At 38.9% G+C, this 72,089-nt stretch overlaps 1 protein-coding gene across 4 annotated transcripts; it reads left to right on the top strand.

Moving 5' to 3' along the window:
• Positions 1–19,406: 19,406 nt before the first annotated feature.
• On the top strand, positions 19,407–50,716 carry CNR1 (cannabinoid receptor 1). 4 transcript variants are annotated; one of them, XM_055135315.1, is made up of 2 exons: positions 19,407–19,544; positions 44,845–50,716. In XM_055135315.1, exon 2 carries the CDS (start codon positions 44,908–44,910, stop codon positions 46,327–46,329), a length of 1,422 nt encoding a protein of 473 aa, XP_054991290.1. In that variant the 5' UTR covers positions 19,407–19,544; positions 44,845–44,907; the 3' UTR covers positions 46,330–50,716. The 4 variants fall into 4 exon arrangements, with proteins under 4 accessions (XP_054991290.1, XP_054991292.1, XP_054991293.1 ...); XM_055135317.1 differs by lacking the exon at positions 19,407–19,544 and adding an exon at positions 19,592–19,720; XM_055135318.1 differs by lacking the exon at positions 19,407–19,544 and adding an exon at positions 19,850–20,140.
• Positions 50,717–72,089: the final 21,373 nt, after the last annotated feature.

The raw sequence follows: 72,089 nt of genomic DNA, 5'->3' as shown, positions 1-72,089 counted from the left end.
GGCAAACGTCCTACCCACTGTGCTATTACTCCAGTTCTGAAATTAGATCTTTAATGTAGAGGGTAACAGAGAATAGAAAAGTCACAGAGGAATAGAGATTATCTAGAAAGCAAAACACAATCGTAAATAAGGTCACTGCAAAATGCTAACGGAATCAGTTTAATTTGCTAAGATACAACAAATTGAACTCTGAATGCACTTTATAAAATAATCATGAATTTTGTGCATTAAAAAATTGAGAGTAAACAAGGACTGATATTAATATGATGGCAGATAAGGAAGCCCTGGACTCTCCTTCTTCATAGACACATCAATTGAATAGTTATACAAGAATCGATTCCCTTTATGAGATAGCCAGAAACTGAGTGACTCATACACCTCAGGTAAGTACAAAATCAGTTGCGTTAAAGCAGGTAGGAAAGTTAGAGTCTCTTGCTATAATCGTCACTCCTAATATAGCAGCACATTTGGGAGAGAACATTCGGCTTGCAGCTTCTCCCAGGGGAAAGAGTCGGAAGAAACATCTACATCCTAACTTTTCCAGTGGTTCCCAGAGGGTTGGGGGAGGAGAGGGGAGCTGTCCTCTATCTTGCCTGTCACTGAGGGACGGTGGAGATTTATATACTCTAGATGCTGGTATCAGCTCAGAACAAAGATGGAGGTTTTGAGCTAGCAAAAAGGATTAGAAGCCCATAGGAGCTCTAGCTGTATTGATTGGTAAAGTTCTTCTCCCTAGATGAGGCTAATGCATGAAGACAGTTTTATTTTCTCTTGTACAAAGAGTTAAAGAAAATTATGAAAAACAAACAATTTTAAATAGACCTCCAGCTGAGGCTGGAGTAATGGCATAGCAAGCAAGACACTGGCCTTTCATGCGCCCAGCCCAGGTTCAAGCCCCAGCACTGCTTATGGTCCCCCAAGCATCACCAGGAGTGATTTCTGAGTGCAGAATCAGGAGTACCCTAAGAGCATCACCAGGTGTGGTTTCCTCGACCCCTGTACCTGCACCAGACCAAAAAATAAAAATAAGCCTCCAGAAACTGACCTTAATGAGTAAAAGTAAGTAAATGACATGCCAAGCCATTAAACGTAGCCTACATAGACATTAAGAAGTTCAGAAATATAAAAAACAATGGACCAAGGATTTTGATAAGAAAAGAACCAAACAGAACTTTTGGAACTAAAGTATGCAATCAAACTAAGAAATTGAACTGAGGGGTTTAACAGATTAAAACAGCCAGAAAAAAAAATTGGTGAGCTTCAAGGCAGACCATTTGGATTTATCCAGTTATAGAAGAAAAATACATTAATAAAATGATAATAAAAAATAAATCTTAGAGACCAGTGAGAAAAATATATATCAACAATACAAGCATCAAAGAATTATCAGAGTGAGAATTGAAAAAAAGGCGAAGGCTATTAAATAAAACATGGCTCAAAACTCCTTAATCTGGGAAAATAAATACATATATTTATGTATATGTTTGTATATATGTATATATGTATTTACATTATATATGTATTATACGCATATACGTGTATATATATGTATATATATACATGTATACATCTGAAATGTCAAAATAGCATTAAATAAAAGAAGAATCCTCATCAAAGCACCAACCCTCATCAGGACAGATTATAATATTATAATTTAATTGACAAAAGTTAAAAGTGAGAGGTTGAAAGCAGTAAGAGCAAATTTCCCATATAAAATAATTGCCATATCATTATCTAGAATTTTTCATTAGAAACTTTTCAGAACAGGAGTGAGAAGATAGCATATTCATGTGCTGAAAAAAAATTGCCAGGTATGAGTACTATTTCTTTTCTGGGTAAGGAGGGTGTTGGGCCACAGGTAGTTGCTCAGGAGTTGCTCGAGGCAGTGTTTGGGGCCATGTGGTACTGGGGATTGAACTGGTGTCAGACACATTCAAGGCAACTACTTCAATCCACATACTATTTCTCTGGCCAAGTTTTACTACTCTTGACAAAACCATTCTTCAAAAATGGAGATGATGAAAATATTTCATACAAAACAAATCAAAAGTTGAGGGAGTTCATTAATACTAATCCAATCTTATAAGGAAAATGCTAAAGGGAACTCTGAAGTTAAAAAAGATGCTAAAGGGAGTTCTGCAAGTTAAAAAAAAAACACTAACAATGCAGTAACATAGGAAAGTATTAGATGTAATAGACATAAATATAGAGACAAATATAGAATGCAATCCTATTTAAAATTTAGAATGCACTAGTAGATAAAGCAATTTAAATTTACTATAAAAACTAAAAGTTTTAGAAATAACTATGATAACAATAAAATGACATCAATAAAATGTGTATAAGATAAAAGAGTAGAGTTCTTCTACACAATTAAAAATATTAAATCAAAATATTCTTATATTTTATGTAAGTTAACAAAAGAAGTGTGATCTAGTAAGCACAGCAGCCAAGTGTGCAAGCACCATAACTTAATTTGTGAGTCCCACAATCAATTAGATGTACAACTCCCAAATCATCAAAATATCAGCAGAAAGAAAGGGGAGGAAGGAATTAAAATTACTAGCTCAAAGAGATATTTTTATTTCCATGTTCATTGCAACACTTTTTATAAGAACCATGATGTGAAAACAACTTAAATGTCCATTGGTAGATGAATAGGTAAAGAAATATAACACATATATGTATACATGTATACACATGCATATGTAATGTACATATACTACATGTAATGTAATATTATTCACCCTTTAAAAAGAAAGAAATCCTGCTTTGCTAATTGACAAGAGTAACATACATGCACCTTGAGGAACTTCATAAGAGAAATAAACTAGTCCCAGAAAGGCAAAACCATTTGATTCACTGTAGATGATATATCTAAGTCAAATTTATAGATACAGTTAGAATGGTGCTTGCCAGCAGCTGGGACAAGAAGATGGGAAGTTGCTTGTAAAGAAGAATAAAGTTTCAGCTATGTAATATGAGTAAGATTCAGGGATGTGTGGTAAAACATTATGCCTAATGTTCTCTGACCACAATTAGGTTAGGTATCCATAGCAAAAAAGTCAATTTTTAAAAGTCCCCATGCATATATTTGATAACTAAAAAATGTTATTAAAAGCTCATAGTCCAGGATCAGAGTAAAATTACAGTGAATAGAGCATTGCTTTGCAATGTTACCAACCTCGTTTCTGTCTCCAGCATCCAATATGGTCCCTGGAGCACACCAGAAGTCATCCTAGAGTGTCAAGCCTGGAGTTACCCCTCAGTATTGTTGGGTGTGGTCCATAAACAAAAATAAAAACAAAAATTCATAGTGCAAAGCAAAATTAAAAAATTTAAATTTGCTTTAAAATATGTAGAAATCATAAAAATAAAAACAAAACATATTATTGATATCTAAGGAGTACTCTGGATATTTGTTTCAAAGGAAGTACATAGCTCTAATGACATACCTTAGGAGTAAGAAAGATGAAAATCAATAAGTTATGTGTGTCTATTTTAAAGAAGAGGAAATAAAACTGTGAACTTAAAGAAAATAGGAAGAAACAATATAGATAAAAACAGAATTTAATGAAGTTGTATAAACAAACTATTTTTTTTAGTTTTTATTTTTTTTACAGACTTACAACTTTTCATGCTTGTGTTTCAGTCATACAATGCTCAAGTACTCATCCCTCCACCAGTGCCCATTCTCCACCACTGATGATCCCAGTATCCCTCCCACCCACCCCCATCCTATCCCCTCCAGCCCACCCCACCTCTGTGTCAGGGCATTCCCTTTTGTTCTCTCTCTCCTTTTGGGTATTGTGGTTTGCAGTATAGCACTGAGTGGCCATCGTGACAAACTATTTTTTAAATGCTATAATTGTTCATAAGGTAAACTTCGATACCAACTATTAAGTGAAAAGTGTGGCAATGAATCACAAAAATAATATGAATGGAATTGTGTAAGAAGCTACATTGAACTATAGATCTAAATGAATAAAATGTCTTTAAAGATAAACAACAGAAAACAAATATTAGTTCTGGAGATTGGTACTTTGTACAATGCAAAAAAGAAAGACTTTTGGATTTTATTTCTCAGAATTTTTATTTACTTACTTTAATAAGTAAAAAATCCAAAACTGGTTTTATTAATAATAAGTATTTATTTTACATCCAAAATTAAGAAAGAAGGGGGAAAGAGGAGAAGAAATAAAGAGAAGGAACAAACAAAAAATATCGAGTCGTTATACCCAAGTATGCACATAATGATAATTTAATCGGTTAAAATTTCTTAGATAAAAAATAATTGCATCAGATAAATTTTCAATACCTTTGTTGATACATTGATATTCTTTGTAGAATTTCTAAAAATTTCTGACCTTTAAAAGACTCTCAAATTGGTGCCAGAGCAAAAGTCCAGAGGATAGGGTGTTTGCCTCACATGCCCAGCCCAGGTTCTATCCTGAACATCCCATATGGTCCCCTGAGCCCAACAGGAATGATCCCTGAATGCAAAGATGTAAGCCCTGAGCAACCCCCAGTGTAGTCCCCAAACCAAAAATAATACCTCCTCAGCCTCCACAAAGACTCTCAAATCATCAAGGATAATTGAGAAAAAAAATGAGTGTCATAAATAAGGACTGCAGGGATATTTGTCTTGCATGCATATTATCCTGTTTCAATCCCCAGAACTACATGCTTCCCAGAGCACCACCAAGAGTGATTCCTGAGCACAGAGTCAGGAGTAATCCCTAAGCACATCTGGTTGTGACCCAACTCTTTCCCCCCCAAAAAAAGGGCATAAGTAAGAAATCTTAGAAATAGGTGGGCAGACTTAGTACAAATATATTAAATATTAAAATGACACAGAACATATGGAAGCCTTATGTCAATACACTTGGAAATTTGGATGATATTGAGGAGTTCTTATAAAAATGTAACTTTACCAACCCAAATGAGGGAGAGACAGAAAGCCAAAAATGACTATAACCATTAAAAAAATTGAATCAGAAGTTTAAAATCTTCCCACAAAGGAAATACCAAGCCCAGATGGTTTTGCGGGCGATTTAAGGAACTTTCAAAATAACAGGATGATTTCAGCCGTTTATGAAATCTTTGAGAGGACAGAAAGACAGGGAATTTTTCTAGATTCATCCTATAGAGATAATAAATCTTGATACCAAAATAAGAGAAAGATGATATCCAGAAGGAAAATTTCAAGATGATCTTATAAACATAGACGCAAAAATTCTTAAGAAAATATTAGCAAATAAACTAAGTAGTGTATGGGAAATATGTCATGACCAAGTTGAGTTAAGAATACACGCAGCTTAATATACACTTTATCACTGTATCACTGTCATCCCTTGTTCATCAAGTTGCTCGAGCAGGCGCCAGTAAGTCCCTGTCTCCATTAGTCCCTATCACATGCTAGTGTAGCCCAATGGCATAGTGGGGGCTCTTTCAGGGTCAGAGGAATGAGGACCGTCATTGTTATTGTTTTCGGCATATTGAGTATGCCACAGGTAGCTTTCCAGGCTCTGCCGTGCACATATATTTATAAGAGGAGCTAAACTATACCCCAAAACAGTACTGTAAAACAACATCACTTCAATTTAATAAAACTTAGACACATACACAAATAGCAACTTTTAGTGGCAAATAATGTATTATTTAGATGCTGGGTTATAATAATGCATATTTGAAACTCATACTCTATTATCATGTAATATAACTTCAGTAAACACACACACAAACACACAGACAGGGCAGGAGTGATAGTACAGCAGGTGAGGCATTTGCTTTGCAGGCAGCCAACCCAAGTTTGATTCCCAGCATTCCATTATGGTCACAGTAGCATCACCAGGAGCAATTCCTGAGTGCAGAGCCAGGAGTAATCCCTGAGTATCACCAGGTATGGCCCCCAAAGCAAAAATAGGTTAATGTAATAAAACTTAAAACCAAATAATGCAGGCGGGCTGGAGAAATGGATCAGAGGACTAGGAGACAATGGATTGGCAGCTCAAGTCACTCTAGCACAAGGGTCAGAGTAGCAGTCCCAAGTTTGATCCCTTGTACAGTATGGTCCCCCCAGCTAATCTGGAGAGCAACTGCAATAACAACATGAGTAGCAGCTCCAAATACTGTCAGTTGTGGCCCAAAAGTAAACAGAAAAATAAAACACATGATTTTAAAAACACATCTCCCCACCTCAGAATCATATAAAAATTAAAAGAGAGAAACAGTCATTTCGAAGGAAATCAACTGTTGACAATGAGCCGCTCACACCAGTGAGCACTGCATATATCAAAAGGACCAAAAACAAACAATATTGGAGGCAATGGGGTGAAGAAGGAACCAACATTCACTATTGGTAGAATGCTGCCTGGTTTAAGCATTATGAAAATCTGTAAGGAGATTTCTCAAAAAATAAATAAATAAATAAAAATAAAGCCAGAAAGTTAGTACAATGGGTACAACACCTGCCTTACATGAAGCCAACCTAGGTTCTTCCCTGGCACTGCATAGAGTCCCTTGAGCTCTTCCAGGAATGACCCTAAGCCTAGAGTTTATGAGGAGGCCTTAGTAAAGGCAGGTGTAGCCCCAAAACAATAATGAGAATAAGGATAATTCCATTTCTTGGCATCTACCTCCAAATCACAAAAACACTAACTCAAAAAAAAGTACACATTTATATTCACTGCAGTGCTTGGTACAAGAGCCAGATATCCTGGCTCTTGTATAATCCAAATGTTCAATGACAGATGAAGACAGTGATATATATACACAATAGAATACTATGCACCTTTAAGAAAAGATGAAATCTTATAGTTCAACTCAGATGGAACTGGAGAGTATTGTGTTAAGAAAAAATTAAAAAATTATAAAAAAAGGACTGGTACATCTGTGGTATACTTAAAACATGCTTTTGCCAAATTCATCAGACATTAGGTAAAGTAGACCAATATTAAGTATTACTTGGCTAAATAAGTATTTTGTGTACTTATTAGCAACAAATAAAACAGTCAGGTATTCTTTAGATGTCCAGCATAACATTAAGGTTACCCTGCTTCCCTGAGACAGAAATTGTCTGTTTTATTTATTGCTAATGAGTACATAAAATACTTAAATTTCGCTAGGTTTAATATTATAGCAGATTTAAATGGAATTCATCAAATTATCTGATTAAGAAGGAAAATGTTATAGTCCTCTTTTACTTTTTTTTTTCTTTTTAGGTCACACCCGGTGATGCACAGGGGTCACTCCTGGCTCTGAACTCAGGAATTACCTCTGGCGGTGCTCAGGGGACCATATGGGATGCTGGGAATCGAACCTGGGTTGACCGAGTACAAGGCAAATGCCCTACCTGCTGTGCTATCACTCTAGCCCCAGTCCTCTTGATTGATAAAAGGCATTTGATAAAATGTAACAAACATTTTTTTTTTCATATTGAGACCCAATCAAGAATATCTCATCATCATCATCATCATCATCATCATCATCATCATCATCATCATCCCGTTGATTGTTGAAATTCTTGAGCGGTCGTCAGTAATGTCTCCATTTGTCCTATCCCTGAGATTTTAGAAGCCTCTCTTTACTCATCCTTCCCAATGATGCCCCATTGGAGGCTCTTTCAGGGTCAGGGGAATAAGACCCAGCATTGTTACTGGTTTTGGCGTATGAATATGCCATGGGGAGTTTGCAAAGCTCTCCCATGTGGGTAGGAAACTCTCGGTAGCTTGCCAGGTTCTCCCAGAGGGAGAATATCTATCAAAGCCAGAGTAAACATTATTACCGATTGAAGAAAGTTAAAAAAGTATTCCTTTTAAATAAGGAATAGGTTTTTCACACTGGAGAAGACCATATTCTCTTTGAACATATACTCTTCTCTTTCTCTCCTCTCACATACATTACTTTCAATAAAAACTAAAAAGTAAAATGAAATCACGGATTAAGCAATTATATCTATAGTCACCATTTCTATTCAACATCAAAGTAAAAATAGTAGAGTGTAATAACAGGAAAAAGAAATAAAAATAGATGGAATGGGAAAAAAAACAAATTCCCCATATTTTCATATGATGAGATTGTGGATAGAGAAAATAAGCTGCAAATTGGGGGCCAGAGAGACAGTACATCAAGTAGAGTGGTTGCTTTGCACACAGCCAACCAGGGCTTGATCCCTGGCATCCCATGTGGTCCCCTGAGCATCACCAGGAGTAATTCCTGAGTGCAGAACCAGGAGTTATCCCTGAGCACTACCATGTGTGGCTTTAAACAAATAATAGCAATTTAAAAAAGCTGCAAATTATTATAATAAATAAAAACATTTTAAAAACTGGACAGAAATGCAATCAACATATAAAATAAAATCAATTCTTTTCTAAATACTTTGAAAAGAAAAAAATTTTAGTGACAATAAAAGTGTACAAAATACCTAAGAACAAATCTCTCCTTGCCCCAACTTGTGGTGATCTTTTTGAAACAAAAAACATATGAAAGGGCTGAATCAGTGAAATTATGGGCCATACTGATAGAAAGGAAGACAAAGATGTTAATTTTGTCTAGAATCTATGAGTTCTGTATAATTCTTTGGTATTTCACCAAGAAAGACTGAATATCTGGTTACAGAATTTATACTAAACAGTGGAATGAAATACAGCCAAGATATTCCTATTGAGGAAGATAAAAGATGAACTTCTACTTGTTAAAGACTATAAATTTAAAAGTCTACAAACAAAAAGGGAGAAGATATTCACAATATATATAACCACTACCACTTTACTATCGTATCAATTTCTCTCTCACTCATATAGTCTCTCTCATCTAACATAAAACTCAAAAAGAAAAATCTAATTTCTACAAGAACAATAAAACAGGGCAAAGATGCCAACAGAAATTTTACAAAAGGGGAATTACAAGTATGAATATGAAAGATGTTCAGCTTCAATGGCCATCAAGAAAACTTACATGTAAAAATGAGATATAACTTTATATTCACTAGGTTAGATAAAGCTATAAGTCTGACATCAAGTTTTGATGGTGATGTAAAGTGTGAAGAACTATGCACTGCAGAGAGGAGAGGAATATGTACAAGCAAGTTTGGAAGTAATTTGACATTCCATAATGTGTTGAATATGTCTATACACTATAATACAGCATTTCCATTCTTAGTTTCTCTGATGGAGAGGATAAGGGTGTGGGATTGGTAATGAGTGCAAATATACATTTTAAAAAGCATTCAGAATGTATAGCTCTTAAGAAATATGTGCACGAGTGCTGATTTGATTATATTTTATAACTAACTCGCATATCACATATATTATTTTCCTATTACTAGGGGTTAAATTGGAACAAAAACTTACTCTGAGTCTGAGATTTGGGAGAGAGATACCCTAAGAAGACCTGAAAGCTGTTCCAGTCCATCAGTAGATTCTTGTTATGGAATCAGAGTCTTAGGTTCCCTTAGCTTTATGACAGCTGCTGGGAATGACACCAAATTCTTTCCTCAATCCTTAGGCCAATTCACTGTTTTCTGATGGCTTTAAATTCAGGTATATGCACTGTAAATCAAAGTATGCCGTGCTTACCATCTATTGTCATTTCAGCTTATATCATTAGTCTCATTAGTTAAACCATTCCAAGTCGGCTTCAATAAGGGGTTAATTCAGGAACCAATAACAAAATGATGCTCCTTAGACTTAAAGGGAGGGGTGAGATTACATGTAGTCCATGACTCTCCATCCTGGGACTGTCATCCTGAATCTCCAGTCTCTTTCCACACTACAGTCTCTTAAATTTCTCAGATAAAATAGCAATATTCCATACAATATAAATTTGTTCATGATCAAGATAAAGGTTTTTTTCTTCTACGAAATGAAGAAAAATATCTTATAGGTTAAACTAATATCTTAAAGTTGGGCTCAATAGATGGATATTTCTTTGAATTAATTATTGAGCACCTACACTTAGCAAGTACTTATTCACGGCATTGAGGTTATCTGATTTCTATTCGCACTGTATTTAAACTCTAGAGAAATATCACAAATGAAGAGAAATGTGACAAATTAAATGTTAATAATGAAGACCACCACAAACCTGCTTCTAGAAGAGGTGAGAATTGCCACTGCTCCATGAAACTCGTGGTCCCCAAGACTAGTGACACACATCACCATATGGCTTTACCCTTTCTTATGTACTTTGGGGTCACTTGGTTGACCAACTTGCTTTCACTTGGGTAAAAAGAGAAGCTCTTCAGTGTACATATTTCTATCCTTTTGGAGAGCACTGGGCAGAACTGACCCTGCGAGGCTGGCCTTCTGGGATTGCTGTGTAGACGGAAGCCTTGACCTCTAGGGTCTCAACTTTGGAGAGTATAATAAGGATAATAGAATATGAACAACCCAAGATAGGTCTACAAAATGGAAGCCACATGAGCCAGCACATTCCATCTCAACCTGGAAACATTTTTTGGGACAGTGGAATTTCATCCTTGAAAGACTCAAGTTCCTCCTTATATGGCAAAAATTTTGTAATCTAATTTTAAATAAAAGTGAAACAAAATTCATAGATAATATGCTTACTGTTCACGTGCTTTAACATCATGTCCTAAATAAAATATAAAAAGAACCAAGTGGAAAATAATTTATATCATATACATATGTAACATTATGTATAAGTTTGGGCATCGTGGTGGCATAGTCCATTTATACACAGAATCACTGTGAATGCACTAGTTATAAATAGAGACCAATAGAGAAGTGTTGGTTTAGAACTTAAATGCCACAATCATGCAATTTTCCAAAACATTTAACTCTCAATTTAACTGGTGGTTATATTCCTGGAAAATTCAATGTATATTAAAAACGTGACCCACTCCCTCACCCCCACCAAAAAAGACTAACAATGAACTTCAGATGGAATTTTATATAAAATCTAGTTCGTATCTGGACCTGGAATAAAAATTCTGCACCAACACGAATACTCACCAAAAACGTTTATAACCACATGAGATACAGGGCAATTTAAAAATGCACGAGACTGTTTGCATATTTGCATACTGCAGTGTGTCTGACATCCTAGCTCCTTCTTCCACTCCTCCAGTTGTGGCAACTACAGCTTGCTCCTTTCTCCCCCAGATTTCTGAAGCCTCTGGGCAGCAGTACTTGTTGGTCCACCATCTTTGAAGCAGCCTCCTTCTGGCTTAGAGGAGCCAGATTGGGTTTTCACTGCACTTAAGACATATGTTCAAAGGGTTCATGTCCTCTTAAAGTGCTTGGCATGCATCAACATTTTCTTTCAACATTTAAAACACACAAAACTTTCACTACAAATGTCCACTTCCAGCAATTTGTCCTTTAATTCACTCAACTGCTACATATAAATAATGTATGAAAGAATATGCATCACACTTCACAGTACACTTCTCTGGGTGACAATAAACAGTTGGGAGAAGGGGATATGAGGTGAGGACTTGAACTTTTTACTTTCCATAATAGACTTGCCTTCCTAAACATGTTTTGCTTTTTTATTAAAACAGTTCTTTTGCATGGAATTTATGCTAAGAGAAAAAAAACTGAGAATACTCCATTGGAATAGTTAAGTCATAACTTGATTCAGTGATCCGTTCAATCAAACATTACTTGCAACTTATAGTGATGTCACTAAAAGTGTTGTCTTAATATTGTACTATCATTGGATAATTTTGTAATCAAGCAGAATGAAATATCCACACTTCGCTTCAGTGTGCTCCAATTTCCAGGGATATTCCTACACCAGTCCATTTCTCAGAGGCCTTTAGAGCAGAAATGAATTAGTCAGAATCTGCCCTCACATATTCTGTGAACAAGTCTCCAAAGCCAGGCCCTCGGGGGCTGCTGTGAGAGCTGAGTGCTGTTACCACTTCATATTAAACAAAGCTGCAGCCAAAAATTTCACATACCCATCTCAAATTTCTTATTTTCAATATCTAAGGAACCAAAAGCTATATACAATAGTATGGAGAAACCATTTGTATTTTATACTTTTCTCCTTATTTCCCACTTCCACCTACCTTTCCTTTTTTCTGTACCTCTCATCACCTAATGATTCCTTATCAACAGATACATTAAAGGGAGCGAGAACTAGAGACCAGGGAAGGAAAGATTCTCAGTAGGAAACAGGAGACAGAATATGTCCAAGTACTGGAGGTGTGGCCTTGACATTAGGAGTCTCCTCATAAAAGATTACAATAAAAAACATCAGAATGGATTCCTTTTAAATAATATTTGCTGATGACTCACTTTACTCCTGCATGTCTTTTAACAAGTGTAATGCTTCATTTTTTGTCTCGCCTTTTTTGTCTAGACTATTGAGTTGATACATGAGATTAATAAACTGATATAGATATTATTAAATTATTAAAGCTTCTAATATCTCACATGGTATTTCTATTCCATACCTCTCCTTCAAAGCCTGAGAATCACATACTGCATAGAGATGAAGTTTCCCTTAATTTTTAATTTAGAATACTTTTAAAATTTTATTAAAACTTTAAAAGCCCATGATTTACAAAGTTATTCATAGTTTTAGATAAACTATGTTCCAACACCAATGCCACCATCAGCGTCTTCTTGCCTTCAACAGGATTCCTAGGTTCCCTCACACCCACCCAGCCCCTCTATTCCCAGAGTATCACCTTGACAGGAACATTTTTATGTTTGGTTATTAAAATTTGGATCTCTTGTCTTCAGTGTTGTTATTCTGTGATTTGGATATTTAGCTATACCACTCCTTTACATCACTGAAGAACTCATACTTAACCCTTGATGCCCATTACTGCCCATCTATCTCTTCTCCCTATTTCAATTTATTTCTTTACCTTAATTTTCACTCAATAATTATGGTGTAATCTGGGGCCAGAGCTATAGTACAGTGGGTAGGGCATTTGCCTTGCACGTGGCTGACCCAGGTTAAATCCCCAGCATCCTATATGGTCCCCCAAGCACTGCCAGGAGTAATTTCTGAGTGCAGAGCCAGGAGTAACCCCTGAGCATAGCTGGGTGTAACCCCAAAAGCAATAATAATAATAATAATAATAATAATAATAATAATGTAATCTTAAGACTCAATGATCAGTTTTGTGAAAAATTTTATAGGAATAATAAATCACATTTTCCAGACTTTTATTTATAAAGAAACTATGTGTTCCTTGAGTTGAAAAAGTAACCCTCCGAGAGTACAGTTTGTAATTTGTAGTTTCAATAAGTACAGGAAAATCAGTTAATTAACCAACCAACTTCCAGAAACAGACCAACATTATAAACTAAAATTTTCTGTATTATACATAATCATGCGTTATATATGCCCAGTGCTTTTGCTTGTGAGTCTTCAACTTTGTTATTAGTATATGACATCCTTTTGTCTAGGTCTTAGATTAAAAATCAATCCCATGAAAGCTCTAAGATTCAGAGCTTATTTCATGTTCTTTCTTGAAATGAGTAGAATAATTAAAATATTCTAAGTGATTTGATACAACTGAGAAATTAGTGGACCATTACATCAGATAAATTATTAATGGTAATAAAATCTTTCATTGAATTTTTCTTGAGGCTTTTTCCAATATATTTCTACCTTTGTTGTTTTTATAGATGTTCTCAAAGAAATCAGATGTACCGTTGCTATGTCCTTCTCACAGAAAAAGAAAAAGGTCTAGATCCCCAGCATCATAGCTGAGGGTTAAATCTACATTCTCATATGTTCTGCTCCCAGAGGTCCCCTAAACCCAGACTAAATAGTTCTATGAAAATTAGAAAACAGTACAATACTTTAAATTTTTCAATGCTGTTAGAACAATGAAGTCTGAGCTGTACCTGTTTCTTTAACATGTTTTGGATACAGCAGACAAAACAATGAACCCACAAACTAATCATACACCCCATTGGCTTTTGCCAATTCTCATTTTTACTGGCAGCTGCATTTCAAGGAAAAGCTAGTGAACTGCAGGGAGCAGATAATGGGGACTTCTCAAGGTATCAGTACAACCAGACCCCTGTGTAAAGCAGATAATCGACGGCATCTGCTTAGAATGTGAGAGACAGCAAAGAAGTCACAGCTGAGCCCCAAGAAACCTTCAAAACGGGATCACTTTGTTTATGAATTAGCTGTTTGTTCTCTAGTTTGAGAAAGATCCCTCAGACATATTGAGGTCCTTTCCATAAATGTTATCCAGATATGGCCAAAATGTAGCAATAATGGTGGGAGAAATTTTTTAAAAATCTCTTACTGAAAGTCTAAATGCCCAGTACCTGTATGCGAGTTTAGTGTTTATCATTTCTTTAATATCCATAACAAAATTAATAACATGTTTTTTTTTCTTCTTTAAGTTCCTATTTGAAGTTTAACATAAAACATTGAGGAGCACTAGGAAGAGAGTTTTCCCAGAAGTTAGGCCATGGAATGTTTTAAAAAGTATGCCTTTTTGGTACTATTTTTTTTCTCTGATTTGCCATATGCTGACATTAGGATACTGCTTCTTGCCCTATTTTTAATGAAATATTCGAAGATTGCAGTCTTTTAATTATAGAGTTTTGGCGACTATTTTGCAAGAGTTTAATCAAGGGGGAACAAAAGCGTTATTAACCTGTTCTCACTCCCTTATTTGTACTCTGTGCTTGTTTATTATCTGTGAGAATATACTCCTCGCCTGTTTGAAATGAAAGGATGAACCATCTCCTCATTACTGATCCTCTGCTTGGTGATGAAACACAAAACCAAAACACATGAACAAAGGCAAGATGCCTTTCTGTCATTTCTCGGCCTTCTTTGCTGCTGCTCAGCTGGGACATTGAAGAGTGGGGTTTAATAAAAGAAGGTGAGAGGTGAAAAAAAAAAAGCCCTAATGAGCATGTGTTTAGCTATATGGAAAGATCACTGAGAAGCAGCAGGGTTTTTCTTTCTGCCTAACATAACAGAATCCCCCAAGGTCAGAAAAGCCTATCATCCTTCCTTCTCGCATTTATTCCCTAACCTGGCAACCAGCCTCTCCACCTGAACTGATTTCATCAAGTTTCCTTTCCTACTGTGGAGGGGAAAAGAATCTGATTTTCCCATCATCAGCTTGTAGTTCTTGAGAAATGGGCAGAGGGTTCTTTGGACTGTTGACTCCACTTGTAGACGTATTCCTCAAGCGTGCAGTTCAGCTCTCAAGCTCAGGTAACAGCCCCAGCCCGGTTGGCAGTCTTATTAATGCTTACCCTATAGAATAAAGCAAATTCCAGGCTGGTGTTATTCTTTTCACCAGGAATGAACCAAATTCCACTCTGGCATTGTAGAGCCACTGAGAAACAAAACGCTTTAATGCCGCTGAGTTGAGCCGATAATCGCTGCTGAAGTTCCAAAGCAGTGCTCCGAATTAGAATGAAATTATGCAGTTATAACATTTTGAAACTGTCTTTCATCAGTGAGTGTTGCTGCAGTGTGGAGCAGGCATCACACCAAAAGTATCAAATAAAATGTGAGGAACAAACTTGCGTAGCACTCTAGAAACTGAGGGAGTGCGGTTTTTAACTTTATCAGCTCTCAAACCTGGGAAATCATTACTCATCATGCTCTACACACTATCCTGTTCAGGAATGAGAAAGAGGTCGTCACCAACTCCGCCAAGTTCAAAGAGAAACCTTGGAGTGCAAATCCTATCTGAGCAACAATTCTCTCAGAGACAGGGTGCACTTCTTTAATGTCCAGGATAACTATTAGCATTTGGGCGGGAACAAATTTAGATCTTTCTTTGAAGTTGAAATATGCTGCCTTAACTGTGCTCTTATCTTCTACATTTCTCAGAGTGAATAACCAAAATTATTCAGAATGGTAGCAAATTGGCTCATCATAGTCCTTTCTAATTCTAAATGGATAAAGAACTAAAAAGAAAAAACAATCCAGGAAGTCCAGTATATAGTAGTCTAGGGACTAGGGACTAGTTAAGCCTGTTAAGGGACTGCTAAAGTCTTTTCTCAGAATGTCAGTGGATCAAGTTCAGCCCAGGTTTGTGACCCAGGACCAAGGACCATTCACTGTCTTGCATTAAATGTGAATTAAATGTCTGTGTGCCCTTGACACAATGTTCCTAATAGGGATACTGATGGCTTGCACCTGTGATTCCTGCTGACTCTTATGAGTCCAGTGGATGGCCAACCACATGTGGAAATGGCATCATTTTCTTCCATATAAAGATAATATTGGCAAAATGTGAGCTGAGAGCTATAATGCAGCTTGCTACACGCTCTCAGAGAGGCAAGGGACAGCAGAGGAAAGAGACAGAGAGGAAGGGGACAGCAGCTTTTTGACAGTCAGCCTAAGGCCTCAGGGAGCTCAGGGTAGACTTTGAAATTTAAAGACATGAGAGTATAACCACAAGAATAGCATTTTCCAAACAATATAATAACTCTGTTTCAACAAAGCTTTCACTTGTGGTGATAAAATGTCAGGTCACAAGTCACATTTGACTCCATTACTGAACATTATCCTTGAGCTCTAAATGGAGTCTGTACAATTCACAGCTGTCAGGGTACATCTGCCTGCCCCCAGCCCCATGACTGCCCCCTCCCCATTGCCACCACCACCACCACCACCACCACCAAGAAAGAAACAGGCTAAATAATTTGAGCTGCAGGAGGCACTACTTGATTAGATTCCTAATGATTGCCTCTGTAGGCAGGTCACTTTGGCCAATCACTCAACAAACAGACTTCCAAGGCATTTAGACCCCAGGTTTCTGCGTGACATTTCGTGGATTTCAGTAAGGAAATTCAGCACCAATCAAGGGATCGCAAATGACTTAGACACTTAAGATGATTAGATTGTTCCTCTTTTCGGAAGCAAAGGTTGGTGTGGACATGTTAAGACAGGCGATGTCCATGTTCACCTTCCATAGACAAAAACGGCTTTACCTTTAGATTTAGATATGGACCACCATAGGATAGCAGGTCAGTGGGAGAATGTATTAGAAGACAATCTGAGGTTGTAACAGCATGTGCACCTGACGGAGGCTAAAGCCCTCTGTCCCTACCAGGACCACAGAGCACGTGGCTCCAGGGAAGCAGATGGCAGTGCATAGCCTGAGAAAGCCAAGGAGTGAGTTCATCTTTCCCCAGGTTGAAAGTGTCCTCATGCCAGGCAGAACAGGAGCTGCCAGGGAGCTGCTTTGAATGACAAGCAAGCACAACTGATGACATCAAGAATCAGGGGACAAGGAGTTGTTTTTTGTTTAGTCTCCAGGTTATATTGGCAGTAAGAGTTTGGGAGTAGGTGACAGGCACAAGGAGAGCAAAACTCTGTGCCTATTTCCTCTTTAGCCAGGCTGTGACAGAAAGGTAAACAAAACGAACTAGTAGAAAACAAAAAGCAACAGAAAATTAAACCTACTTCCCCCCCGCCCCCGCCCCCCAGGCGTGGCTTTAATGCCCAGAGCTGAGGACCCACCCACCCACACCTCATTGCTCCAAGAGCCTGTCTTTATACCCCACCGTGAGAAATTGATCAGACTCTACCTTTCCCTGATAAGTAAACAGGATGTTCTTTGGTCTTTTTCCTGACGAAAAGCAGGCTAAGGGGATTCTCAAAGCTGCATGCAGGAATCCTGGCTATGATCTGGCCTCTTGACCGAAAAGCAAAATTTACAGCCTTCCCTTCTCCTTAGTCTGGAGCCCTCCCAACCTCCAGCTTCCTCTGGTCCTCCGGAGTCTCACTCCGACTCCAAATATGGGGCTGGGAAATGCTGAGATTTTCAGGCTGGGCTCAGTGTGGAGCAAACGTTTAGGGGCGATCAGAAGGGGAATAGACGCGGCGGGGATCAGGGTTGGGGTAGAATGTGCAGGAACGGTCAGGAAATGAACACCGAGGCGGCCCGGCAGAGCAGCAGGGCTGGCCGCGAGCTCTGCGCCTTTGGCCGGGGGCGGAGGAGTGAGGGGATGCGTAGCGACGTGACTCCAGCAGCAGGTGGAAACTGAGCCCTAGTCTCCCGATACAACTCACGAGAGGCGGGGGTGGGGGGCGATGCAGAGTCGGGTCGGCCCCGCGCGGCCCGGGCTGGGGGTGGGAAGGCGCCTTCTCCGCCCCAGCCACGGCCCGTGCGTGGCTCTGCAATTCACCATGATAAATGTAAAGACCAATTAAGGTTTGATCCGTGCTCGCGGGGAGGCAGACGGCGGCTGAGAGTGGAAACCAATTAGCGAGCATGTGTCCCCTAATTCCTGCCGCGGCTGCACGCCCCCCTCCCCCGCCGCCGCCGCCTCTCACCCCGAGTCCCGCGCGCCCCGCTCCGGGCCCTGGAGGTGGGGTGGGGGTCGGGGTCTGCGGTGGGAGAGTCCAGCTCCCGAGCCGCGGGGCCGAGGAGCCGCGCCCCCGGGTGGTCGGGGAGGGGACGCGCCGGCGGGGAGGCGCCGCGCCAGCCGCCTACGGAGCCCAACTGTTTGCTGCCGGGCCGGCCTGGGGGGCGGGCGCGAGTGTCCGCGCCGCGAGGGGGCGGCGGGGGCCGGCGCTGCCCCGAGGGCGGAGCACAGGTGGCTGCGCGCGGCCGCCGCCAGGTAGCCAAGGGCGCCCCAGGCTCCCCGACACCCCATCTCCGCTCCCTACCAACCCCAAGTTTAGGTCGCTGCCTGCTGGCGGGGGATCCGGGTTGCGGGACACAAGGCAGCCGCACCCTCGGCCCGGAGCCCATCCCGGAGTGCCTCGGCCTCTCCTGTCCACCTCCTGTCCACTGTTCCCCCCTCCCGCCCTCCCGCTCCCCTTCCGGCGCGACCCGCTGCCCCAGACGTGACCCCCGCGCTAAGGTGTTGGCCTTGCGCGTGATGAGTGGCCCCGAGGTGGAGGGCGGTGCGGGCACTGGCCAGTCTGGGGCTCGGCCGGGGTGGAAGGTGATTTCGGAGGGCAGCGGGGTCGCCACGGGGAAGGTTCTCTTCCCACCCTCCTCGCCTCTGAATCCCCCCCCACCGTCCCCCGAGGGCCACGACGGCGGCCCCGAAGTAAGGTGACAGGGGCCGGACAGGCTGGTCTTCTCCGGCCTCGGGGCCGTGTCTCCGGCGCCCGCAAAGTTTGGAGGCGCGGGCGGCGCGCGGGCTCCCTCCCCGCTCAGTTCCCTCGGCGGGGTCTGTGCCGCCGCCGCCGCTGCCAGGGCAGGACAAAGGCTCATTAACACGTGATGGGACCGCGCTTCATAAATGGGACCCGAGCGCCAGGCAGCCAGAGCCCGAGCGCCAGCCGAGGGAGAGGCAGGGACGGCGCGCGCGGGCCGAGGCGAGGAGGCGACGGGGGGCTCCCCGCGCTGGGCCAGGCGGGGCGAGAGCGGGAGGAGCCCGGCGCCGCGGCCCAGGAAGGGGCGAGGCTCGCGGGGCGGCGGGAACCACCCAGGGGGCGCCAGTCCCGGCCCCGGGTGCGGGCGTCGCGGACCCACCGACGCAGGGCACACGCCCCGCGCCACCCCACCTAGGCGCGCCCGCGTCCCCGGCGCCCACCGCGGCCACCCCCTGCCTCCGCCGCTGCTTCTCCGCCTCCGCCTCTCCAGGGCGCCCGTGTTGCGGGTGCGTTTCTGGGGGAGCGGGCGGGGCGCTGGGCTCCCCGCAGAGCTCTCCGGAGAGTCGCGGGGTTGGGGCGGGGGGCATCCTTGGGGTTCGGGCCGGGAAGCCGATGCCCCTGCGGCCGGCGGGCAGTGGCCGCGGGAGCGATTCTCCTCCCCCGAGGACGGGGGATGCCAAGGGTAAGGCCGGGCAGAGTTGCTGCGTTTGGAAACACTTTTCCTCCCTAGCTGCTTCCCGCCCTCTAGGGTACTGGCCAGCGTGGTCCCCAAGTGTCCTTCGGGGAGTTGTTACGGGTGTGAGCGACGCGTGCGTTGGTGTTTACTCAGCGCTGGAGCCCCCAACCGTGGTGTGTTGCTGCTACGTCTGGGGGTTCCTGCCATGCTTTAGTGGTTGAACGTGTGTGCCCAGGGCTCTGCCGTGCGCGGGGGTCGGCTGGCAGTGAGTGTGTGATTGTGCATGTTTGAAAAACAGGCGCTTGAGTTGGTGCTGAATGTCAGTAAACCGGATCCGCGACGGAGCCTTCCCGGACTGAGAGATCGGGTTCTGCATCAGATCTAGAAACTGTTTCAAATCAAATAGGAAATAGCCTATACAGAAAGGTATGTCGAATAATAAACTTTTTCTATAAAATTTGAAAAAATAGAGAGCTACAAGAACCGCTCTTCCGTGAGGAAAAATATATTTGCGTTGGACTAATTTCTAAATGTGATTGTCGAAGGAACCTTTTAAACTCGAATAAGCCATTACATGGATAAAGTTCATGTGTTTCTGTAGGACGTTTCTTTTGCTAAGACTCTCAGTCTCCACAAACGATCATCTCTTGAGTGCAGATGTGTTTTCTGTGATAGGACATGAGAAACTGTCTTTTGGGCATCAGAAAGTTTAAAAGTGACATGCATATTTGCAGTTTTAGTTTTATATGGAACATATGGGGGAAACTAATAACCTGTTAATCATTGTGTTTCTTTTGTTTTTATGTTCCTCAAAATAAGCGCTTTTCTTGCCTTTCTTGGTGTTTTCTTGAGATACTAAGTATCCTTGGGCATTTAATCCAGTAAGAGATTAAAACAGATTTACTGGTTTTAAAGGTGTTGATCTCTATGGGTCCCAGAGCTTCTCATTTTTATCACCGAGTTAATAGCGTTTGAACAATGGGGGATGCAATTTCTTAGCTGAAACTCAGTGGACATTGAGTAGCGGTGGGGTGACCACTACCATCAATCTATTTTGCAGAATATTGAGAAGCTGGGAGCAGCCAACCTTTAAGGTTCCCCTAGGACTTGATCTGATTTAAAGTGTTGCTTTTCTAATCCCATCCTTCTGACAGTTTGCAAGGGAAGATGCGCTGATTGATTTTTCTCTGTCCCTGTTTTTCCTGGTGTTCCTCCCCCCCCCCCCCGCCCTCTTAAGTCATGTATAATTATTTTGTTATCAGAATAAACGACCGTGCATAGTTTCTTAAGTGAGACAGATTATTTTCTGACTCTAGCCACGAACAGAATTCGTGTACCACCAAAATTACAAATGTTGCATATTGCAGGTGACTATTTGTAGACACAAAAGCAGTTGAACAGTTGCTGTAGTTGATCCGGAGATTTGATGATGGACCTGGCTTTTTCAAAACTGACCATTTTAGACTATCAGAATTTACTATCCAAGAAATCTTTATGTTCCAAAGATGTCTACCTCTCTAACATGGAGCAATCTTGGCTGAGATTTGTATCAAGTATGTGAGAAGGAGAGGGCTCATTGTGTTCTGAAGTCTCCATGTGAGGGTAGAAAAACCTTGGGATACAGGGCATTCAGTTCTGAGCATTCAGAACTGAAAGTACTATGCTTGCATGCTTGTGGTGAGGAAGGCAAATGAGACATTCATGCTCCCAGTTTCTCAGTTTCTAGTATCAGTATTTGTGCTTATGAAGGAAATGTGAAGCTTTGTTCTTTAAATAGCCCATAGGTGCCATTATTCAATTTGGCCTGTGAAATTGTAAATGCTGATGCAAATCCCATCTCATGTTGGAGTGTAGCTTGGCTTGGTTAGCCACTGTTTTCCGTCTTTTTCTGCTACCCTTTTCCCAGTGGACTATGTGCCTCTCCGTCTCGCCTGTGAGACTGCTCTTCTTTAATAAGCCTAGCTGCAGGATCAGTATGTTCTTTTTGGCATTTCAAAATGTTAAAATAGTGAAATTGTTAAATGTTACCAGGATGAAACGGCTGGAAATGAAATCCTCCAGCAGAACTAGGATATTTGTGGCATATTCCAATCTCTTCCAAGAGAAAGCTTCTTGAATTGGTTTACCTGTTTTCTTAAGAAAGCAGCAGCCCCATTGATTGTGCTGATAAGTGTTTAGCATGCAGTGTCAGCTTATTAATTTCTAAGACCAAGCCTGAAAAAAAAAAACTCCTTCAAAACAATTGTATGACATTCTTCTCTCCCTTGACTTAGAATTCACATTTATCACCAGGAAATTTAGGCAGGTGCTTGGTTTTATATTGCATACTGTATATGGAATTAGAATGGAGATACTTAGTTGTATAAGAATAAACTGTTATGAAATGGAAATGATAATAGCAGTTCATAGGTCACCACCCTTACCAAATGTTTCTTTCCAGAAAACAGTTGGCTTAGTAAGGAAAGAGATTATTTCCTATAATGAGCTCCCCAGGAATACTGCAATAAAAGAATGATGAATTGAATTTGGATATACCTACCAAAACATGATGAATAAAAGCAGATTTGGTTACTGCGTCTTGAATTTGGTTAGTAAGATGGAGCCTGTCCTTTAGGTCGTTGCCTGTTGTTATGGGGGCAATTGTGTTAGCTCAGTTGCGTGAAGAACACAGAAGAGCTTTCATTCCTGCAAAAGGATGCCATGTCTCCAACCAGTGTAAGTCTGTCTCTTCTATTTTTGTATTCATCATTTTCTAATTGAACTGACAAATTAGTGAGTGTGAAACCAGCCTGTGGCTTAAATAATTTATAATTCTGTTTTTGACTCTGAAACAACCTGGATCCAACATGGTTTAAAAACGCTATCCTAGGGCTAGGTTTAGATATGACATTGCTGCTATTTCCCAAGCTCTGCTGATTTTTCTTTTATTTACTGGACATAGTAGCGAAGTTAATGAATAAGAGGAAATAAAAACAGTTTATATACTTTGTGTTGGTGATAATTTAACTTCTTATTTCTCTGCCCGACTCTTCAGCTCTTTCCTAATCCTGTTCTTAAAATAATGTTAACTTTGTATTCTGACTGCATGGAACCTGTTTTGGAGGGGTTTGGGGATTCAGCACACTGCCACTGAATTGCTATGTTATGTTTTGCTAATCATGTAACTCACTTAATCTATATATTGCAAGAGCAGACTAGATTAACTTTATCACATGTTATGGATTTCTTCAAAATATTTTCTGGACTAATAGAGGTAGTAAATGTCATTAAGAAAACATATGGTACCAACACACAAACACACTCACACATATATATTATGATATACATATATACATATATACTCACTCATATATATATGTGTGTATATATATATGCACATATATGAGAAAGAGGAGAGAGCATGCTTTTAGATGAGTGGATATATAAACACACTTTTATATACATGTCCAAACATTTTCATAGACTGTATCTTGACCAAAATAAAAATTTAGACATATTGCCTTTGTGTATACAAACCTGGAATTATGCTCTTAAGTGTATGAATTTGGGGAAGTGCCAAACTCAAGGCAGCTGTTCGAAGGGACTCTGAAGACGTGGGAAAGGAAGTTTCCACCTGAGACCAAACAAGACTGTTCTTACTTTCCAGGTCAGGTAGAATTCTGTTTCACTCCTATGTGTTCTAGACTCTTGCAGATATGCCAGGGTAGACATACCCAAGCTGATTATACTATTTTATCATAGACATTGATTAATGGGTCTAACAATGTTTTCACTACTTGTTAGTCATTGATTATTTTTAGAAAGAAATTTGGAAGAAAACATACAAGGTTATTACTTTATCATCAAATGTATATTAACAGTTATATTTGTTCTCTGTAACACATTTTCATGTTACCATACATAAATCTACAGGGAATTTGTGAGGGGGAAGCAGGAAGGAGGTTTTTAGTGGTCTCCTAGTGTTACTATTCAATGGGTTGGTGGTAGAGGATTTGCTGTCTTAAAAGTTGCCTGCATCAATAAGAGGTAAATTTATGACCTATCAGTAATAATAGGTCAGAGCCATTACATAAAGCAATCAGTGTGATACCGCTAGTTCTTAACATAAAATATTTACTGAAAACTTTCCTGGGTCATATTTCTTCCCTGGACAGGTGCCACAAGGAGGAAAAAAAAGACTACTTCAATATAGAGTTTTTCTATACAGTTGCACTTACAAATATATTTTAATGTCATTTTCATTGATATTTTACAATATTTAATTACTTTCCACATAGAACGTAAACTAATTATGTGTTATATTCTAATTGAAAAGTTTCATTTGGACAGGTTAAATTCGAAACTTGGTGGCTGTGGAGTTCTCCAGGTTCATAGTTGTTTTCATGTGGGTTTTGAGGGGAAAACTGTTTATTCACCAAACCTGAGCAAATGGGCCTGGCAGAGGCATAGCAGTTATTCTAGAATACTATGAATTCTGTTTTAGTTCCAGCTGGAGGAATTTTCACACCTGCACTTTAGGAAAGCTTTCAAAGTTTGGCTTTGTTTGTTTTCTTTTGTTTTTGAATATGTGAGTTGAGATTGCGTAGATGGGACTCAGTACTTTTTTAGAAAGCTTTTTTCCTTAACCTCTTATAGTATTCTATATTCTTAAATGTTTTATCAAATAAAGTTTGCATTTTTTGGCAAATAAAAGGGGAGTTAAGTTCTTTTGTCCTCTAAAACAGATGACTAATCAGTTTTCCCAAAGAGTGTAGTATTTTATTACCCTAATGTCTTATTTTTCTGTTTTAATTTGAATTTTTTATTTGTTTAGAATTTGGATTTGTTGAACTGACATTTAATTCCTTACCACCATTACCAATTCTCAATGCCATTAAATTATTTAACTGTAGGATATAAAATACAATATCCTAAATTTGATCATGCAATATCTGTTTTTTAATTCCCATTAACAAAGTCCATAATACTGCATTTTAAGGAAAAGCAGAAGCATTTCCAAAGATGTGCCAGGCAATCTGTTGTGATAGTTAAATATACTGGAAAACAGTTTCACAAATTGTGTATGTCAGTAGTTTATTTAAATGTAATTAAAATAAGATATATGTAAGTAGGAAGTAGTTTTTTAAAGTTTATGTTTAAACATCAGGTTTCCCTCTTCCTTCATTTCTTCATTCATTCTTTCAGGTCATATATTTAGAGAAGATGACTGAACTTAGTGTGAGTCCTAGAATTGAAGGTACCAGGATATTTACATTTAAATTGACAAATTACAGTGAGTGTTATGAAGAACAAATTTCTAATTTCACATATGTATAGTTGTACAAGGAAATTTCATAATGTTATTTTCTGTTGTTTAAGCATATTTCTGTTTAAAACATAGCGATAAGACCAATATCATAAGTAATATGCTTATCACTGTGACTCATTCTTCATAAGAGGGATTTAATGCCACTCTTCTGAGTATTTTGGTTTATTCCAGTGTAGTATGTTAAATGGACCAGATTTTCAACTCATTTCAATGCATTGCTAGCAGAATTTGTAAATGTTTTCTCTAGCTTTTGAAAAAGTTGTGGTGGTGAGCAAGCAATATGCCATGGAGAAAAAGAAAATCTAAACAACTCAATACATAACCAAAGTAGGCAAAAGATTATCCAAAGAATTCTCTGTCTCTGTATGTGTGGGTATTTAGCTCTGGAAAGCACACATCTACTTTTGGAAATAGTATCTAACTCATTACTAAAGGAAAGCTTTGAGGGGTTTTAATTCTTAGGTCAGAAAACTAGTTATGAGTAATTATGATCCATTTTCATTGATAAAATAATTAGAAAGTAGTCTGCCTGATTCAGATTGATAAATAGATAGACCCTAAAATGTGCTTTGGGATACATCTCCATGTATTTATAACTTTTAGGTATTTTAGAAAGATACTTTACAGCTATAAGCAGTGTAAATTGCATAATTACCAGGGTAATTCTGGAAGATAATTTGAGTGGATCTGCATTACGTGAGCTTACTGCAAATTTTCCAATTTTAGTTTATCTTCTGGGTTCATTTCTTATGGTAGATTATTTTATGGTTTGGGGAAAAGAAGAATAGGCTCCAACATTTCTAGTTTAAAAAAGCTTAAGTTGGAATCATAATTATTTTTACCCCACAGTCTCTGCCCCCCCCTCAACATTATTGAGAAGGAATTCTGTAAGCATGAATTCCTTCTCAATAATGTTGAAAGAAATGACTAGCAATCCTATCAAAGATCATAAATTTTATAGAGAAAATAGTATGAGGGTCTTAATTTATGTCAATTATGTTTGCATACCGGGTAAGTATATGCTGCATTTTAAAGTGACATTATTAGGCAAATATATAGTGATGTTTTCTGAAAAGATGTAAAGAGAAGACTTAAGCTGAAGTTTAAAAAACTTTTGAGTGGTTCGCCACTCCTTACGCTTTATTTTTAAGCTAGCTATTCCAGTCAGGTAGAATTACCTTGGGTTTAAAGATCTGTGGGAGATTACTTCATCCTGAGCAGGCTCCCTTAGCAATCCATTTCATTGATCTAAAATCCAATAGTCATAAAATTTCTTCCTTCCTATCTAACCTCAATTCTTCTCAAAGGTTAATTCTATTTTCCCTCCCACTAAGTATTTTTCATAGGTCTCCATAATCTTTAACACTGTGACTGTTTAGTATAATTATACCACATAAACCTAAGGAAGGAGTTTGACCTTGAATGAGTACCCACCATAATAACTACCTCATGGTTTTGTGGCATAAAGATTCTGGACTTAGCCAGAGAGAAAAGTTAATGGGTTCAGAGCATGCTTTGCATGTGGGAGGCCCAGGTTCTAACCTCATACCTCATAGAGTCCCCTGAGTACAGCCAGGAGCAACTCCAAGCACTAGGAGTAGCCTCTAAGCACTGCTAGTGTGATCCCCCCCCAAAAAAAACCCCAAAAAATCTGTACTTGCATCCAGTTTGCAAATGTACTTCATAATTATAACTGCAAAGCGTTCTTTTGCATCTTCACTGAAACCCAGTTCTTTCAGTTCTGTTTTTACATAATGATTTGCATCTTTAAAGCATATTTTCTGTTTATTTCTCACAGTTGGTACACACTAAAATGCTTTTACTTAACATTTCCACTGAAATAGGTGATGCTTAAGTACCCAATTTTTTTAAAAAAAATCATCTTTGGAGGGAATACAGTAATAAAAAGCTGGTTTTACATAATAATAAAAATTATTTAAAATTATTCCAATGAGAAACTGACAGGAAAAAAATTGAATTATTTACAAAGCTGTGGTATTTTTAATTCCTATGACTGTTTGAACAAATATTGTGTCTCATGAAATATTCCATTTTAGCCCCTATAATAATAGAAAATAATTTTTCATTCTTTTTCATCACAGAGTTATGACTTGTGTTGATTATTTCATATTTGAAAATTGGAAAGCCAAATGTTTCATAAAATAGAAATGACTTGAATATGTTATTAGAATTGATTTTGGGCTTCTGAGACATTCTTTTTGCATCTCGGCATAAATATATCATTTATTTCTTAGTAGAACTACTTTTTTTACTCAATCTTAATTAACTTTCTTGAGGCAGAATTCCAAATATTCACAGCTATTTTTTATCAATATATTAAATTTTCTCAATGGCCTTTTGTCCCAGAAAAGTAATTAGATATTTGGTTTTTGTAGGCAATTGTAATAACCCATTTTAACCTTCTATAACATATTTTCTTATTTATGTTTTAATTAGTTTACTTGTAGAATGCTTAAAATGTTGTAGCAGCAGGAGAAGTTGTTCAACCAAAGCAGAAACAGTGTCCACTGAATAGAATAACAAATTGATTCCCGAGGGCTTATAAAAGTCACTCCATCTAGTGGTTGAATTTTCACATAATTTCAACGTTTGTCTTGAAAATCTGCTTGTACATAGAGAAACCGTTTTGGGAAAGATAAATGTATAATAACATGCATTTGAAGGAAGGAAACGTCCATTATAAACATTCTATACATTGTCTTTAAAAGTTTTTGAGCAGCCTACAATTAGGATTCATTCAAGGTTGTGCATATCACAAAGATCTCTTTACATAGTATTATCAAGTGGCTAAACATTGAGATCCATAGACCATACCCAGTCTGAATAAATCAATCAGAATAAAAAGTGGATACCTCATTTCTGCTCATAATTTAGCGTGTCATCAGTATAACTCACTTTCTTATTGAGACCATCCTAGCTGTGCTGGGGGTGGACTGCAGTGGAGCCACACCTACTACCTGTGTGGACTTGGGTTGTCTGGAATAGAACCCAGGGCCTTGCACATGTTAGGCATGTGACTTATTACTTAAGCTATCTTCTTAGCCCTTAGATCTTCAATTTTGTGCTGAGAAGGTTGAAGGATAAATTGTTGGCACCTTTTATGTAACTTTGACATTTGGGGCAGGATTTGTTTTTTTATTTTTTTATTTATTTTTTGTTTTCAGAAGGTATTTGTATCAGACCAAGATCCAGACATAATGCTCCAGTGATCCACTGACATTGTTCTACAGAAATGTCTCTACTATTAAAATACATTCTGCTAAGATACATCTGCCGTGTTGCTAATGCACAACAACAGTTGTTTAGAAATAGATCTTGAGAATGGGACTTAACAGACAAGTCCCTAAAGGTGTTTGTGATTGGAAAGGTTTGAACAACAGAACGACTTCCATATGACTCAACATTGCCCATAATCTTTTTTGGGAGCAAACGCTCTAAACACTTGCAGGAATAGGATGAACACAACCCATTACTATTTGATGACAAAACATCATAAGCCTGTTTTCATTTCTTATCCTGTCATCCGTGTTTAATGGGGCAGGGTAGAATGGAGAATTATTTCCCTTGCTTCCTTGAACTAGATTGTTATTCAGGGCTGATCCATGGACTTATGGTATCTACAGATCTAGAACAAAGAACACAGCCACTAAAAATGAGGCCAAGATCTGCACTTTAGCTACATTACTGCATTAACCCAGCTCTGTGCACTGTAGGAACTGACAGTCGACCCCAAGCACTCTTATTGGAGCCCTTTTAAGGTTCACAAAATCCTTCTTCCTTGATCTCATTCAAGATTTTAGGAACTCATTGTAGATAGTCATCTTCTGAGTCTTCAAAAACTGCTGCTCTGGGTTGAGTGATTCCAAGTGAGTTTGCTTTTCTTTATTTGGAAAATGAATGCTTCAAGCTTGTGTTTTCTAAGAACCATCCTGTCTTTGTATGGTTGTATGACCCAACAAAGTGCCCTTTCCACTCCCTGCTGGTGTTGTGGAAACATTATCCTTACAGAAAAGACCAAAAAAATTCCTAAAGAATAATCATAAGGGTACATTAGATTGTACTTGCCAATAGTCACTGCTATTACAGTGCTAATTCAGAGTTAAAATTTATAATTTATGACTGACTGTCGTACTTGGTCCCTAACGACCTTAATGGGCCAAGAATGATTTGTGAATATAGGAAACTTTCTGTTGTTGCAGGAGATCTTTCCTTCAGATTTTAATTTGCTGTGTAAAAAATGTCATGTGCAATTAATTGCTCCTTTTCTCAAATTGACTTTTCCTCCTTTCATAGAAATGAAAAAAAAGGGTATTTTAGGAAATGGTTTCCTAACTTAAAAGTTAGCATATAAGTGTTGAGGTTTTGTTTTGGTTTTGGGGCTACACCCAGGTATGCTCTGGAATCACTCCTGGCAGTGCTCAAGGGGCATCTACGATGCTAAGCATCAAACTTGGGTCAACTGTGTGCAAGGCAAACACCTTATCACTGTACTACACCCTGACCTGAACATCTTTAAGTTATGCAAACTGGTTTTGCTTTCTTTATTGGTATTCTTGGGTGAAGCATGTTGCCTCTCTACTTCTCACATTTCTCGTGTGTAGGATGGGCCAGTAATCCCACCACATTAATTTAAGTGTCAAATAAAAATAATATATATCTTTAGATCTATGCCTAGTATATAAAACATTTAGATGTTTCTTATTGAAAGTAATTAGGAATTGGAGTTTTCTGTGTTGTACACTTAATCTCCCATATTCTCTGAGACTTAAACCTAGAGAAAGATTTATCTCTCTGATGGGCATAATTGTTATGATTACAAATCCAAAAAGAATATAGCCCTTCTCTGAAGGATGAATGAAGAAATTAAAAGCCATTATTGGGCAGCATTCTATATGTACCTTTTATAATTATAATGAATTATAAAAATGACATCTAATAGGTCAACATAATTTATGGATCGAAAAGTAGTGGTTTGGCTATGAATGACAAACTCATGCAAAATAAAGACAGTTTTATGAAATAATTTTTATATCAGTCAGGGCTATTGAAAACTTTGCAGCTACTATTTTTGGGGATCGCTGTTTCAATTATTCTCTGTTATATTCCTTATATATTATGTAGAAAAGTGTTTTACAAAAGGCGCTTAGTAGGAGGTAATATCCAACAGCATATAGCAAAGTAATAAATGGAAATTTCATTTGTACCATTAAGTTGCCTTTGTGATAGCATTTTCTTCTATCTAATAGTAATTGAATCGATATAGTTTAAAGCCGTCATGTCTTGAGCACTGAAATTCAAGTTTAACAAGCCTTTAAATGTTAATTAGGCATACTTCAGGTTAAATTCGATCAGAAATGTAGAGTTTCTTATTTTCTAGTTACTATTAGTTTATTTTTTATTAAAATTTCCAGCATTCACTCATATTGATAGAAAGAATGGGTCATAGGAAGTGGTGCATTTAATAAGTTCTATCCCACATTAGGACATATATGAAAAGCTGAAGCTTTGAGAACCAATCAAGCATTTCCAGTATAATGGAATTTTCTTTTATACATGAGAAAAGGAACTGGCATTAATACAAGCAAGAAAATTATGTATTTTTGCCTGGATTATGAGAATAATTAAGTCAGTCTTTTTCTCTAGCTATAGAAGATGATGCAAAAGTGACCAAACAGATTTAATAATTACAACGTTCTAATGGCTAGGTAAAAGTTAAAGCTCAACTGTGGCAGAAGCCTCGTTCATCAAGTTAGGTTGTTGATTTCTGAGATATGCCATGTATATTGAGGTCATGACTTACACATGATGCAGTTATGAGTCAATGAAAACTTCCCCTAAATTTCTCCAAACTTTAGAGAAATACATTGCCAATTTTTTTTATTAAATTAGTAGAAACCAGACATTCCTGGAAATTAATGGAAAATAACAAGTATAAACACTGGCACCTTCATTCTCTCTAGTGAGATTTTCTTCAGGCTCTTTTACAAAAACTTTCAGCAAATTAGCAAAAGGTGTGTGTGTGTGTGTGTGTGTGTGTGTGTGTGTGTGTGTGTGTGTGTGTGTGTGTGTGTGTGTGTGTGTTGGGAAAACAGTTAACAAAAGGTTGAAACTCCTGAAATTGATGTACTAGATTCTGATTGTTCCTGATATGGTGGGCATGGCCTTATCCCCTAAAGCGTTTATAAACTTAGAGAACATGGGCTTAGAGAATCTATGGCTATATTGGGAACACTAGTCCTTATGCTTCTAGATGGTTTTCTGCTTTCCTGGACATGACATCCAACAGCGAGCAAATACTCCTCTCTGTTTTTTCCCTGAGATGCAAAGATACTGTGCAGATCAGCGCTGCAGAGATTTTTCACTCCAGATACCACAGTGATAAATATCTAAATGATTGAAATGTCCCTCTAAAACAAACAAGGTCTTCAAGGGGCCAGGAAGACTAAAATAACCAACTATTAAATTATACTGATATAGAAATGACTCTTAATTCTATTTGAAGACTTGCTGTGAGGACAGACTTTATGTCCAGTGTAATCAGAACGTAGATGTTTTTATCCTTAATGGTTATAGAAATAAATATATGGACTCTAGGCACTTTATTTCTAAAACTCCATGCTGGTGCTATTCTTTGTTTTTTTTTTAAATAATTATTCAGTTTTTATTGAATCACCATAAGATACACAGTTTCAATGTTGTTCATGACTTGGTTTCAGGCATATAGTGTTCCATCAATTGACCTTTCACCAGTGTACATTCCTATCACCAATGTTTCCAGTTTCCCTTCTGCAAACCTCCATCCCAAGTCTGTCTCTATGGTAGGCATTTCTCTCTCTCTCTCTCTCTCTCTCTCTCTCTCTCTCTCTCTTTCTCTCTCTGTATCTCTGTCTTTCTTTCTGTGTCTCCCTCTCTCTCTCTGCCTCTGTCTCTCTCTCTCTCTTTTGGGCATTATGATTTGCAATACAGATACTGAGAGATTATTATGTATATCTTTTACCTACTTTTAGCACTCAGTTCTTGTATTATTGTCAAAATGGTTCCTTTTCTATTCTAACTACCCTGTCTCATCCCAGCCCCTGACCCCCACAACGCACACACACACACACACACAAACATATACATATACTTGTGGCAAGCATCCAACGGTAGACCAGTTCTTCCAGTCCTTGTTTCTACTGTCCTTGAGTATAAGTCTTATATTATGCATTTTTAAATCCCCAAAGTGAGTGCAATCATTCTATGTCTGTCCTTCTCCTTCTTTTTTTTTTTAAAAAAATTTATTTATTTTTAATTAGAGAATCACCGTGAGGGTACAGTTACAGATTTATACACTTTTGTGCTTATACTTCCCTCATACAAAGTTCGGGAACCCATCCCTTCACCAGTGCCCATTCTCCACCACCCGTAAACCCAGTGTCCCTCCCACCCTCCCCAATCCCATCTCCCCCCCACCCCACCCTGCCACTGTGGCAAGGCATTCCCTTCTGTTTTCTCTCTCTAATTAGCTGTTGTGGTTTGCAATAAAGGTGTTGAGTGGCCGCTGTGCTCAGTCTCTAGCCCTCATTCAGCCCGCAACTCCCTTCCCCCACATGGCCTTCGACTACAATGTAGTTGGTGATCGCTTCTCTGAGTTGACCTTTCCCCGGAACGTGAGGCCAGCCTCGAAGCCATGGAGTCAACCTCCTGGTACTTATTTCTACAGTTCTTGGGTGTTAGTCTCCCACTCTGTTATTCTATATACCATAGATGAGTGCAATCTTTCTATGTCTGTCTCTCTCTTTCTGACTCATTTCACTCAGCATGAAACTTTTCATGCCCATCCATTTAACTACAAAATTCTTGACCTCCTTTTTTCTAACAGCTGCATAGTATTCCATTGTATAGATGTACCAAAGTTTCCTCAACCAGTCATCCGTTCCGGGGCATTCGGGTTTTTTCCAGATTCTGGCTATTGTAAACAGTGCTGCGATGAACATACATGTGCAGATGTTGTTTCGATTGTACTTTTTTGCCTCTCTGGGATATATTCCCAGCAGTGGTATTGCTGGGTCAAATGGGAATTCAATATCTAATTTTTTGAGAGTCGTCCAAATTGTTTTCCAGAAGGGCTGAACCAGTCGGCATTCCCACCCATGCTGGTGCTATTCTAATTAGGCTTATTTGATCATATCATGACCTACAACTTGGTGTATGTTGTACTTGGTAGATAGAGATAGATTTTAAAAACCTTCTAAAAATTAAATTTTTTTCTTAAGAGTACATATAATTGTTTCAAATGTGTCTGATTTATAGTTTAAATTGCTAGGATATGTTGGGGGTGCATGGCAGAGGCTGGCAAGCTACCTGTGGCATATTCTATATGCCAAAAACAGTAACAACAAATCTCACAATGGAGACATTACTGGTGCCCGCTCAAACAAATCGAGTAGCAAGGAGATGACAGTGCTACGGTGATACAGTGATGTTGGTGGTATTTTTAAAAGCAGAATCCTAGAAAAATCCCCTTAAATTTCATTTATTCTTTAACGGTAATAAAAACCAACTGCTTCTTTAATAGGTACATCTATGTACCTTGCTAGAAATTTCCAATTATGATTTTCCCAGTAGCAAACAAAAACAAAATTAATGGCAGCTTAGTCCCTCAAAGCCTAAACTATATTACTAATGAACTCTCAAAGAAAGCTCTCAATGCAAAAAATAATAATCAGGTGGAAATTACTGTAATAATCCAAGTGTAGGAATAGAGGGAAGAACTACTAAAATACAGAGAACCGTTTTTTTGTCATAAACCTATTTACTGATAAAATAGCCTGTGCTCACTAGTATTTGACATTTGTAAGGTTTTCAAATTAAACAAAATACATCTCTATTTTTAAAACTGTATTGTTTAATTAAAATTGGCTTATACTGGGCAGAAATTCTCTATATCTCACAACCACACCATGCCCTGGGTCAGAATTTTAGCAAGCTAGTTTTTTTAATGTATTGAAATGGGAAATTGTGATCACCTACGTGGTGATCTTAATACAGAGGATATCACAAACACACATTTTGCATCACTGAAGGTCTGTGATCCTTTGTATTCACTGAAGCCTTATTGCTCTTCCCAAGGCTGATGAAAATGTTCATCCTTGAGGTCATGCCAATAGGCAGATCCATCTAGATGGTCTGGGTTTGGAAACAGTGGCTTGGTAGGAGGTCATCTTAAATACTATTGGCAAAGATGCCTTGATTCATCTTTGTATGAAACAAGAGATTTGAATATAGTCTTAGGAGATAAAACGGAGGGGCAGGAATTATAGTACAGCAGGTAGGGTGCTTACAAACAGCCAACCAAAGCTTGATCCGTGGCAACCCACAGGGACTCTTGAGCACACCAGGAGTGATCCCCTGGCACTGAGAAAGGAGTAAGCCCTCAGAACCTCTTGTGTGTGACTCAAAAAGCAAAGGAGAGGGGGAGAGAGAAAAAAAAGAGACAGAGGGAAAGAAAGATAAAGAGAGAGCGGGAGAGAGAAAGATTTATCCTAGCCATTGTTCATTCTTCAGACAGTGCATGTAGTCCAAAAGCAGATACTGTGAAGTCTGAGAGACATGGTTTCAGTGACATTTCTTATACTCAACAGTTTACTCAGCATTTAATGACCCCAATTTCCTCAGCCTGTGAAACAGGGATTATAAATAAGCACCTGATAAAGCTGCCATGACAACTTAATGATAGAATATATGTAAAGTCTCTTGAATGCCTAGAATGTAATAGATATCAATGAAGTTTTCTCCTTCATCCAGGTGTATAGCTTCCATTTGCTTCATCCTTTTAAATGTTCAGACAAAAATGGAATAAGCAACTTATGATCTAATTAAGGCAATGAATTATCTTGAAATAGAAATAATAACAAATGTCAAAGTTATAGTATTTAACAATGATAATTATTTATTGAAGACTTAAATTTTATGTCAGGCACTATGGTAAGTGCTTTTCATGCAATTTTAAATTGAATGCTTAAGTCAACATTGTTTAGGCATATCATCACCTCCTCATTTGCAGATGAAATACTAAGTCTTATCACTACTTATCCAAGCACTGGTCTGACAAGAATTTTGGTCTGTTCACTTCTGATTCAACATTTTTATCTATTCTGAATGCTTTGGTTAGAATCAGTTGGGAGTAGAAGGAAGATAGTAGCATAAGATGGCCTGAGATTAGACAGATTGTGCTTATAAAAAGACTAAGAATACCTCTAGACCAGTACTGTCAAAAATGATAGCCTATGATTATTAAATACTTATTTGTGACTAGTTTCACATGCAGAACCTATTTTTTGATACACTGAATTAAATCAAATGCACTGTTATAATTTCACCATTTGTATTTTTCTCTTTACCTGAATACTGGAAACTTTGGAATTGTATATATGACTCACATTTTATTTTTATTGGAAAGTGCTACTTTAGAACCAGAATATCTGGGTTTATTCTGGCTCTGCCATGTACTAACAATCTGAATGACAAATTGCCATCTCCATGCCTGTCATTTATTTGTAAAGCGAGGATAATAGCAACATCTGTCTCACAGGGCCATTGTGAAAACCAACAATTTAATACATAACATAAGATGATCAGAATGCCACCTGCAAATACTAAACTCACCATAAATGCCTAAAAACAAAACCATCAAGACTTTTGTGATATTAGAGGCCTGATTGTGGAGGCCAGGAAGCAGGCATTAATTTAGGGTTAATTTCAAGCTGTGGGTTTGCATGAGTAGAATACAATACCATTCCAAATTGTGGACAGTGACATAGCCAGATATTTTACTGCAGCATTATTTGTAATAGCAAGAGATGATAAACTAAACCTTCATTCATGGGAGCTGGTCACATTCATCTAACAGATCTATAGGCAACTGTTAAAAAGGGCAGGAATATTTTTGTACTAATCAGAACTATCTTCACACACACCTTTAAATAAAAAGACCAGGTACATCCAGAATTGATTGTGTTCATATTTGCTTAAAATAAAGAAGGATTGGATAATTAGCTTAAATATCCACAGGACATCTCTTGAAGCAGCAACAAAAAACTTCTTGTCTCTGAGGAAGAAAAGTTTATTTGGGTATTGGGATAAAGAGACTACTGCATATTTTGTGTCTTTTGAGTTTTATCAATGTGGTCTATGAGTATAAATAATCAACATTTAGAATAAATTCATTTTTAATTGTGAAACATAAATAGTTTGTTGCTTGAGAGATTGACTTGCAGGCTGGAGGTCATAGACTGACTCCCAGTAGCTGCTCAAAAATGTTGGATTCACACCGTGGTTGAAAAATCTGAGGCTGAAAACCTGAAGGCCAAATATCCATTGAATCAATTACCTTTCTCACCAATTACCTTTCTCTAATTTCTAAAATTAGAAATTTTAGAGGAAATACAAATATAATTAAATCATTGCTTTAATGCAAGAAAATTCAATTCATAATTACATTTTAATAAAATTCAATTTTCTTTTCATTGGGTCCATGTAACTTTTTAAGGGACCCAGCCCTCAGCCCTCTTTCTCTTCTGTAGTCATGTTATCCAGTGAATCACTTAAGAAAAGAGTATATGAACTCATGCTTAAAGGATATGATGAGACCTGTAAAAGAGGTGTAAAACAAGGGAATTAATTTTGGGGAAGGCATAGGGTTATCAAGATAGTCTCAAAAATGGAGGATGACTTTGCCACTAGGCCTTAGAAGTTAAGTTGAAGAGAGTTTGGAAATTGAGTATTTGGGGCAGAGGGAAAGGTAAGAAGAGGAGAGGGAGGAAATACGAAGAGCAAGTAAGCCCTCTCCCAAGATCCTGAGGCCTGTGTGTGTGCTCTGTGTGTGTGTGTGTGTGTGTGTGTGTGGCTGGGAGGTGAAAGACTGATGGAAGATGGCATGCCAGGACATTTTTTGCGGGGAGGGCGTCACACCCAGTGATGCACAGGGTTTACTCTTGGCTCATGCACTCAGTAATTACTCCTGGCAGTGCTTGGTGGACCATATGGGATGCTGGGAATTGAACTTGGGTTGGCCGAGTACAAGGCAAACACCCCACCCACTGTACTATAGTTCCAGCCCCCATGCCAGGACTTTTAAGAGCTTTCTCACAAGTGGTGGCTCTCTTCTGGGCATAGACATTCACACACAAGTGTTTTTGTATATCTAAGTTTGCAAAGAACAAAGCTGACTCAAAAATCTCAAGCATTAGTCCAATGGTAGGGGGCCAGAGAACATTTTCTGGAAGAGTTGAGGAGATAATATAGACGACAGATGGGTGAATAGGAACCTAATGATGCTAGAGTGAACTGCAGCTAGGCTGCAGTTGAGGGTTTGAGACATTCTTAGTACAGGAGCTGGGCTATTAGATTTGGTTGTTCATTCCTGTATCTTTATGTGTTCTTAGCAACTCACATGTGTTCCTGGGACACTGCCTGACTCACTTGGACATAATGGACTCTGAGCACATACTCAGTATCTATGTGTCTATAGTCTAGGTTCCTGCTTCTGGTTACACTGTTTCCAGCCCACTGTGAACCTTTCTTTAGGACAGTGCAGAAAGGCATCAGACAGACCAGGGAAGTGAGCAAAGTTATCAGAGGATTCAGACTCCTTGGTTTGGAGATGCCTCCATGCTCATAATTATAGACTCTATCCAGGGCTATAAAAGAGTGAAGGTTGCTGATCACACTTGCTCTGTTCACCATCTCATAAGATACTGCCAGTGTTCCTACTTGCCTCTCTCTTGTCAAAGCTGTCCATGTCATTTGGCATCTTTCATGACTATTGAGGCCAGGGAATAATCATATAGGCAGCTTTCATTTATAATACCAGTAACTAAATAGAACTTTTTTTCAGCACAAATATATTAGATTGCTTTCAAGATAGATACCTTGACTCAAGATTCATGTTTATTTTTCATGTTTAGAATAATCTCTACCCTACCTTAGATAAGAAAGAAATTATCTTTTCTATTATGAAATTTATCAATTTAGGGCCTCTGTGAATGCAGTAGGAATTATGCTAAATTCTGAGTATAAATACTATTATATTCGATATTCTTCCCTCATAACTGAATAATCAGCAAGTGGAAAGAAAGGACATAACAGATGCAAGAGGAGAGAAACATAAAACTTAGTGCCACCATAGAAGTGTATCTGGATGTTTTGGGAGTGACCCTCACCCAACCACAGGAGACCTTTGATATCAATCATAGAAGCAGAAAAGCTCCAGGAAATGGTGACCCCAAATGGATGAAAAGATAAACAGAAAGAAAGGGCCCGAAAGGCTTTGTGGCCATAGGGAATATTAGGAGCAGCAGGAACAAAAGTGAGCTAAAAATAAGTGGATTTGGTATGTCTTGAAAATTGAACCAGTCAATTGAACTGGTATGGTCAAGGTGCTAAGGCCAAGCAAGGTAGGAAAGCAGGGAGAAAGAGGTTGCCGAGAGACAGGAACTCAGTAACTCTGACTAGACTTCAACCTGTAGGAGTGGTTCTTCAGGGAGAACAATGCAAAGAACTCAGGACAAGTGAGGGAGATTCAGATCTGGAAGAATCTCAACTGTGTTCATCTGGGATGCAGAAAACAAAACCTCATGTGAGGAGTCTGGAGAACAAGGGCCTTAAAGGAACGCCTTGTGAGCAAATTTGAACAGGGTCTTTAGGGCAAAGAGGTTGAAACAGTCATGTCACCAACCATAAGTCCTGCGATGATCACTTGAGCAGCTATTGGGCATGTGATCAAAAGGCGAGAAGTGGGGCTGGAGCAATAGCACAGCGGGTAGGGCGTAGGGTGTTTGCCTTGCACGCGGTCGACCTGGGTTCGATTCCCAGCATCCCATATGGTCCCCTGAGCACCGCCAGGAGTGATTCCTGAGTGCAGAGCCAAGAGTAACCCCTGTGCATCGCCAGGTGTGACCTAAAAAGAAAAGAAAAGGAAAAAAAAGGTGAGAAGCTCAGACAACAGCAGGAAAGTCTGTGGTGAGGCTAGTGTTCTGGGTCTGCGCACCTATGATGGCGGCCTGGACAATGGGGAGCGGAGAGTAAGGAACATTTTCCACCTTGTGTTTTTGCCACACTACTAAAATAGAACCAGAACTTACTTCAATAATACTTAAGGTATTAATCTTTATTCTTTCCTCACAATCCTATCTCTTCCCACACCTATCCTACTTACTCTTGTGTAAGTTTTTTCTTGGATATGTTTACCTCCCACACTGGCTGTTCCCATGCATCATGTAAGTTCCCAGTCATCAGTGTCACTACAGTTTCTCATGACAGGGTCAGCTACCACATCCTAGTGGCTGGTGCAGTGCCTTGCACACAGTGGGTCTCTGTCTTTTGTAGAATGGATGTATCAATGAATTAATTCATATATGTAGTGTTGGCTGTATCTTAGCTTAAGAACTCAGAACATCTTTATTTATTTTGTCATCAAATAAAATACAATTTTATCAAATTAAATAATATCCTGAATTTGATAGATAATGACTATGGATCCTCAATGTAGTGTGACATGTCTGAAAATTATAGAAAGATAATTACTACATAAAACAACAACTTTTATGGTCCGTGATCAATCAGTCCTTAGAGTCATTTTTACAAGCTAAAGATTCAAATAGCCACTTTTATTATTTTTAAATTTTATTTATTTATTTATTTTTGCTTTTTGGGTCACACCCGGCGATGCACAGGGCTTACTCGTGGCTCTGCACTCAGGAATTACCCCTGGCGGTGCTCAGGGGATCATATGGGATGCTGGGATTTGAACCCGGTTTGGCCGCGTGCAAGGCAAACGCCCTACCCACTGTGCTATTGCTCCAGCCCCTATTTTTTACTTTTTTATTAGTGAATCATTGTGAGGTACAGTTACAAACTTATGAACTTTTGTGTTTGCATTTCACTCATACAGAGATCATTTACCCATCTCCTCCACCAATGATCCCAGTATCCCTCTCACCACCCCCACCCCACTCCCTACCACCCCACTATGCCTCTGCGGCAGGGCATTCCTTTTTGTTCTCTCTCCTTTAGGGTGTTGTAGTTTGCAATAGAGGAATTAAGTCGCTTTCATGTTTGGTCTATAGTCTACTTTCAGCTCGCATCTTTCTTTTTTTTTAATTTATTTATTTTTAATTAATGAGTCACAGTGAGTGTACAGTTACAGGTTCACACATTTTCGTGCTTGTTTTTCCCTCATGCAGTGTTTAAGAGCCCATCCCTCCACCAGTGTCCATTCTCCACCACCCATGAACCCAGTATCTCTTTCACCCCCCAATCCCATCCCCCCCACCCCACCCCACCTCTGTAGCGGGGCATTCCAATTTGATATCTCCCTGTCCTTTTAGGTGTTGTGGTTCCAAATAAGGGTATTGAGTGGTCATCCTTCCTGTTCAGTTTCTAGTCTACTTTCAGCATGCATCTCCCTTCCCGCTCAGGATCTCCAATCACATATTACTTGGTGTTCCCCTCTCTATCTGGGATGACTTTCCCCCAGCATATGAGGCCAGCTTCCAAGCTATGGAGCCAACCTCCTGGTATTATATACTACTATTCTTGGGTATTAATATCCTAATCTGTTGTTCTTTATTCCACAAGTGCAGCTCGCATCTTTCAACCCGAGTGAGTCCTCCCAACATCCTCTACTTGGTGTTCCCTTCTCTATCTCAGCTGCCTTTTCCCCCATTATGTGAGGCCAGTTTCCAAGCTGTGGGGCAGACCTCCTGGTCCTTATCTATACTGCTCTTGGGTGTTAGTCTCCCACTTTTATTTTTAACCTGTTGCCCAGTTTTCAGGGGGAAAAATCTGTATTTCTGAAAATCTCTCTTTAAGCAAACAGAATATACCCCCTCCCTCCAATTCCATCTAAGGTTACTACTCCTTCTCAGATTATCCCAGCACCCTCCATTATCAACCACTTTGAAAACCACAGTAAGAACCACATTTTAATTTATTTTATTACTTATTTGTTTGGGGTTTGGGGGCTACACCTGATGGTGTTATGGACTCACTTTTGTGTTCAAGTATCACTCCTGGCAGTAAAGGAGTACCTTATTAGTTAAAGCAAGTGCCTTATTCATAACACTCTGGCACAAAAGCCACTGCTTCGCTTTTTAAAATTTTAGTAAATTTATAGTACCGTGGCTTATAATACCACTAATGGTAGGGTTCTATGCATGAAACATTCCAACACCACACTCTCCTGCATAATGTACAATTTTCCTCCACCACTGCTCAGTGTCCTGTCCTCCCCCGTGGTAAGCCTCTTACTGCAGGCCAGTTCTCAGTTTCTTTGCCTTTGGGCATTTGTTATTCACCTACTGTGTTTCTTTATATCTCACATGAGAGAGATCATTCTGCATTTGTACCTTTCCTACTCTCCAAATCTATCTATGCAGCCGTACATTGCATGATTTTATTTATTTTGTTATTCATGATTGAGTTTCAAGCATACAATGTCTCAACACTGATTCTCTAACCAGTGCCCACTTCCCTCTACCAAAACCCCCAACCACCAGCCAGTTGCCTCCCATCTACCCGTATACCTCTAGCAGATTCAAGGCGCTTCTTTTTTCTTTTCCTAAGTTTTTGCACTGTGGCTTACAGAACTGTTGCTGATAGGGTTTCACACATAACATTTGATTTTTTTTTTTTGCTTTTTGGGTCACACCTGGCGATGCACAGGGGTCACTCCTGGCTCATGCGTTCAGGAATCACCCCTGGCGGTGCTCAGGGGACCATATGGGATGCTGGGATTCGAACCAAGGTCGACCGCGTGCAAGGGAAACACCCTACCCGCTGTCACAAATAACATTTGATCACCTTTCAGCACCATCTCCTCCTCCCAGTTGAACGCTTCCCTCCACCATAGATAGCCCTTGGCCTTCTCCATGCCCTGTCCCCTCTCCATTGGGAAGTAACATTTTTAAACAAATACTCCACGATAGTAAAATCAGTTCCCCTACAGCATATTTTGAAACAAAACCAAGTTGCTTAGTTTAAAAAAAAATGAAAATTTGACCCCCTTCTCTCAGCCATCCTTTCTGGTGCCATCCACCTGAAAGGCCTTTGCCTCTGTTGAGTCCTGTCTTTCTTTCATTTTAGAAAATTGAGATAGCATTTGTTTACATGACTACATATGCTTTAGGGTTACAATTTCATGCTAGTTCAAGTATCTTACCATCGCCGTCACCAAATTCCTTATGCCCCCACTGCAGACCTTGGGGCCCTCCTATCCGCTTGGCAACACCAGTTTTGTTCGCAGTGGTTGTGTCTGTCCCCTGCTTGGCTTCTCTCTCCCCACCTATGAATGAGATATCTGATACTTGTCTTTTTGTGACTTATTTCACTGAGCACAACGACCCCCTCTAGTTCATCCTTGCTGTCAGAGGCAAGGTTTCATTGTTTCTTCCCAGGCCCATCTTGTACCTCCCACCCCGTGGCATGGTGCCATGCTCGGAGAAGGTGGTCTATCTGGCAATACTGTTCTTTGGTGCTTCTTTTCAGCATGAAAGTTCTTGGCCTTCCCATGAGCTTCAGTATTTTTCTGGGTTGAGATAGACTCTAGAAGTTTGCCTCAGCTGTGGCTTTGTTAGACCTCTTCTGTGGGAGAGATTTGCCTGGCGAAATCAAGACCAGAACCTAGGTTTTTACCTATGGCCATATGCTCCCTCTTCTTCCCTTTTACACCCCTCACACCCAGACAACACAGCTAGTCCCAGAGTTCACCTTTACAGTTGCTGGAGAACCTACTGGTGCTGGTTGGTCCTTTAGTTGCCTTGTAGGTTTCATCAAACCCATGTGACAAAGGGATAATGTCTGGGGAAGGATATGACAGCTGCTGCTCTCCTCTTCCTCACAGGCTTCTGCCTACTCTGTGTTTGCGAGAGTCCATCAGTTCTCCCAACATGGCAGTAAACTACATGCCGTACCCACAGCACATTTTCTTTTCCTTTAAAAAAAAATCTTTATTAACAACAGTGCTAGACAGTGTTACAGTGCTACAATTTACAAAGTTACTAATAGCTGCATTTCAGGCATACAATAATCCAACACCAATCCTTCCACCAGTGTCAACTTCCTTCTGCCATTGTTTCCAGATTCTCTTCCCATCCCAACTCCTACTCCACTCCCACCTGTCAACTGAAAAAGCACATTACAAAGTTTCAGTGGTTACTGCTTAGATCTCATGTTTTCAGTTCTGTTGAATCTGTGTTTTGGATATATGGCTATACCTCTCACTCATTACTCATCACTCTCACTGTTAAAACCGAAACCCTGAAGACTCTTAACTCATTACTTCTTGTTCCCTTCTTCCCCCCTTGATTTACTTTGTTCTTTGTCTGTCTCCTCTCTGAACACAGGGGTCAAAGATGACCTAAGAGTCCCCCATTTACTACAATACATTCCCTCATCCAGAAGTCTATATTCCACAGATAATTGAGATCATCTGTGTTTGTGTGTCTACTTCTGGCTTACTTCACTCAATACAGCTTCCAGTTCCAACCATGTTGCAGCAAATTTAATGATTTCATTGTTTCTTTTAGCTGCACAGTATTCCATTATATATAGATATACCACATCTTCATAATCCATTCATCTGTCATTGGACATTTAGGTTGATTCCATGTCTTAGCTATTGTACTGAGTGCAGCAATGAATAATGCTGTGCATATGTCCTTTTGAGAGAGCTATTTAATGTTCTGCAGATAGATGCCCAAAATTTCTGGGATTTCAATTCAATTTTAATTTTACTGAGAACTCTCCATACTGTTTTCAACAGAGGTTGTACAAACATTTCCACCAGCAGTAGATAAGAGTTCATTCTTCACCACATCCCTGCCAACACAGATTATTCCTACTATTTTTGATAAGTGCCATTCTCACTGGTGTGAGATGGTATCTCATTGTCTGGATTTGGATTTCTCTGATGACAAGTGATGCTGAGCATTTTTTCACGTGCCTCCTGGCTATTCGCCTATCTCTGAGAAGTGTCTATTCATTTCCTCTCCCCATTTGTTGATAGGGCTTTTGAGGTTTTTTTTTAATTGATCTTTGTGAGCATTTTATATATCCTGAGTATCAAAACTTTCTCTGATATTGAATGCAAATAATTTTCCCCATCTAGCTAGCTGAATTTTAGTTCTAGCCCTTGTTTTTTTTTTTTAAATCTGCCATGCCGAAGCTCTTTTAATTTTATATAGTTACATTTGTTTATTTTTTGATCTTGTTGACTTTGACAGTGAATTCAGATCATTGAAGGCACCTTTGAGGTCCAAAATTGGATCACTACCTATAAGAAAATAAAGCTGGATACGTATCTTACACCTCCCACAAAAGGCAGCTGAAAGTGGACTACAGACTTTGAGATTTGACCAGAAACTATAAAGTAAACTGAGGAAAATTTAGGCAAAACACTTCAATATTTGGACCTCAACGCTGCCTTCAATGGTCTGATACCACTGGCAAACCTACAGCACATTTTCTTAGCTCAGCTCTCACTCTCTAGAGCAGTCACAAATTAGAGTCACACCTTGAGTTAAATCCCAACGGTTTAAATAATGAAACAACAGAACCATACACAGGTATTATCCAGCATATACCACCACTCCCAACATGAGATGGCTTTTCTCCAGCCCAATGACCAACTCATTTTGCTGAGTGCTTCCTGCTCAGCAGCAGGAATGCAGATAACACAATAATGACATGCTTTGGGGTAAGTTTCCACCTTTTTTTTTCTGAGCAGTCTCATGATTCAGCATCTCTATTTTCCCTCCACTAGGATTCCCTGCTGAGGATCTCTTTCTCAGTCCTCCTGTGTGTGGCCTAACAGAAGTCAGAGGTGATGAAGTCGATCCTAGATGGCCTTGCAGACACCACCTTCCGCACCATCACCACAGACCTCCTCTACGTGGGCTCGAATGACATTCAATACGAAGACATCAAAGGCGACATGGCTTCCAAATTAGGGTATTTCCCACAGAAATTCCCCCTGACTTCTTTTCGGGGCAGTCCCTTCCAAGAGAAGATGACAGCAGGAGACACCCCACAGCTGGGCCCCGGGGCTGACCAGGGGAATATCACTGAGTTCCTCAATAAATCTCTGTCATCCTACAAGGAAAACGAGGAGAACATTCAGTGCGGGGAGAACTTCATGGACATGGAGTGCTTCATGATCCTCAACCCCAGTCAGCAGCTGGCCATCGCCGTGCTGTCCCTCACTCTGGGCACCTTCACGGTGCTGGAGAACCTGCTGGTGCTGTGTGTTATCCTGCACTCACGCAGTCTCCGCTGCAGGCCGTCTTACCACTTCATCGGCAGCTTGGCTGTGGCAGACCTCCTGGGGAGCGTCATATTTGTCTATAGCTTCGTCGACTTCCACGTGTTCCACCGCAAAGATAGCCCCAACGTGTTCCTCTTCAAACTGGGTGGGGTCACAGCCTCCTTCACGGCATCGGTGGGAAGCCTGTTCCTCACGGCCATTGACAGGTACATATCGATTCACCGGCCTCTGGCCTATAAGAGGATCGTCACCAGACCCAAGGCTGTGGTGGCCTTCTGCCTGATGTGGACCATAGCCATTGTGATTGCCGTACTGCCGCTCCTGGGCTGGAATTGCAAGAAACTGCAATCCGTATGCTCAGATATCTTCCCACTAATCGATGAGACCTACCTGATGTTCTGGATCGGTGTTACCAGCGTGCTGCTGCTGTTCATCGTGTATGCATACATGTACATTCTCTGGAAGGCTCATAGCCACGCGGTCCGCATGATTCAGCGAGGCACCCAGAAAAGCATCATCATCCACACATCAGAGGATGGCAAGGTCCAGGTGACCCGGCCAGACCAAGCCCGCATGGACATCAGACTGGCCAAGACCCTGGTCCTGATCCTGGTGGTTTTAATCATCTGCTGGGGCCCTCTACTTGCGATTATGGTGTATGATGTCTTTGGGAAGATGAACAAGCTCATTAAGACGGTGTTTGCCTTCTGCAGTATGCTCTGCCTGCTGAATTCTACCGTGAACCCCATCATCTATGCTCTGAGGAGCAAGGACCTGAGACATGCCTTCCGGAGTATGTTCCCCTCGTGTGAAGGCACAGCGCAGCCTCTTGATAACAGCATGGGGGACTCAGACTGCCTGCACAAGCATGCCAATAATGCAGCCAGTGTTCATAGGGCCGCAGAGAGCTGCATCAAGAGCACAGTGAAGATCGCCAAGGTGACCATGTCTGTATCCACAGACACGTCTGCCGAGGCTCTGTGAGCCCAACACCTCCCTGGCTGCACAAGAAAAAGAAATTCTATCTTCTTCTTTTTCTTCTTCTTCTTCCTCTTCTTCTTCTACTGCTTCTGCTTCTTATTCTTATTCTGTTGCTTCTGCTTCTTCTTCTGTTGCTGCTTCCTTCTTCTTCTTCTTCTTCTTCTTCTTCTTCTTCTTCTTCTTCTTCTTCTTCTTCTTCTTCTTCTTCTTCTTCTTCTACTTCTGCTTCTTTCTTCTTCTTCTTCTTCTTCTTCTTCTTCTTCTTCTTCTTCTTCTTCTTCTTCTTCTTCTTCTTCTTCTTCTTCTTCTTCTTCTTCTCCTCCTCCTCCTTCTTCTTCTTCTTCTTCTCCTCCTCCTTCTTCCTCTTCCTCTTCTTTTTTTTATTTTTTAAAAGCTCATAATCTAGGAGAGTCTCCTGTTTCATCAGTTATATTTTTTTAGGTTTACCATGCTCAGTGGAAAGATGATTGTCACCACAATCAATTATAAGTTCTCTAACATTAGTATAGGTACTCAAACTCAGTTTTCCAGGAGTTTTAGTGGAGAGTATGATTTCAGTGTCAAAAACATCCTTTAATGAAGTTTTAATGAAGAAAGAGTGAAACCTTTGGCCGTTACAATTTGAAGTCCAAGTACCCATAGAAAAATGACATCAAATAAGTACTGCCTTTGTCACCACAACTTTCATGATAATGTATACCGCTCTTGTCCATAAGTATCAGATGTCCATTTAAAAAAGTTACAGTACTTAAAGTAGAGCTATTTTGTAAAATGTATTGTGTCCTGTGAGATCTGTATCAGTGTTTATGATGTGTTATTTACAATCATCTATTTCAGAAAAACTGAAGGGTAGACTTATGAAAACAATGGGACATAAACAGAGAACTATGTAATTGCAATCACCTTTTCAAAAAGAATTAATTCTCATGATATGACTTTAAAGACATTAGTATTTTTTAATTATATCTATCTAAAACCAACATTGAATAACCATAAAGGTTTATTTTTCTGTTACACAACAGGAAGAATTTGAAGATTATTCAGCAGAATTATTGAGCAGAATTCATTGACACTTAAAAATGCATTAACCCTGCACTCTCATGGACCTTGGTTATCTTCTGAACTGTTGCTATTCTGTTGAGTGATGGATTCTAATCCAAATGGAATGGAAGAACAAAGGCATACTGACATTTTTGACTGACATCTGTGACTTTCTCTAGTCTTTAGCTATTACTGGACCTCTTAAGACAGCATGTGTCAATCTTAATGTATATTGTTATCACTGTGCAATTGTCGTTTACTTGAAGAGTATTGCATCTCTATATTCCAGGTTTAAGTAGATTTCAAGCCTGGGTAGCCAAACAAGAGTCTACTTTCCCCCATAATTTAAAAGAAGTATTGTCTGGATCAGTAAAATTATACTGTGCGTGAGTGTGAATATAAGTGTGTGTATGTGTGTGTTCTTATCCTGTAACTGTTTCAGTAATGTCATAAAGTGAGAAAACTGTGACCAAGTATAAACTGTACCATTTGCTGCACTCTTGCACATGAATTCAGTTTCTAAAATTGAGTTCTTCCAGAAATCTTGCTGATGAGAATAATGGCCACAAACTTGCAGAAAATACCTCCTCCTCCCAATGAGAGATTGGGTCAGGTATTATTAAATTGTCCTTTAAGTATTCCAGGCAACCAGTGTTTACCAAGGGACAATCAATGACCATCACAGAAGCAAAGGTTTGTATTTATGTAGTTAATGTTGGAGAACGAGAGCATTTTGGTTTCTGGGCACCCTGCATGGATCCAGCCCATGGAGGTATAAGTCATTACAAGGGAAGTGACTCTGAAAAAAACAAGAGCAGCATTTTCCCCATTAAGTGGGCAGGCTGTGTGATCCCAGTTTAGATGGCAGTATGTGCCACTTGCTGAAGTAAGACTAGTTTGGCCTATGTGGCCAAGTAAGACTAGGTTGGCCTACATGGGCCAAGGAAGTTGGTTGGACCATGGGTAAGAAAGAAAAGATTAGTGAGGAGCTTACATGCATGATCAAGGCTTGGAGGCCAGATGGCTGCTTCCCTACTTCACTCAGATGTTCTTAGTGACAACCCATCATCTGGCTTTGTAGATACGATTGCATTAAAAGGCCTCTCCTTTGTTCCTGGTTAGCAAACTCTAATGCATAAAGATGAACACAGCTTGCTTGCGTCTTTTCCCCCAGTCTCATACTCCTATATGCTGCCATGGGGTGTTCAAATTTAGGCACTGTCCCAATAGATATTGAGATCACTGAAAAGCTAATTGACTCTGACATTTTATTCACCATTTTTATATAGAAAAATCATGACTCCCATAGAAATAGGGATGGGCATAGTATGGAAATCTAGCATTTCTCTGATGATTTCTAGTCTGCTTAATACCTGAGCAGTCTGATGATGCAGCGGATGCCCCTTCCTGCTGGCCCTTCATGGTCTAAAGGTAGTTGTGGGCTGTGAACCAAGCTGTGATGCTTCTCATGGTCTCTCCAGCTCAAGTGCATCTACTGGTTCCTTTACTTTACCTCTCTGCAGACGAAGGCTTAGGGTGCTAGAAGATTACTAATATCTCCTTAGAAGAAGGAGAAAACGATTATGAAAAAAACACCAGGCTGTAGTTACTATTTAGGAATTGCCAAATCTTTTGTCCCACATGATCCTGCATGTTTCAGAGCTCACCAGGCTGTATCAACTCCGCCTCATAGCTATGAAGACTGGTGAAGCCAAAATTCTTTTCATTGGTAGATCAACTCCAGGATTCATTTTTGAAGCTGTATTTGTGCATATGCAATGTTGATCTTACAGTGTGTTGTGCTTTCAAGATCTAAATCACATATAATAAATTAAGGGACAATGGGGCTGACAGCACTAAACTTGGTGCTTATTGATATTCTGAGAAATATCTGTGAAATTTCATCAATTATGTGTTATACCACCTTTATTTTAAAATGTTTCTATTCGTTTGATTCACTTTGACACCTTTAATACCATTTCCTAACCCAAGTGACTCAAATGTTCTCCCCAATTAACATAGTCATTAGAATTATCTTAATTAGGATCATTCATTAATTAGTCCCTTAATTAGACCCATTAATTTAAATATAATTTAGACTTCGGTACATTTTGTAAGGTCTGACTTCAGAGTTTTCTAATTCCCTCTAAGGGTAACATATTGTCCTGATCTGCATTTCACCATCACGTAAATCTGTTGAAAGGGCCAAATCCTCAACTGCTTAATATCTCCATTTTTTTTTTTGGTTCTACACAACTACATTTAGACAAGGAGGGCTGTCTCTAAGAACCTCTGATTTTTCTTTACATGTATGTAAAAGAAATATATGTAAAAGAAGAATAATATGGGGTAGCTACATAGTATGTCTACACTGGAGATTATTCCCAAGCCTCCCCATCCCTTTGAGTCCAGGTTGTCTGGCATTAACCATCAAGGAATTTTGAAGTCGATACCCACAGTGCAGGAAATTGGCCGAAACCCAGCAGAGAATTAGGCCCTGGTGGAGGAGTATTCTAGTCACTGTTCTTTTGATTAATTTCGACCATTCCGTGTCTGTGAACAATACCACCAACGTCATGCGCAAAATTAGATTTCTCACAATCTAACTGTATATTTGTATGATATTTTAAAATCTAAATGCTAGGCAATGTCTGTTAACAGTTGTCTTGCACTGGCCTTCTGATGAAATGTAACAATGCCTACTGTAATATAGACATGACATTTTATCTACTGATTTGGGCTGAATGTATGTAAATAGGTTTTAAAAAAGTCAGATGTTTGGGCAGTGGCTTACAAATCAGTAATTGTCAGATAGGAGAATTTCTTTACATTGCTGTGGCATCCGAAAAACTATCTTCACGTAAACATAGTATACTAGGCTTGTTGGGGATCAGAGTCCCCAAGAAAGGAATCTTTTTCTTGTGATAGTGTGAATCAAGATACCAGATTATCTGGATTCTTATTTCCAATGTTTCAAGTGGAAAACGTAACTCTTTATTGTCTATAAATCTAAGATAATTACTTTTACTCTTAGAAGAATATTGTATTGTTAGATGTTTGTTGAGCTGGTAACATTCTTGCAATTGCTGCAATATCTTTGTTAGTAATCTGTATAATACTTTGTACACAAGTACTGGTAAGATTGTTATTCAATGTAGCCTCAGTTACTATATTACTATAGCAAAGTAGTACTTCTGTAATATTTACAATGTTATTAAGCCCATACTATATTTTATTTCAATGATGTAATTAAATTGTTATTTATTCAAAGAGAAAACATCCCATCATGTTTATTGTCCAAAGTTACCTGGAATCAAATAAAAATTCTAGATTATCAGGAAGAACATAATATGCTTTTGAATTCTGCCTTATTTCATAATATGTTGTTTGAAAACTCTGGATTTAAATTCTAAAGGGTTGTTGGACACTGATTTGTTTCCTAAAAGCCCTTTTGACTTTGATAAATGAGACATATGAGATTAATATTTTTTTTGACCTAGGAAAAATGTGCAAAAGTCATTTCTTACATAATGAAGTGCAAAATCCTGCAATACCTTTTAAAGCCATTATTTCATTAGAAGAGTTGAATGATTTTTGCAATAAATTGAAACAGGCTATTCAAAATGTATAAGTTAAATGGGAATTTTGAAGATTTGATAAATATATAACTATATTATAAAGCTAAAATAACCTTTTAATATAGCTATAAAATTTTTATTTGAAATGAGAGAAAATCATCTAAATTTTATAATGGAGCAAAGAGCAGTAAGTTTACATATTTTACTATCAAATATTTTATCATCCAGTTTTGAAAGAAAGTTTTAGTACTTAAATGTCTTGTCAAATATTTGAAAATAGATTATTTTTAATAAACAAAATCAGAATTTATCATTTTGCCCAAATTAAGCAAATAACAGGTTGTCTTAGTTTTTAAATTTTACATTAGATTTTAACAGAAATAAGATGCTTATTTTGGAATATTTGTATAGCATATTGAAACTCAAAACCTGATTCCTAGATCAATAACATGCATTGCCACCTTTAGAATGTAATGGTGTAAAACCACAAAACCAGTTGAGGTACACAGAAACTACACTCTGTTGATCTTAAGTGTCTATAACTGGGAAAAGTCCTCCCTTACCTCTGGAATATTCTATGACTAGATCTTCTTCTGGTTTGAAGATAACATGTGGAAATTTCTTGACTCCACACTGAAATTTTATATATTACATATAGAAATTTATGTATGTATACACACATGCATATAAGTGTGTGTGTGTGTGTGTGTGTGTGTGTGTGTGTGTGTATTTTCCTCAATTCCCAGTTTCCAAATTCTGGTAAGGGAAAGTTGGAGTATACATATCAAGTTAGTTTACTTTCTACTTTTTTTGTTTGTTTTCTCGACACACTTAGCAGTGCTCAGAGCTTACTTCTAGCTCTACACTCTTCTTGCAAGCTTGGAACAGCATATGGGGTGTTGGGATCAAATCCATGTCAGCTAAGTGCCCTACCCAATGTACTATCTCTCTGGGCTGGTCAGATTAATATAAAAGATGATGAAATGTGTAGAATCAGTGTGTCCCACATAATCTCAGAATCATTGGGCTACTGTTCTAAGTACTTCAGAAGTGTCTTGAAAAAGGAAAAGAACTGATTGGGTGAAGTTAAGTAATATATAGACTATAAGACACATAGTTCTCTATGACTATACATAAAGGAAAAAGAATGAAAAGAAGAAACTGACAAATAATATGAGTAACTAAAATTGTATAGTTGCAGTCTTGAATTAAGAAAATTGGGAGATACTTGAACTTTGTGGTATTCATTGCAGCATTTTGCTCATTATTTTGAATATGGATCCTCAAGCATGTGCAAAGCAAATGAATAACTAACAATAAAACAACAGTAATAATGATATAATCCCTAACATCTTGAGTAAGACTGATCTATTTGAAATATTAAAGTATTTTACAAAATATTTACAAAATTATTAACAACAGTAATAATGATATAATCCCTAACATCTTCAGTAAGACTGATCTATTTGAAATATTAAAGTATTTTACAAAATATTAAAGGATTTTTCTTATCCAGTTATCTTAGCTAACACTAGAATTAAGACAAAGATCAGAAGCCCAGCTTTTGAAAGAGGCAACTGGTGCTAGAAAGAACACTGGATAAAAAAGGATTAGATTCAAGATGAAGTATGCATTGCCTAATTTTCAAGTGATCCTCTGATATATATATCCTTTGGTAATATATACATGTTATCAACTTCATATTGAAATTGAGACAGAGCTCAGTGAAAGACCACATAGCTAAGATAACATTTTGATTAAACAAAATGCATATTATCTTTTATTGAATCATAGTGCCTCCAGTCATTCATTTATTATTCATGAAAAGTCATATATTTCAAAGGTATTTATTGAAAACTTCCCTTTTGCTAAGAAACAAAAAAGGAAGAATATCACTTTCATCTATTAGAAAGTCCAGTAACAGTAATGCCCAAAGTTCTGGAGTTTTGCAGTATTTTTCCACATATGTAGACCCAAGAGATCAAGGATCTGGACCAGGTTTATAGAGATGGTTAGTGAAAAGTTGTATAACCCAGACTCTTAGGTTCAAGGCTCTGGGCCTTTCCACCATAACACATAGTAAGGGAGAGAAGGTGTGATAGAGTACGTGACTCCAAGCAGACATGCCTTTTCCTCATTTTTCATTCTCCAGACAATAGAAATTCAAAAACATTATCAAATCCATTCTGGATGTCAAAATAAATTAAATTTGTGTTCTTTATTACTTGCCTAGTATGACTCATCACTCACCTTGGATAACTGGAACAGTGGCTGAGGAAAAGTTAGATTTATTTTATCCATAGAGCCGGATGCTACAAATATATTCCTCATCACATTTATAGTAGCTATTATTTTACAGCTCTTTGGCTACTTCCTATATCAAAGTTCTCATTCCAATTCTAATAATAGTAAACAAAGGGCTTTTATTTTTCACTTATATGTAGAAAAAGGTGTGTAGGAAATAGTACCCTATTCATAAAAGTGTAGCTTGTTCAAAATTTAAGATAAAGAGGATAAAGAGAGAGACAGTACAGGGGTTATGGCACATACCTCGCATGAGGCTGATCCTAGTTCAATTTCTAACACCACATAGTCCCTGAGCATTGCCAGAGGCAGCCTGGCAGCCTCCAGACATATCACAGGGTGCTTATCATGCCCAGTATTCAAGGTCTGAGTACCTTGAATACCTTAGCACAGTATCCTTGGTCCTCTAATTAAACATCTGGCCCAGTTAATTGAGAATCACTGTGAGTTCCCCTCACTGGTTTCCTGAATACTAAGGCCCCCAACATGTTGTTGTTGTTGTTGTTGTTGTTGTTACTTTTTGGGTCTCACCTGGCGATGCACAGGGGTTACTCCTGGCTTTGCACTCAGTAGTTACTCCTGGCGGTGCTCAGGGGACCATATGGGATGCTGGGAATCGAACCCGGGTCGGCCGTGTGCAAGGCAAACGCCCTACCCGCTGTGCTATCGCTCCAGCCCCGGCCCCCAACTTTTAAGTAAAATGTATTTATTTATTTGGTTTGGTTTGGGGGGCTATACTAGGCTCTGCTCAGGCTTGCTCGGGGCTCTGTACTCAGGGATCACTCCTGGTAGTATTCAGGGGATCATATGGGATACCATGGACTGAATCCAGGTCAACCATGTGCAAAGCAATTACTCTATCCACTGAACTAATGCTCTAGCCCCAATTTTAAGTATAATTTGGCAAGAATTTTATGAGAACCTCTCTTTCCCTTGGAATTGCTATCTTGTTCTTGGAATTGACTTATCTGTTATGAGATACACGATCTTAATTATTTCAACCAGTCTACAAAATATTATTATTCCCTACTTAATTAAAGTAACTGGAACCTACTGAAGGTCACAGAGACTAGTTTGTGGTAAAGTTCAGATTTAAGGGGCTGGAAAAATAGCACAGCGGGTAGGGCATTTGCCTTGCACATGGCTAACCCGGGTTCAATTCCCAGTACCCCATATAGTCCCCTGAGCACTGCCAGGGGGTAATTCCTGAGGACAGAGCCAAGTGTAACCCCTGTGCATTGCTGGGTGTGATCCAAAAAGAAAAAAAGTTCAGATTTACTTTTAGCCACTCCATTACTGAATTGACACCCACAGGTATATTTCCCAATAGTAAATGATTCTATACATTTCTTCCATTCAATGCAAACAGTATCTACTAAGTACCTAATATGATAAATCATTATAGTCCATCAGATCTAATAAAAGGAGGAAAACAGTTAAAGAGATAATTTCAATGCAACATAATTAACTGAGAAGGAGGATGCTATGAGAAACCAGGTAGGAAGAAGTAACTGACTTAAGAAGAAGAGAGCACTCCAGAATTGAGTATGAAAGACCAAGCTAGATAGAGATGGCCAGGAATAGAAGAAAAGGGGAAAATGGCAACAATGGATTTGTAAAGATAAATACAATGGGAATGTGGGGGAGAGCTAGGAAAGAGGTTTATGAGAACATTATAGGTCTGGAGAATGACACATAGGTCTCTGCAGCTGGAGCGGAACATCCAAGGGAGAGTAATGAGGCTAAGGGTCAGACCGAATCTCTCAGCGTCATCCATGCTAAGAATAGCCATTGTTTTTGATGCACCTGCATTCTGGCTTACTGAAGCCTGAGTGGATCCACTGTTAGTCCAAAAACAGCTCAAATGTAGGTAGAGAGTTTTACAAAGGTGAGACCCTGTTTCCTCATTAGTTATCCACATATTTCCCTCCTACTGGCATTTCTGTTGCTGCTAAAAAGAGCATTATTCACTAGGAACCAAGGAACATCAATTAGCTCCCCCAAACAGAGTGTCATCAGTCACAAAGTGTGCCTGGTCATTATTCTCCCAGGCTGGGGCAAATCCTCTGATCTCAGGATGACAGGGATGGTATTGAACGTACCCCTTGAGGCCTCCAACCCTTTGCCCTCCTGCTGTCTTTGTAAATAAGATTATTGCTATTGCTACTGCCTAGCTTGCCCAAAGAGATATGGAAAGCCTTCAGGGAACAGATAGATAAGAACTAAGGGAGAATCTTTTAAAACTGTTCAAAGCAACCCAACCCTATGTCTGACCCACATGTAATTATTTCACTCATATTGAATAACAGACGATTTTTTTAATTAGGAGGTTGAGTTTATAAAGGGAAGGAAAAAACCCTAAAAGTATCTTTTACTTATTATGTGTATGGAGAGGAATAAAGCTCTAAACTGTTCTTCACTAATTCTTTTACTAATTAATTGAATAATTTATAGTTTCTGTAAATATTTCACTAGAAAAAATATTCACACAATCTACACAAAGAAATTTTGTGTTTTTAAAGGGAATTTTTGCCATGCATTTCCCTGCTAGCTTTCATGACTTCACTTATTAACCTAACAATTGTTCTGGCTTGCACTTCATTCTAATCTCTGATTACTGTAGAAAGGAACAGACAGTTTAGAAGTTAAATTCAGCCTTTGATTGCCTGACTTGTTAAAGCCCAATTTTCTAACTTGGGTGGCTGTGAGTAATTTGTCTTACTTGGTCAATGTAAATATTTTCAAGGGTTCATCCCTTTTCACCGATTGAGGAACTTGTGCTGGAAATTCTAACTGCTTGTCCTCCATTTCCTGAGCAGAGAGAAAACCCCTATGCATTTCACTTGTATCACTTGTCATCCCATTGCTCATCGATTTGCTTGAGCGTGTGATAGTAACACCTCCATTCGTCCCTGTAGCATGCTAGTGTAGCCCAGTGGACCACGAAGAGCATAAAACCATTCATTCAGGGTCTTGATGAAGAAGTCTGACCATCTCGTAGGTGGACAGCCAGGCTTTCTTTTGACATCCCGTGGAATCCAGTCGGTAACAGCTCCAGTTCAGCGGTCATCTCTAAATTGCATTACATATCTGGCTCTGATTTTTGATGCCTTGGCAAACAAGACAGCTTCCCTGATCCTCGATCATCGATGGAGGTTGGAGCTTCGGATTCCTTCTCTCACTTGAGTGAAACATGATACTCCAAGCATAGTTCTTTCAATTCCTCTTTGGGATAACCAAATAGCATTCTCATCCTATTTTCATTGGGCCCAGGTCTCTGAGGCCTAGGTTGGTGCAGGAAGAACAGTGGAGTTGAAAAGATGTGCCCGGAGCCAGAGGTATGTATTTCAGCATTATTAAATAAATAGATAAATCGCAGATTGTCTTGTAATGACCCAGGCATTTTGGCAATAAATGCAAGATGCCATTCTCTCCTGGACACAGACTCCAGGAAGAGAGAAATGAAACAGCACGGGTGTCTGGAAAATAGAGCAACAAAGACTTTGTACAAGTAGACCTTAGTAGAGGAGCCTCTAAGAAGATGGGGGCACTTTTGTTTCCCTAGATCACCCCCCATGTTCACAGCTCTTATGATGCCCAACTGAATGAAGAAAAGTTCTATTTGAGAGGAGGGCTACTGCCTTTAGCAATATCCCTTTAGCAATAATTCTGCTGAGTCCAAGGCATGAGAGCACTTTGTTCTAATCACATTATGCCCAAGAAGAGGGAAATAGGAAAAGAAGTATTGATTCACAGAAACTTATTGTGAAAGTAAATTTTTAACAAGATGGCCTCTGGAGATGCCTGCAGTAGAACAGAAAACTTCTTGAGGCTTTGTGTCTGAACGAGAAGGCTGCCCTTGGGAGGGTGAAGCTAGAACCCCCTAAGTAATAGTATGAGTGGACCATAGAGTCCATCCATGGAATCAGCTTTCATGGTTCTCCTTCCTAGGCACACACCCAACTTTCTTCAGGGTGAAGAATGACCAAGAAAGCCTACAGGTCAGCTTATAGGGATAACTGGGCATGGACCTAAGATATGACTTAGTATCTTGGATGAAAAGTTGAGCATGAAAATGAAAGATAGTCATGAAAAAAGAAAGGATTTTCTACTAAAATAAGGCTTCTAATTGTTTTTTCCCTTGCTGCTGCCATCTCTGACAAACAGTATATACCAATGCAAAAAACAAACTGATCTTTTGTGTCCAAAGCTAGAATATTCAGAGTGTATAATGAATATCATGCAGTAGTCATGGGCAATCTTGTTCAAAATTTTTTTATTGTAAAGCAGATTTTCTTGAAAAACAGCTTTACTATTCTTCAAATAACTAATAAAAAAATTGGAGTTCTTATCTGCTTGTTTCCTTCCTTACTTTTTCCTTTCTACCTTTCTTTCTTCCTTTCTTTTTCTCTCTCTCTGTTTCTCCCTCCCTCCCTTTCTCTCCTCTTTTCATCTTCCTTCCTTCCTTCCTTCCTTCCTTCCTTCCTTCCTTCCTTCCTTCCTTCCTTCCTTCCTTCCTTCCTTCCTTCCTTCCTTCCTTCCTTCCTTCCTTCCTTCCTTCTTTCCTTCCTTCTTTTCTCCCTCCCTCCCTCTCTCTCTCTTTCTTTCTTTCTTTCTTTCTTTCTTTCTTTCTTTCTTTCTTTCTTTCTTTCTTTCTTTCTTTCTTTCTTTCTCGCTTTTTTTTCTTGCTTTCTTTCTTCCCCCACCTCCTCTCTCTTTTCCTTTCTGTCTATCTATTATAGATTCTGGATTCAGTTCTCAGCAAAATAAAGATGAAAAAACATAACAATAGACAGAAAGAAAGAAAGAAAGAAAGAAAGAAAGAAAGAAAGAAAGAAAGGAAGGAAGGAAGGAAGGAAGGAAGGAAGGAAGGAAGGAAGGAAGGAAGGAAGGAAGGGAAGGAAGAAAGAAAATAAATCGCCACCTTTATTCTGCTGAGGACTGAATCCAGCGTCTTATGCATGCAAAGACTGGTCTTAATTGTCATGACAGTATAAACTTCTGCACAAATAACAGAAAATACAGAGCAATCATCTAGAAAATTGGAATTAAATATACTAGTTTTTGTCTAGGAATCAGAAAGTCAACAAAAAGCATAAACAATAGGAAAGGGCATGTAATTTATAAATGAGTTTATTTCAGCTCTGCTTCTAAATAAAAATGATATATGCAAATTATTAAAGTACTCAAAAAATGGAAATGGAAACAAAATTTAAAACAAGAAGATATTACTTCCCCAAATATTCATAAACACAGAAACAATAGATTTAAAGCAGAAGCTTCAATACTTGGCTGCATGAACTGGTCCATTTGTTTTTCTCCTCAATATAGGGAATGAGTGCTTAAGAAATGTAAGAGCCAATCAGGTGTGGTCCATTAAAAACCTTATGTCCAATTTACGATAAGTGCTTCTTGGCTGTGAAAGTGGGAACAAACAGACAACTTCTAATGTTCCCATGAGAGAGTGAGTCCACTCATTTACCAGGTAGTCAATGAAAAACTTCTTGGCAGATTTAGCTATACAGGTGTTGTAAGACAACTTGATACATTCAAATTCAAATTCATAAAAAAGACAAATGGGGAAGGAATTATTTTCCCACAAAAACACTTTGCACCTGCAGACGGGCTCATAGAGGGTGTGCCTTGAGTTGTTACCTCTTCTGATGGATTTAAAATGCAACTAAATGCTCACAAATTTAATTTACATAAAAAATTCATAACTAGTTCCATTGATAAAAGGGGATGTTCCTACAGCTTAAAACCTGATCCATCCTACCCTTTGATACCACATAAACATATCAAACATGTTTCTGCATGACACAGAATATGATACAGAAGTCTCCAGTGATGCAGAAATCATAACCCAATTTGATTTGTCATGAGGAGGTGTGATTTCCTGAACAAATCCCATTTTTCAGGGCCTATGTCTGATGTAAATCTAAAATTGTATTAAGGATATAGGCAAACCTCACCTATTACAATAATAGTAAATAGGGATAAAGTAAGTTCATAAAGTCCACAAGTAATTTCCAGATGCCCACATCATTGATAGCTAACTATAGAACATTTTGTAATGATCTAGCTGTCCCGTGCCGTGGAACTGGATAACAGGGTTCACAAGGAGAGGATGCGAGAATGATAGGGAGAGGGGACACACACACACACACACACACATACACACACAGGTAAGCAAAAGCTACCTTATCGTAACTCCACAATGCTTATGTATGCTTAGGCTTCAATCTACTTGCATCATGGCCTTAAGGTAAAACTAAAAGTAACTAATGGCACCCAGGGCAACTAGTGGAGATAACAGTAGATATCCAGAAGGCTGATCTATCTGTTCCTGTTCGCTAACCATCCTGCTCTTGTAAAAATGTCCCAGTGCTCCGATTCTTGTAAAATGGCTTTCTTAACGTGTTTATGCGAATGTTTGACCTCAAGCTGTATGCTGATGGCTCGCTCCCCACATCCAGCTACAGAGTTTAACAAGTTGAGAGAGGAGGCTAATTAAAGTCAGATTCCTTCCCTTGCTGACCTCTGTCTGCTGACAGAAACACGGGCAGGCAAGTGGTCAGAGAGCAGACAGCACAGGCCTGGGAGCAGAAACACTGATTTGAATTAGTTCCAAAAGAGCAAGGACAAGACCATAAACAAGGGAGACATAAACCAGAGGATGATGTATTTCCACTTAGCAATGATTTTGTCCATCTCTACTGGGCACTAAGAAGATTAAGCAGTTCATCCTCACCTGGTACATTGGACTCCTTCTGCACCACGCCAACCCAACCCCAAGATTTTCCAGAAAGATAGATCTTGTCAGGCTACCTTTTCATGAATGACTGACTCCCTTTTATCACAGAAGACCCCATGAAACAGTGTGTAGGAAAGGGCATCAGGCCAGGTTCAAAGACTGACTGGGGTTTGTTCCTGGCTATGATCTTGACTGTGATCTGCCCCACAATCTTTCTCTGGGAGATTTTGCAAGATCAACAGGCTAGAATTATGATGAAATGTGCCACACTTCTAGTGCATCAAGTGCTGTATTAGTGTGTAAGGTTTTCTTTGAGAAGATTTAGAAAATCCAAGCAAGTCAAGTTAGATGCTCCATACCTTCCCACTGCCTTTCTTACCAGCCCAAACAGCACCGATGACCTGCAGGGAACTTTTTGCAACCAACACTGAAAAGTGGCAAACGTTTGCTGTCTAGCTGAGGTGCTGGTAGAATTCTTTTTAAAATATGATTCTGTCTTTTCTGATCAAATTCAGTGCCACCTAGCTCTCCCGAGAGTCTTATAGCTTACTCAGTAGCAGTCAATCTCTGAAATTCATATATAAAGTCACACTCTTTTCAATCTATATTATTTTTCCCCTACGATCATATGTATGCAAAAATAAAGACACTAAAAACAAAGAGATTATTCCTAAGAGATTTAGAGGCATACTTGGGGCATCTCTGTAATTGTCACCACTATTTCAATATTAATTTGTGAACTAATTTTGTGATTTGTAGTTATGTACATTAAAAACCCTAATTTGTATACTTGATGTTCAATAACAAGGTTATATGGGGCCAGAGTGATAGTACAGTGGCCAAGCAATTGCCTCTACATTGCACTTGTGGGATTGATCCCCAGCACCCCATAGAATCTCCTGATCTTTAACAGAAATAATCCTTGACCACAGAGCCTGGAGTAAGCACCGAGTACTGCTGAATGTATCCCCAAGACAAAACAAGAAAACATTCCAGGATTATTTCATGACTATAAGCATATATTATGTTTGACTATTTTGATATAATTGCTTATTGTTACATTGTACTTGACTTTTTAGCTAGGCTAAAGTACTGTGAAAAGACCAAATCATTTCATTGTTTGCTAGTGATAACTGGAATGAGTTCACTAGAGCTTGATTATTTGTTGATTTACATGCTATTTATTCAATAACACATGCAAATAATTGCTTATACTTGAAAAACAACTCAAGCTTTGTGAACATTATATAGTTCGATGATAATTTGTAGCTTATAGTTTATAAATTATCCTCTTTAATAATGTATCTATAATTTCTTGATTCCCAGAATGCCCATTAGGTTCTTGCCAATACTTACCTTTTTCTCTCAAAATGACTATTTTTATTAAGTTCGATGAGTTGTGAAGTCACTTATAAATGTTACACAGAAAATAGGTAAGACTTCCTGCTTAAAGACAACCAAACAAACACACACACAAATAATGTCAGTACTTATTCTGTGCATATTTTTATATTCAGAAATAGCTTTTAAGGCAGGGAAAGGTTGAAGAAGCTAGGTCCATAGATAAGGGGAAGAGGCGGTTGCTAGGGGAAGAGAAACTTTGATTTCTCCAGTTAGAAATGAATTCAAATGAACAAGATCCTTTATTAGACTATAAGTGCCTTCATGGCAGATTTTAGTCATTTATATCCTAATGTAAATGTTTAAACTATATGTTTGGGGGGTTAAACAATTTTACTTTATTTATTACTCTAAATATTTCCTAAATTAGTTGATCTTATAATAAGTATTTATTTTCAATACTTCACTTCTCTTATTTTAATTGGAGGGGTCAAAGACATAGTATATGGCAAAGGTGCTGCAATCCACCAGTAGTGATCACTGAGCAAGAGTCAGAAGTAAACCTTAGGCATAGCCAGCTGTGGCCTAATTTTAAAAACAATAATAATCAAGGTGGCACAATTGAGAAGTGATGTATAGAAACTAGATTGTGAGTGGTGAACAAAATATAGTATATACAGTCGTTGACTCAGAGCCCACATGTAATCTATTTCTGGCACACTGATTGGAAATATCTGACTTAAGGAAGCTGAGATTAAATTTGGCAATCATATGAAATATGGACTTATATAGGATACAGAATTTTGGAGTATGAAGTATTTGACTAAAGTTGAAGGCTTTGAATAACCAACAACCAGAGGCTAGCAAGAAATTTTTTAAAAATTTTGTTTAGGTATGAAATTCAATTTTTATTCAATTATTAGGGTCTCTTGTAGCATATTTAAAATCTATGTGATTCAGGTAGGAAAAGATCCTATAATTTATGATACTATATATAGTCTATGTTTTAAATAACGTATGTCTACTATGTAGATCCTAATCTATTGTCAATTTACCCTTCAGACAAGACACTGCTTTTGTGGTAATTCTCCTGGGCACATCTTGATCTCATTTGTGAGACAGTTACTGGGCTCCTTTCACCACCTCAGATTAATGCTTTTAAGCTCCTTTAGTCTTATCAATGAAATAAATACTTTTTCTGCACGGAGAATTTCAGTTTCTAAACAAACATTGTTGGTAGGGTCTTATTTCTGAATTAAAATGGTCAAAAGATATTTTGATGGTCTGAAATATAAGAAGTTCTGTACTCTTTTAAAGCTAGTAATTGTGCTATTGTTCATATATGTGACATTTTCTCCTACTTGAAAGTGTTTTCCAATAATTTATTAGTTTCGCTCCATTGAATGCATTTGCCCTTTGATCTCCATGGTTCTCATTGTAGGCACGTCCATCTATTTGCCAGTAATAACTGGTATTATGTCAGAATCTTTCAATTCTGTTTTAATTGATGTAATTCTTTCACCTAAGAAGGCAGAAGTCATTTACAAACAAATTGCTTTTTAAAAACCCATCAAGAAACAGCCATTTCTTGCCATTTACTAAAGTAGATACTTCTATTTACAAATGTAGATACTAGAATCACTTGAGAATTCCCTTATTTTAAGGTCACATACAAATATGTGGCAGATATGGGAATTAAAATATTTCAATCAGTGCAATATTCTCCTTAAATGATCCTGAAATGAAGAAATAGTGAAAGTGAACAAAGGAGACCAAAGATGAGATAAATAGGGATGGAGAAAGAATTTGAATGTGGTTCTTCCTAATTAAATCAATATATTTACAGTTCCCTCATTCTCACTACATGCATTCCTGAATATACAGGATAATTGACATTAAATTAAAAGTCTATAAGACAGAAGTTCCTCCTTCTGAGTGAGGTTAGACAGTAAAAGTTTGATGCAGTATTTTGGTTCATAAATCTAGACTCAGAAGCAGTTAGGTTTAAAATTTAAGTGATTATTAACTCTGTTATAAGCGGGCCTGAGTTCAAAACTCACATTTATTCCTTTTTGATCTTGGGAAACTTACTTAACCTCTTTATTTTTCTCTATTTTAATCACTGAAAATTTATGAATATATGCATGAGTCAACCATGTGAAGTTTATTTATTTTTTTTTTAAGGACCAACACTACAATTCTTTGTATTGAAAGCAATATGTATCTAAATTATTTAGAATTTTACATGTAGAAAAAATTTCCCCCACTTGTATAATTCCTCAATAATTAATTTTAATGAATTTGGATTTTATTTTATTTTATTTTATTTTTTTTATTTATTTATTTTTTTTTATTGTGGAAAGTTACAAAGTTACAAAGTTTTCAGGTTTAAATCTCAGTTATACAATGCTCGAATACCCATCCCTTCACCAGTGCTCATATTCCACCACCAAGAATCCCAGTATAGCTCCACCCCGCCCCCTCACACCCCAAACACCCCCACGCCCCTAGCCCCCCCACCCTAAGCCCCCCCCCCGCCTGTGTAACTAATAAATTTCACTTTACTTTCACTTTGATTGCATACAATATTTCAACAAAACTCACTATTATTGTTTGGAGAGTCTCTCCCCTAAAGTCAGACCTGCTGAAAAGGAAGCATTAGGTAATTTGTTTTCCATTGCTGAGGATGAAGAAGTGTGAGGTCGAGTGACCACACTTAGCGGCCTCTCAGTTTTGGGTTTCTGTAATTTAGTATTTTAGTAACTAAGTCCAGAGAGATATCTGCCAGAAGTTGCATCGTTGCCAACTTGTACTTCTCAGTTACATTATATTCCACATATGAGTGCAATCTTTCTATGTCTGTCTCTTTCTTTCTGACTCATTTCACTCAACATGATACTTTCCAAGTTGATCCACTTGTATGCAAATTTCATGACTTCATGTTTCCTGACAGCTACATAGTATTCCATTGTGTAAATATACCAGAGTTTCTTTAGCCAATCATCTGTTTTCGGGCACTCTGGTTTTTTCCATATTGTGGCTATTGTGAACAGAGCGGCAATGAACATGGAAATGCAGATGTCATCTCTACTATACCTTTTTGCCTCTCCGGGATATATTCCCAGGAGTGGTATTGCTGGGTCAAATGGGAGCTCAATTTCTAACTTTTTGAGAATCGTCCATATTGTTTTCCAAAAGGGCTGAACCAGTCGGCATTCCCACCAGCAGTGAAGGAGAGTCCCTTTCTCCCCACATCCACGCCAACACCGGTTGCTTTTGTTTTTGGGGATGTGGGCCAGTCTCTGTGGTGTGAGATGATATCTCATTGTTGTTTTGATCTGCATTTCCCTGATGATTAGTGATGTTGAACATTTTCTCATGTGCCTCTCAGCCATTCGGATTTCTTCTTTGGAAAAGTTTCTGTTCATTTCATCAGCCCATTTTTTGATCGGGTTGGCAGTTTTCTTCTTGTGGAGTTCAACCAGTGCATTGTATATCCTTGTTATCAACCCTTTATCGGATGGGTACTGCATAAATATCCTTTCCCATTCTGTAGACTGTCTTTGTATTTTGGTCACTGTTTCTTTTGAGTTGCAGAAGCTCCTTAGTTTGAGATAGTCCCATTTATTTATCTTTGTTTTCACTAGCTTAGCCAGTAGCGTGTCAGCTTTGAAGATACCTTTGGCTTCAATGTCGTGGAGGGTTTTGCCGACCTTATCTTCAATGTACCTTAGGGATTCTGGTCTGATGTTGAGGTCTTTAATCCAGTTTGATCTGATTTTTGTACATGGTGATAGATGGAGGTCTAAGCCCATTTTTTTGCATGTAGCCGTCCAGTTTTGCCAGCACAATTTGTTAAACATGCTTTCCTTGCTCCACTTCACATTTCTTGCTCCCTTATCAAAGATTAGATGATCATATATTTGGGGGTGTATGTCAGAGTATTCAGCCCTGTTCCATTGGTCTGCCGCTCTGCCTTTGTTCCAGTACCATGCTGTTTTAATGACTACCGCTTTGTAGTAGAGTTGGAAGTTGGGGAGGTTGATTCCTCCCATTTTCTTTTTCCCAAGGATTGCTTTAGCTATTCGTGGGGGCTTATTGTTCCATATGAATTTCAGGAGCGCTTGCTCCATTTCTTTGAAGAATGTCAAGGGTATCCCTATAGGGATCGCATTGAATTTGTACAATGCTTTGGGGAGAATTGCCATTTTGACAATATTAATTCTTCCAATCCATGAGCAGGGGATGTCTTTCCATTTCCTCGTGTCCTCTTTTATTTCCTGAAGTAGTGTTTTATAGTTTTCATTATACAAGTCCTTTACCTCCTTTGTTAAGCTGATTCCGAGGTATTTGATTTTTTGAGGCGCAATTGTGAATGGGATTGCTTTTCTCAGGTCACTTTCTTCTCTCTCATTATTTGCATATAGGAAAGCCATGGACTTTTGGGTATTCATTCTATAGCCTGCAACTTTACTGTACGAGTCTATTGTTTCTAGGAGTTTCTTGGTAGAGGTTTTAGGGTTCTCTAAGTATAGTATCATATCATCTGCGAATAGTGAGAGCTTGATTTCTTCCTTTCCTACCTGAATGCCCTTAATATCTTTTTCTTGCCTAATCGCTATTGCAAGTACTTCCAGTACTATATTGAACAGAAGTGGAGAGAGTGGGCATCCTTGTCTCGTCCCTGTTCTCAGAGGGAAGGCTCTTAGTTTTTCCCCATTGAGGACAATGCTTGCCATAGGCTTGTGATAAATGGCTTTGACTATATTGAGGAAGGTCCCTTCTATACCTATTTTGGCTAGTGTTTTCATCATAAACGGATGCTGGATCTTGTCAAATGCTTTCTCTGCATCTATTGATATGATTATATGATTTTTATCTTTTCTTTTGTTGATATGGTGGATTATGTTGATTGATTTCCGGATGTTAAACCATCCTTGCATCCCCGGGATGAATCCCACTTGGTCGTGGTGTATGATCTTTTTGATAAGTTGTTGAATTCTATTTGCTAATATTTTGTTGAGAATTTTTGCATCTGTGTTCATCAGGGATATTGGCCTGTAGTTTTCTTTTTTTGTGGTGTCTTTGTTTGCTTTTGGTATTAGGGAGATATGAGCCTCATAGAAACTGTTAGGGAGGGTTTCTGTTTCTTCAATTTCCTGGAAGAGCTTGAGAAGGACTGGCAAAAGGTCCTCTTTAAATGTTTGGAAGAACTCACTAGTGAATCCGTCTGGACCTGGGCTTTTGTTTTTGGGGAGACTTTTGATTACCATTTCAATTTCCTTGATGTTAATTGGACTATTCAGGTACTCCAGGTCTTCTTGGTTCAGCCTTGGGAGATTATAGGAGTCGAGGAATTTATCCATTTCTTCTAGATTCTCTTACAACCATGTGAAGTTTAAAGCAGGTTGTTGTCACATTTCCTTACTATGTTAAACTTTTTTGCCAAATAACCAGTTTCCCTTCTGAATAATCTGCTGACATAAGTGTCTTTTACCATCCTGACTTCCACCTAGAGTCTGGGGTTATTTCTTGGCTCCATGTCAAGCAATCCCTGTCCTTAATGCCTCAAACATCATCGAACCTGGGACAACTTCCAACCAATTGAGACCCTGGATGCCTGACATCCTCCAGTTCTTAAATTCATTATATTTTGGTTCCAAAATAAATTCCAGGAATTAGGAAAGATGAAGTCATGAAATTTGCTTATAAGTAGATATGGAGAGTATCATGCTAAGTGAAATGAGTCAGAGAGGGACAGACATAGAAAGACTGCACTCACTTGTGGAGTATAGAATAACATCACATGATGCTGACACCCAAGGACAGTAGATACAAGGGCCAGGAGGCCCTTAGTTGGAAGCCTGCTTCATGAGTGGAGGGGAGAAGGCAGATGGAATAGAGAATGGATCACTAAGAAAATGATGGCTGGAGGAATCATTCGGGATGGTGGGAGATGTGTGCCGAGAGTAGATAATGGACCAAACATGATGACCTCTCAGTGTCTGTGTTGCAAGCCACAATGCCCAAAAGCAGAGAGAGTATGGGGAATATTGTCTGCCATGGATACAGGGGTGGAGGGTGGGAAAGGGTGGGTATACTGGGGATATTGGTGGTGGGGGATGTGCACTGGTGGAGGGATGAGTGTTTGATCATTGTGAGATTGAGCTTGTAACTATCTCACATTAATTCAATAAAAAAACTTTAAATGAAAAAAATTCCAGGCATGTTTCTAAACTTACTTTAGAATATTAAGGATCCCATATTTCTTCCAAGACTTTTAGTTCTTACATCAAAGTTCTTCCTTTTGCCAACCATGTTCTTATTTTCATCTGAAGAAAAGGTCAATCTCTCCATTTGGGAATCTAATTAAGGGATGCATTCAAATACTGCCCAATTCACATCCTACTCCTACTCACTAGCTTTAAAATGACCCGAGACATAATCCACCCCTCCACTTCCCTGCACTATCAAAATACCTACAGTCCCCAGTGCAGAACATTAAGACAAACCTTTTTATATTTGATATCAAGTATTTCACTAAAGAGATGCAAAAAAAAAAAAAAATAAGAGAGAGCAGCACTCTTCTTAAAGGAGTACTACTTCATTTCTCTTTCTCCACCCTTTTCCAAGCCCGATGTTGAGTCACAAATGTTGATTTCAGTGACCCTACCATTAAGGAAGAAGGATGTTTTCTTTGACATCCAGCTGTATTCTCCCTTCTCATTGGTGATAGTGATTATGTCTAGTAAAGAGTCACACTAATCAAAGTATTCTAGGTAGTCTAAATGCACTGATCTGGCTACCTAATGGCCATGGTTAGCAAGATGTCTATAAGATAACGTCTTGAAAATGCTAAACAATTCCCTTACAAACTTTTGTGATGACAATTTCCTCTAGATTTGGTTCAGACTCAAAGATATGGAAGTTATCTGGAACCATTGCTAAAACCTCCAATAAATAAAGTCAGTAGCTTGGCTTTCCTTTGAGGTGGACAATACAGCAATCGACAAAGAACAAACCAGTTATCTGTCCTGTTGCTTTGGCCTGACCTGGTCTTGTGGTAGTTCTAGACAAAGTAATCATTTGGCAACCCTTGGAAGGTATTTCCACGAAATAGTTATTTGAACATGTTTTTAAGATAAAGGTTGTATATTTTCAGAAGAGGTGGTGAGAAGGAATATTACCATAGTACTGTCCCAATTTGTATGCCAATTATAAAATAAAAGCCTGGTTGATAAACTGGTTCTTTTTTATATTATTTTATAGGAGGAAGTTAATAAAGCGCCCTTTATGGTACTTTATAAGTAGCATACAAGGGCAAGACAGGGGGCACAATTCAAAGAATGTTTAAATTCTTGGCAAAACAAGTAGGGACCCTATCCATTGAATGATTGTAGAGCCCCCTGCTGGAAATGAAAGACCCAGATTCTATTTCCTTGAGGGTAATGCAAAAAGGAAATCAGATTATAATTAGTTGTTGATTTTTTTTCTTAAGATTTTACCAAGATTCAATTTGGAAGAGAGTCTCTTGCCCGCACACCTGGCTGTCTTCCCCGGGGCCCCTCAGAGGAGATGGGCTCCAGCTTCCCTCCCCGCCCCGAGCAGAGCTCCTGGCGGCCAAAGACCACCGGAACCTAGCAACAGCCATGCTCAAGGCCCTTCTCCACACGTTCAGACAAGCCTCACACATGAAGGTACTGGCAGAGGAACCCAGGTGTGTGTAATCCCATCAATAGCCAACATTCAGAGACTTAAAGGCAAGCTCCCAGAAGCAATATCTTATAAGCAATATCTTTTTTAAAAAAATCATTTATTAGAGAATCGCTGTGATGTACAGTTACAAACTTATGAACTTTTGTATTTGCATTTTACTCATACAGTGATCGTTTACCCATCCCTCCACCAGTGCCCATTCACCTCCACCAATGATCCCAGTATCCCTCTCATCACCCCCACCCCATCCCCCACCACCCCATCCTACCTCTGTGGCAGGGCATTCCCCTTTGTTCTATCTCCTTTTTGGTGTTGTAGTTTGCAATAGAGGTATTGAGTGTCCTTCATGTTCAGTCTATAGTCTACTTTCAGCAACATCAGACCAGAATCCATAAGGTACATGGAAAACAAGGTTGGCAAAACCCTCCGCGACATTGAAGCTAAAGGTATTTTCAAAGATAACACACCACTGGCCAAGCAAGTGAAAATAGAGATAAACAAATGGGACTACTTTAAACTAAGAAGCTTCTGTACCTCAAAAGAAACAGTGACCAAAATACAAAGACAGTCTACAGAATGGGAAAGGATATTCACCCCATACATATCTGATAAGGGGTTGATATCAAGGATATACAAGGCACTGGTTGAACTCTACAAGAAGAAAACTCCCAACCCCATCAAAAAATGGGGGATGGAAATGAACAGGAATTTTCTCAAAGAAGAAATTAGAATGGCTAAAAGACACATGAGAAAATGCTCTATGTCACTAGTCATCAGGGAGATGCAGATTAAAACAACTGCATCTTGTTGTTTGAATCTGCATGTGTGAATATGAGGTATCATTTCACACCACAGAGACTGGCCCACAAGCGATATCTTATAGCCTACTTCTCCCTCTGGGAGAAACTGGCAAGCTTCTGAGAGTTTCCTGCCCACATGGGACAGCCTTGCAAGCTTCCCATGGTGTATTCATGTGCTAAAGCCAGTAACAAGCTGGATCTCATTTCCCTGACCCTGAAAGAGCCTCCAATGCGGCATCATTGGGAAGGCCAAGTGGAGAGAGGCTTCTAATGTGGAATATAATGTAGCAGCGAGGTACAGAGAGATACGAGCTTGCAATGATGCAACTTCTGGCAGAAATTTCTCTGGACTTAGTTACTAAAACACTAAAATACAGAAATCCAAAATCTCGCGGCCACTATTGTGGCCACACGACCTCATATCTCTTCATTCTCAGCAATGGAAAACAAATGATCAAATGCTTCTTTTCCAGCAGGTCCGACTTTGGGGCGCGGGGAGGAGCTCCAAACAATAATAGTGAGGTTTTTGTTGAAATATTGAATGTAATCAAAGTAAAGAGAAAGTAAAGTGAAATTTATCAGCTACACAGGTGGGGTGGAGGGCTGGGGGGAGGTTTACAGTGGTGCTTGGTGGTGGAATATGTGCACTGGTGAAGAGATGGGTGTTCAAGCATTGTATAACTGAGACATAAGCCTGAATGCTTTGTAACTTTCCACATGGTGATTCAATAAAATAAATACATAAATAAATAAAATTAAAAAGCAAAAAACAAAAATAACTGTCAAAATAAATAAATAAATAAATAAATAAATAAATAAAATCTCAGGGATAGAACGAATGGAGAGGTTACTGAGCCCACTCGAGAAATAGACCATCAATGGGATTTTGTGATTCATGACAATTTAGAAATAATGTCTTTTACACATTAATTAGTCCTCAGTAAAACCCATGAAAAGATGAGGCCCAGTAAGAATCCTTGGAGCCAATGATTCCATTCCAGCAACTGGCAGGATGTTTTCAAGAATCGTGAAAAGTCCTTTACTTTGAACTTGAAGAAATTCTCAAGCTGTAGCTTGCATCAAATGTATTTGTTAAAACAAAGATTGATGATCCCTACACATACAGTTCTCAATTCAAGTAGCTCTGTATGGTCAGAAACTGAGCATTGGCACCAGTAGGTTTTCCCAAGTGATACTAACACAATGAACCCAAGGAACCTGATTCAAGGAAACACATTCTATCAGACTCCTTTTAATATTCCTCTACCTCTTTTTGAAACCATTTGCATTCTCCTTTGGATTGTCAGTTGCTTAAGGGAAGAGTTGCTTAAAATCCATGATATTTATTATTTTGCTATTTTCTGTGTCTCTATTTTAATGAGAATGGCAGTTATAATTTTAAGTATTATGGGCATTACGTAGTTCAAAACATGGTTTTGAACATAGAAATGGTTTCGAGTCTCTTTTGATTATAGCAGCAATTTTCTGAAAACTTTGAATTATTTTTCTCTATTTTAAATTGAAGAAACTGAGTCATAAAGTGCTAAAAGACTTGAGATAAATGGTATGACTGCCAAATTGTAGACACCAGATTTAACATGTTGACATCTGCTCTACAATTTGTGTTAATCAAACATCATTCAAGTGTGAGCCACCAGTGGTATAAGTCCACATAATGTCGTTTTATCAGGTTCTAAACTACTGTATTACTGTGAACTCTTTATTAATCTCAACAAACATCACAAAGATAAGCCACAGACTTCTCTGCCCTTCCTCTTGCCTTCACATTCCACATCTAGCGGCCCAGATATGCTATGTTGTGTTACAAAGATCTTCTATATTTAAAGTTTTTTCTCTTGTTGTGGTCTGGTAAACACCACTTATCTTTCAAGATTCAACTTAAGCACCTGTGACTCCTCTGCACAGGTTTTGCTTACTGCCATCTGTTCGATTCCAGTAGACAAGACTAGGCTTTTCCCCTTTTTTGGTTCCCTCATTGTACCCAATTCATGTAACTTTATAGGTTTTGTGTACACGTGTATGTGTGTGTGTGTTTGTACTTTTGTAGTGTACAAATAATATAAGCTCCTCAGGGTAAATAACCAAGTCTTCATTGATTTTGGTAATTTTGGAGCTTAATCTCTTATAGTTAACTTCTTATCACATTAATACTTATTCTTCTCAGCATTAAAACCCTTTAATCTTTCATGTTTTTATTTTCAAAAATTC

The sequence above is a fragment of the Sorex araneus genome, chromosome 4 (genome assembly GCF_027595985.1).
Source record: "Sorex araneus isolate mSorAra2 chromosome 4, mSorAra2.pri, whole genome shotgun sequence".
Lineage (NCBI taxonomy): Eukaryota > Metazoa > Chordata > Mammalia > Eulipotyphla > Soricidae > Sorex > Sorex araneus.
The sequence above is the reverse complement of the archived record's forward strand: the minus strand, read 5'-3'. Positions and strand labels throughout refer to the sequence as shown.

Coding starts and splice junctions, on each gene's coding strand:
- CNR1 (XM_055135315.1), top strand. CDS start 44,908: ATGAAGTCGATCCTAGATGGCCTTGCAGACACCACCTTCCGCACCATC.